This window comes from Melospiza georgiana, chromosome Z (genome assembly GCF_028018845.1).
Source record: "Melospiza georgiana isolate bMelGeo1 chromosome Z, bMelGeo1.pri, whole genome shotgun sequence".
NCBI classification, from domain to species: domain Eukaryota; kingdom Metazoa; phylum Chordata; class Aves; order Passeriformes; family Passerellidae; genus Melospiza; species Melospiza georgiana.
Window position 1 is genome coordinate 82,703,606 of NC_080465.1, and position 68,851 is coordinate 82,772,456.

The 68,851-nt window shown below is 50.8% G+C and overlaps 4 protein-coding genes across 6 annotated transcripts in view; 1 reads left to right on the top strand and 3 right to left on the bottom strand.

The window, feature by feature from the left end:
- Positions 1 to 4,274: 4,274 nt before the first annotated feature.
- FECH (ferrochelatase) lies at positions 4,275 to 16,463 on the bottom strand. Its single transcript, XM_058044296.1, has 11 exons — positions 16,384 to 16,463; positions 13,729 to 13,834; positions 12,558 to 12,677; positions 12,094 to 12,242; positions 9,820 to 9,954; positions 9,508 to 9,614; positions 8,735 to 8,833; positions 8,520 to 8,627; positions 8,033 to 8,197; positions 7,571 to 7,630; positions 4,275 to 7,312 (listed from the first exon to the last, which is right to left on the bottom strand). Exons 1-11 carry the CDS (start codon positions 16,430 to 16,432, stop codon positions 7,178 to 7,180), a joined length of 1,233 nt encoding a protein of 410 aa, XP_057900279.1. The 5' UTR covers positions 16,433 to 16,463; the 3' UTR covers positions 4,275 to 7,177.
- A 1,645-nt stretch (positions 16,464 to 18,108) lies between these two features.
- Positions 18,109 to 25,301, bottom strand: NARS1 (asparaginyl-tRNA synthetase 1). 2 transcript variants are annotated; one of them, XM_058043649.1, is made up of 15 exons: positions 25,199 to 25,301; positions 24,527 to 24,609; positions 24,279 to 24,344; positions 24,080 to 24,172; positions 23,817 to 23,906; positions 23,590 to 23,668; positions 23,183 to 23,253; positions 22,845 to 22,931; positions 21,755 to 21,976; positions 21,453 to 21,652; positions 21,159 to 21,294; positions 20,442 to 20,555; positions 19,897 to 20,028; positions 19,590 to 19,721; positions 18,109 to 19,471 (listed from the first exon to the last, which is right to left on the bottom strand). In XM_058043649.1, the coding sequence occupies exons 1-15, from the start codon at positions 25,239 to 25,241 to the stop codon at positions 19,340 to 19,342; spliced, it is 1,680 nt and encodes a 559-aa protein (XP_057899632.1). In that variant the 5' UTR covers positions 25,242 to 25,301; the 3' UTR covers positions 18,109 to 19,339. The 2 variants fall into 2 exon arrangements, with proteins under 2 accessions (XP_057899632.1, XP_057899634.1); XM_058043651.1 differs by having other exon boundaries at positions 24,527 to 24,606; positions 25,199 to 25,279.
- A 1,047-nt stretch (positions 25,302 to 26,348) lies between these two features.
- On the bottom strand, positions 26,349 to 46,905 carry ATP8B1 (ATPase phospholipid transporting 8B1). Its single transcript, XM_058044588.1, has 29 exons — positions 46,796 to 46,905; positions 44,940 to 45,043; positions 38,746 to 38,938; positions 36,489 to 36,586; positions 36,076 to 36,189; positions 35,492 to 35,590; positions 35,335 to 35,396; positions 34,845 to 34,917; positions 34,667 to 34,737; positions 34,239 to 34,321; positions 33,921 to 34,079; positions 33,668 to 33,756; positions 33,205 to 33,395; positions 32,910 to 33,118; positions 32,438 to 32,481; positions 32,147 to 32,303; positions 31,401 to 31,589; positions 31,067 to 31,179; positions 30,672 to 30,836; positions 30,465 to 30,576; positions 30,188 to 30,263; positions 29,948 to 30,080; positions 29,439 to 29,724; positions 28,622 to 28,845; positions 28,127 to 28,210; positions 27,611 to 27,856; positions 27,320 to 27,458; positions 27,108 to 27,238; positions 26,349 to 26,591 (listed from the first exon to the last, which is right to left on the bottom strand). The coding sequence occupies exons 3-29, from the start codon at positions 38,924 to 38,926 to the stop codon at positions 26,349 to 26,351; spliced, it is 3,771 nt and encodes a 1,256-aa protein (XP_057900571.1). The 5' UTR covers positions 38,927 to 38,938; positions 44,940 to 45,043; positions 46,796 to 46,905.
- A 13,479-nt stretch (positions 46,906 to 60,384) lies between these two features.
- The window catches only part of NEDD4L (NEDD4 like E3 ubiquitin protein ligase), a 78,122-nt gene continuing 69,655 nt past the window's right edge, over positions 60,385 to 68,851 (top strand). For both annotated transcript variants that reach the window (XM_058043233.1, XM_058043234.1), the window contains exon 1: positions 60,385 to 60,464. In XM_058043233.1, coding sequence (XP_057899216.1) covers positions 60,417 to 60,464 — 48 coding nt within the window. In that variant the 5' untranslated portion in view covers positions 60,385 to 60,416. The remainder of the gene's footprint in view (positions 60,465 to 68,851) is intronic.

The following is a 68,851-nucleotide window of genomic DNA, read 5'->3' on the forward strand; positions in this document are numbered from 1 at the left end:
CTGGGAGGGCCAGTGGCACGCTGCTGAGGAGGCCTCTGAGTGCTGATGTGGTCTGTCATTAAGGGTATTTTAGAGATGTGCTCTCATTAGTGCAAGGAGACCTTTTCATTTGGCCTTACTCGGTAGGTTGTGATAATAATGGAAGCTGTGTAATATAGCCGGGTTATTTTCTTTCCTGATTTCTCTGCCAAAGACAGTCACAGACACAAGAACTTTAAACAGGGGTTTTCGTAAGACAGTTGATGATTGTAACAGTGGTTCATCTTGCAGAAGTTTCCCGGTTGTTCCGCAGTAAGCAGAGCGGGACGTTGGGCAGAGCCCTGCTGGCAGATGCCACCACTCCTCACCGACACGCAGTTGTTGTGACCCAGGCCGAGTACACCCGCATTCCTCAGCCCAGAGGCCACCAGGGGTATGGGAGGCCGCGGCAAGGGCACGGCGGGGCTGCCACAAGCTGCTCCAGCTGGCTGGAATTTGCCAAGGTACTTGTATTATGAAATTTAAGGTCTATTTTATTATGTCATTTTATGTCATTTTTTAACTTTGTGGAAGGTGGTATGTTGAACTGAGTGTAAGCTGAGTTTTTCAGACAAATAAAGTAGCTAAAGAGTGAATGTTATTTTATCATTAAAGGGTTTTTACTCACTGATTTGTGCCAATAGATGTCCTTTATCTCAATGACAAGTATTACATTGCTTTCAAAGTTTTATTTATAGCTATTGATGTAAAACCCACACACACATATTATTTGCCAAAGTTCAATAAAGGAGGAAAACAATGCTTTTGCTTCCTTGTGCGATCAAAAGTTCCTGATTTTTCCCCAGGGTTTTTTTCCACCACAAGCCCATCCCACACCAAGGGGTGCAGAGGAGCCAAGGGGGCTCAGGCTGCTGCAGCTCTCAGGGGTGAGGAGAGCTGAGCACAGGCCCCAGGGTAGGACCACATCCCAAAAATGCCACCTGGGACCAGGGGCCTGGCCAAGCGTGAGCAGCAGCACTTGGAAAAGCATCTGCACCTTCTCCCACGAGCACAGCCTGTGCAGCTGTGATATTACAGGAGAAAGCACTCTGTATTTGTGTAAGTCATGGAATTATATGATGCAATGTAATTGCTGTAAAATTATGCTAGTTATTGCACTTTCTTTCCCTGAAGCAGCTCTACGGGAGGAGGCAGGAGGTTCCTGGAGCTGAAATTCCATGGCAAGGAGGATGTAGCAGGTTTGCCTTCATTCATTCATTCAGTCAGTTACTTACCCTAGCTGTGCACAAGTCTTGTTTGTTTCGTTTCCTCGGAAAAAGCAAAACAAAGGGCACAAGAAAAGCACTTTTGTTGTATTTCTGTCTTTAAAATCCAAACAAACCCAGCCCCCTCTTGCCCTAGCTCACTCCTCTGAGCTCCTGGAGCAGGGTCAGCCTGGGGAGGCATGGGGGCCCCAGAGCCCCCCAGCACCGTGTCCCAGCCCCAGAGCAGTGACAAGGCCCTGCCTTGGGGTTTATTGGCTGGGATCTAACCTTGGCACCAATGTCTAACCTTGGGGTTAATAAACTCACTGAAAAGTTTGTTTTCATGCTCATTCTCTTTGTGTCCCTCTCTCGACACTGAGCCGGATTCTGCCATTAATTAAATTTACACTGCTTCATTTCACTTTGCTGAGTGGCCACGGGCGCAGATAAAGGCGGAGCTGCCTCCTCAGCACTTTGTGTGGCAGAGCCCTGGCCGTGGCTCTTGCAGCCTTCTTTCCTCCTGCCTGTGCTGGGGAGGGCTGCAGAGGCACAGGAAGGGTAAAAACCCTTTAGCAGCAGAGAGGCGAGAGTGGTGACACCGAGACTAATGCAGCCACGGCAGGTCATTTCCATCTCACTCGCAGGATTGCTCCCCCGGGGATGCATTTTCCAGGCACTTAGCAGTGGGCACAGCTGGAGGAGGGAAATGGGACCATTTCATTAAGCTGAAGGATGAGCTGGCTGTGTGGGAGGACTGCAGCCGGGCCGGGATGCTGCATCAGCATCAGCTTTCCCCAGTGCCAGGCTGTGCCCCTGAGCCGGGGTCCAGGGCCAGCTCTGGAGCCGTGGAGCTCATTCCTCAGCTCACTGTTCCCAACCCTGCCAGGAATCACGGCTGTCCCAGGATAAAGTGCTGTAAATGCCCCTCGGGAGCCGGCACCGCTGCCATCCTCCTCCTGCTCCTCGGGCAGTGCATCCATCTGTCGGGATGAGCCCGGCGGGAATGAGCTGCCGTGTGGGACCCGCCCTGAGCACAGCACGGCTCCTCCCGCTGCAGATGAGGCTCCGGCAGCCCTTCTGATCCCAACACTGCACAGCACTTTAAACCTGCGGGAATTCCCTCGGGACACAGCCTGGCATGCAGCCCGCAGGGAAAGCTGCACACCAACAGCAAGTCAGGGTGAGCAAAGTGGGTTTCTTTGGAGGAAAACAGCAGGAGCTTTTGCAATGCCACTGATTTTCAGCACAAGTGGCATGGAGGTGCTGAAGGAAAACAGCCAGGACAAAAAAACCACCTTGGAATAGGCAGCGTGGCAGGACAGCACAGCGGGATCATCAGGTGGGAACATCTGTCACCAGTGCCCACACACAGCGAGAGCAAGCCAAGGCGCGCTCTGCCTGCCAGAAAGTGCAGAAAGCCACTGAACGCTGCCTGCAGCCTCTGCACACAGCAAACCTCCAGGAGCGACTCCAGGCTCCGGCTCAGAAAGGGATAATGGCAGGAAGCCATAAGATATTAAACCAGCAGATTAAAACATACAAGACCACTTTGGGTCGTGTTACACCTCCCTCCCCTCCCGCCTGACAGCACGAGAACTCCAGGGCAGTAAAAGAGAACCCTAATGGCCCGATAACTCTGGGATAGATAAAAGCGCTGGGGGAGCTGGCTGTGAGGAGCCCAATGACTCTGCTGGGGGAGCTGGCTGTGAGGAGCCCAGCCTGGGCACAGAGCCCCCCCGAGGGCTCCCAGCATTATCCCTTAAGTGCTCGTTTAAGCTGCCTTGGAAATGCCCCTGCTCGCTGGAGAAACGCAATTAGGCCTCAAGAGCGGGTGATATTCACACGTTAGGGATCATCCTTAAAGATGACAGGAGACTGCAGCGCTCTGGATTCCCTCTGCATCATTCCAGGAACTGCCAGGCCCCAGATCTGCATCCCTTTCCCTGCCAGTGAGCCATGGCAGCACAGCAGCACCTCCAGTGACTCACAGAACCCCAGGCTGGCTGGAACAGAGCCTACAGACATCCAGGGGCAGGGACAGCTCCCACCAGGGCAGTGCTCCGAGCCTGCTCTGCACAGCTCTGGCGTGGGAAGGAGCAAATCCCTCCCTCCCCACGTGGTGGCCTGGTGGGGCCTTTGGGGCTCAGGTGTCACAGGAGCAACCTCTGAGCCCGGGGATCAAAGGCTGTGTGTGTGGAGATGATCCCTCTCTGGACAGACAATCCATCTCCAGAGTCATGGCAAGGATGCTCATCAGCCAGGCCAATGGACTCAGATTAAATAACCTCTTCCTGGCACTTAGTGCTAAGCACAAATTTAGCAGGAAGACAAAAGGCAGGTTTTAGAGCTGGTCCAAATTTGCAAATCCCTGTGCTCTACAGGCAGAAGTAGGGCATGAAATGCTGAGTGACAGCCAAATCCCTCACCCAGGTTGTGCTGCTGGAGACAAGTACTTCCACAGTGCATGAGAGACACAGCACAGCCCATACATCCTCAGAAATTTGCTCCTGGAAACACAAAAAACCCATGGCCAAGCAGGAAAGCAGGTGGAGAGTGAGCCCTGCAGAAAGAGAGAGGGAAGGAAAAGTGCTTCCACAATGTCAGAGACTGTTGTGGATTCAAATATGACATTGCCCAAGTTCTGCCAGGCTCACACAGCCAATCCCCACTCAAAGGTAACCCAGCAAAGCCTGCACTGAGGTTCCAGAAGGGCAGGAGCACCATCACTGCTCTGCTCCACACTGCCCACCTTCCATTGGGCTGGGCTTGCATCCTGCTCTCCCCCATCACTAACGGATCAGCTCAAGTATCCAACATCTCCAATCCCTGCTCTAGAAAATAATCAATCCAGCACTTAATTAGCAGCATCAGCAAGGAGCTGCCCAGAGACCGCTAACAGGGAACAGAATAAATTATCCATCAGGTGGGATCCCACACCAGGGCAAACCCCTCATTCGGTCCTTTCAGAGGGTGTCACCCCAACCTGATACCAGAGGGGCAGAGACCTTCACACACCAGCATGAAGAGCTCTTACAAGGACACACAGCTCAGTTATTTCCTTAAAAGAACTTTAATTGGAATTCCATCCTTATGGCAAACGACACACAGAAGGAGTATCCAAATTTGCTGTGTTACATCAAATGGAAGTCCTTGGTCAATGTGAAATGCATATGTTGGGCCAAAAGCAAGGATCTGTACACATGTGGCATTAACAGAACCAAAGGAGCTGCTCTGGCCTGCAGCTTGCACTCCAAGGTGATGGTGGTGGGAAGGGAGAACTCACTGAGCTTCCAGGTACCCCCAGGGAAAGCCCGGCCCCACTGAGCTCAGCTGTGCCATCCTCCTCCCAGGGGACAGCAGGAGCCAGCTCGGACACCACCCACACCCTCTGGTGCACAGCACCTTCTCTGAAATGCAGCGAGGACCCAGGGACAGGTTAAAAACAGACTCAAAAAGAAAAATTCACTCAACAATGAAAAAATAAGCCAAACGGCAGAGTGTTAAAGCAGGAAAACAAGCTCACCCCTTTCCCTCCCATTTCTTCCCTCAGGACACCATGGGCTGTTCCTAACTACAATTTCCAGTTGACATCCTGAGGCCAGAGCTCCACAGTGCTGGGTGAGCTGCAGACTCAGAGGGACACAGCACTGACAGGGATCAGGAAGACACCTGCACCATGGATCCATCTCTCCTCAGGGCACACACTCACCCAACCCGCTGGCCATCAGCCTGGGAGATGAGGAACCCCTCAGAAACCTTGAGAAAACCACCCTCTGACAGCAAACAGCACCACCAGCTCTGTGAGACTGGCTCCATCTGCTAAAAGCTGGAAAATTAAGTGATTTCCACATGATGCTGTAATAGCAGCAACAGAGTAATTATCCCGCTTGTGGTTAGAACACTCAAAAGTGAATTTTAAGTACCTTTTATTACAGGGGACAAATGTAATGCCTCAGAATCAGTGCCAGCTAGTATTGACAGGACTCTCTCCAGTATGAAAATGAAAAGCCAGCTGTATTTATAATACCACAAGGTTCATATGATGTTAACCTCTGCTTTCCACACTTGTAAATGTGGTAGTCACAGCCTGGACCACCTGAAGGTCCACATTCCCCCCCAGCTGTGAGGAAACAGGAGTGGGCAGGAAGATTTGACAGACCAGACTGCTTTGCACTGATCCCAAAGTCACACAGAGGAGTGAAACAGAGGAAGTTCTTTAACAAGGAGAGGTGTAAGGCCAGTGTTCCCAGACATCCTGGACATTTGTGCTCCTTTTCCCTGCCCAGGCAGTGAGCAGAGCCCAGGGGGAGGGAGAGGAGGGAGAAGAGAAGCTCCTGGCTCCCTGCCACTGAAACAGGCACAGGCATGAGGGGTCAAGGAAGACTTTCTGTGGGAACAGGGTGCTGCAGGAGGTTCTGGCATTGGAGGAATCTCAGTCTGTCTCACCCTGGGAAGCAGGTATGGCAGTGGAGCAAGCAGCTCTCCAGAGGTATTTGGGATTTACAGCACTCCATGGGTGCTCAACACGGGATCCATCCATTCCTTTGGTACCCCATCCTTGATTCCAACAACAAACCAGAACGGGACAGACCCCTGATACACCGCAGGAGGCCTCTTCTCTCTTTAAACACCCTGTGCCCAAAGGACCTGAGGTGCAAACTGCTGAGCAGAGCAGCCGGGCTGAGCAGCACAGCACCTGCTTCCCAGCCACCAGCAGTTCCAGGAACCAGCCTGCAGTGCCCAGGTCCTGGCATTTCAGTGCTAAGGACATCAAGTAAACGGGTGCCCAAGGAGGTGCCAGCAGGCTGCCCCACGAAGGGCTCAGTGCCATGGTCACAGCTTTGCTCCTGCCCCGCAGGCAGGCAGGCAGGCAGGCAGGAGGGGACCCTGTGCCCGGGGGGCACGCCCGGTGCCAGGGCCCTGCCAGCACGGCCCTGCTGGGGGCTGGCAGCCTCTGTGCTCAGGCATCTGCAGCGTGAAAGTCAAACCACTCCTGACCCATCGTCTCTGTCTGCACAACAGCAATCCAGCCAGATCAATCCTACCTACGGCACTCCATAGGTACCCCACAAAACCACGGTACTGTGGCACAGTAGAAAGCACAGAGTGGATCTATACACCTCCTGGAGAACAAGCCTGACTTCCTACATTTACTTCACCAAACAGAAAAAAGCCCTTTTTAAATAAAAATAAAAAGAATTTTAAACCCCATTCTGCTTAACAGATAAGCCAACATGTTTCCACACATGCTCCTGCTAGACTTGAAACACGCAGTTTCAATGGAGCAAATTCTCCAGTATCACCCAAGCAGGCTAATTCCTTTTAATTTATCCTCTTCAAATACTTTTCTGCAGATAATGAAAATGTTTTTCCTAGAAAATGTAAACAAGTTTTCTGTGTTCTACTATCCCAGCTAAGCTTTCACAGGAAGTTTCCGGCAGGAGAAAACCAAAACAAAACAAAGCCTTATCTTTATGCTCTAAAAAAAAAAAAATTAAAAAAAAAATATATACACATACACACCTTATTAAAAAGCACTAGAAGTAACCTGATCTCCAAAGTCTCAAAGCCAGCTGCAAAGTCCCTCTCAGAACAGACAACAGACTGTGCTGGTCACACTGCACCTCAAGCAAAACCAAAATCAGTGCACCTTCAACCTGGCCAAGTTAATGAGCTCCTGACCGCCCTGCACACAATAAATCCCTGCATAGCAATAGAAGCTAACTGTAAAAAAGCTGTGTAGGATTTTCAGTGTGTCCTACTGGGCTCACAATAAGTCCCATCGGGGTCGGATGACAGGAGATCTCCTCACACCTGACAGGATAAATGCCCTGATCTCCCTACTTCCCACAACTCTCCTCAACCAAAGGAAACTCCAGAAGGATGCCCCCAGCCAGGCTGTGCGTGCTGCAGGGCCGCAGCAGCCCTGGGCTGTCCCGAGGGCCGCTGGCTGCTCACAGGGGCTGGCTGCTGAAGAACGCCTTGGTCTCCCGGCACACGGGGTTGACGCACAGCGGGCAGCACAGCGTCAGCTGCCGGGAGCACACCTCGTTGGACTGCAGGTGGGAGCACACCAGGTCTGCCAGGGCCTGCGGGGAGCGGGGAGAGGTCAGAGGGAGCAAATCCAGCTGTGCAATACCCCCAGCCCAACCCCGGCACCCCGTGTCCCCTCCTGACCAAACCGCACAAACTGCAGCACAAGGAACACCTCCGTGCTGGGCACATCAGCCACACGGGGTTCCATTGCTGCTCTGAAACTCAAAATGCCTTAAAACCACCTGGAAACACCCACACCCAGCAGGAAACACAACTGCAAACCTGTACAGCCACTGCAACATAGCACATACCTTGGAGAACAGTGGATTTCCATTGAGAGACTCCGCTCTTCTGATGTTTTCAACTCCACACTGAATCAAAAACAAGAAGGAAAAAGTTAAACCTGTTCTGATCCTTCACTGAGTAGCCTCCAAAATCTTCCCATGTCATTCAGAAGTCACCCCAAAATGAGTGGATTAAATGCAGCATCACAGCAAAAATTACTATGGGGCAACATTACATTGTGTTGTCATTCATTCACTGAATGAATGAAAATGACTCATTGTTTTTGAGCAATATTTGTAATGGTTTAAACACCTAAATCTAGAAAGACAAACTCCCACCTGTTTTGTGGTTAAGCCAGTTCAGGTTAATTTTTGATTTACGGGAAAATAAAGCTAACCCCAAATAATATTGCAAGAAGCAACTACAAAGCAAATTGGAACGCAGGAGAAATAATTTCAGAGCAGGGACCAAACGCACAGAGCACTGACCTCGTTGGCCAAAACCTGGGCATACTCGATGTCCAGCTCATACAGAGTCTCAATGTGGTCACTGGTAAATGCTATTGGGACCAGCAGCATGTTCTTCTTTCCTCTCTGGCACAGGCCCTTAATGGTCTCGTCTGTCTGGGGACCAAGCCAGGGCATTGGTCCAACCTGGAACAAAAAGGCAGAAATAAAGGGAAAACGCTCATTAAATCATTCTTACAAAGAGCACCCACATTTCCTCAGGCAGCATGACAGAGCAGGTTATGGATGGGATACAAACAGTTATTTTTTATTTCCCTGCTTCTGGTTGTACTTCTCACTCTCTCCACGGAATGTTTAATGAAGACACACTTCCCACCATTACATCTCAAAGGAACAGAACCTGGGCTGGCCTGAACAAGACTGAAGAAAATAATAAATAAGGTGTATTTTTTCCAGTCCAGTGAGACCCTGCACAGGCTTTACCTGCTCAGCTCCCCCGAGCACTTACCTTGGACTGCCACACCAGCCTGTAAGGGTTGGAGTAGTTGAGCTTCTCCATGACCCTCTGGACAGTAGCTCCCACTTCCTGAGGGTAGGGATCACCACGGTTCACCACCTGCACCCGAGCACAGCACACCTTTGGCACGGTGAACACCCTGGGAAGGACCAGGCCTGCCTGGCACTCCCACACTGTGTGCCCACACCCTGCCCTGGGTAACTCACAGACATGGGCAGCGAGTGGGCTGAGAAGAGGATGACCACCTCTTTCCTTTTGTCTGGTGGGAACAGGTTCAGCTCCTTCTGGATGTGATCGGCAAAGCACTGCTCAGGGAAACACAAATCCTGAGTGGGGAACGCTGCAGAGATGCAGATGCACACAGGCAGCTCCCATGTCCCTGCTGCCTCGAGCACTCCCAAAGTCCCCAGTGTGCACCACACTCAGGCAGTGTGTCAGCAGAGTCACCAGCACAGGCAGCTCCCATGTCCCTGCCTGCCCTCGGTGCTTTCTCACCTGCTCAGCACACCACAGAAACTGCAAACCCCCACAAAAGCTCCCTCATGAAGACCAAAGAGCCATTTTCTCTGGAAGGAGAGCAGCACGAAGGCTTCCCTTCACTGCTCCTGCCACAGCCGGGAATTACCCTGTGCTGCCAGAGGGGAATCTGACAAACCAACACAATCTCTGTGTGTGCTGGCTACAGAGGTGCTCTGAGCAGGAATTTGGACTAATGGCCTGCAGAGGTTCCTTCCAGCCACCACCATTAGGGTAACATCCCCAGCTTTTAAATCAGGAGGTGCACAGTGGTTGCTTTCACACATTATCCTGCCAAAGCATGGGGCATGAAATAACTCTCCTCCTGTAATTTCAGACATGGTAGACAAGACCCATTTCATCACACAGCTAAAATGCACCCTCAGATTGAAGCCTTCCTGTTATCCTCCCTCAGTATTTGTTTCTGTATTTTAAAGGAAAATGTATAACTTCAGATCCACACCTGAATGAGAAGGGGATGTGTGGGCCATCGGTCAATTATGCTCCACTTCATCTTGGGCTTCTCCCCTCTCTGGTTATAGTAGCGATAAATGGCATTTAAACTGCTTCCTGAAACAGAGGATTCACAACACACGTTCAGCCAGGCCACCAGCAAGCTGTCAGACTGGAACAGCTCGGCAGCAAGCTATAATCATATTTTAAAATGCTGCCTAATTAAAACCCAGCCGTAAATCAGAGCCGAGTGTCTCCAGTGGGAACAATTACACCCCAGCTCACACAGCACTGCAGCCTGGCCAGAGCTCCCAGGGCTCACCTGTGGTGGAGCAGCTGTACTGGGGGTACTGGGTGAAGGCGATGGCCCTCTGGATGCCGTCCCTCTCCATCTGCTCCACGGCCTCCTCGGTCAGCGGGTGCACGTAGCGGAACCCGATGTAGTACTTGTGAGGGGCTGCACACACACGGCAGGGCAGGGACAGGGAGAAACACAGAAACACATTGTTACACGTCACACACAGGAACAGCGGCTGGGCTGCTGACATTAACCTGCTGGTATTTTCTGCCATTAACCTGCTGGTATTTTCTGGCTGCTTTGGTAAAGCTCTGTCATGTAAGCACATTTCTGGTACCTCACTGGGCTGTGATTAGAATTTAAAAGTGATTTATAGTATGGTTTGCTTCTGCAGGAACATCACTTCTGCTTCTCCTGCACTTAGCAGAGGCACAGTTCCCAGCCTGGACAGAGCCCCTGTGTCTCACAGGGCAACTCCTGATTTTAAGGACATAAAGGTAAAACAGTGTCACTAGCAGAAGCTAAATGAACACCCCGATGCCCTCACAGCTCCAGCCGCCCTCCCTGCCCTGCACGCCTGCTCTGATGGCACCCAAGCAGCAGAGCAGTGAATCAGGGACACGTGCTCTCCCATCCTGAATTTGGAGGGCTTTCATAAAAAGCTGCATGGCTTTAACACCTAATTCTGGCAGCAATGTGATTCTCCCTGAGGAGATCTCAGGTTCCTCCATTTTTTATCTCCAATCTTTTGGGTGCCAGCTTTGGGAGCATGGCTTGGTTAGGGATGGGAAGCAGGCAAGGAAGGTTTGCTGGTTCGTTTTTTTAAGTGGAGGACAGAGGTTCTTATGAGAACAAAAGCAAAGTTTCTTTGTCAGGGTTTCCGGGTCAGTGGCTCTGAACTAACATTTATCAGGTTTCTGAAGGAAGCAGATGTCCCATGCTTGGGCTCCACTCCGTACACTTGTGCAGGATTCAGAAACAGGTTTATTCAGCTCCAGCTCTCTGCAGGAGGCAGGGGAGCTCCCAGCTGGGAGCAGCAGCAAATAAAGACCCAACTTCAGGAGCCCTTGAGCCAGGAACCCCATTAACATCTCTCAGTGTCACTAAAGACAGCAGTCTGACTGACCACAGCAGGGACTGGAGGAGTTTAACCTGGCAAAGGACATTTTGGGAAGAACGCGGCCAGCCTGGAAGCAATGCCCTCCCAGTGCCAGGTTTTGTCCAGGGCATGGGCAGCAAAGAGAGGTGTTGTGTCTGTGCACAGCCGGTTTGAATAATAGTGCTCTGCACATTCTATTGTTAAACTGCAGCTGCTGTCAAGTCAAAAAGGAGCCTCCAGAGGACTTATCAGGTGGGAGAGGTGCCCAGAGAAGGGTGTGACTGCACAGAGAGTGGTCACCAAACAAAAGCAAGTGGGAGCGGGACACTGGGAAAAGCAGATAAGCCTTCCAAGCCTTATCTGCAGAACCTGCTGCAAGGCTGACCCTTCAGGGCTCCTGCTCCAAGAGCACTCCTGCCTTGGATGACACAGCAGGCCTCAGGCTCTGACTGCACCTGCAGGGACCCCAGCTCAAACTGATGCTACCAGGCACAGTGGCACAGGCTATCCCATACCAGCCATCCCTGCTGGGAGGGATTCTGTGACACAGAGACAGGGAAAGGAGGCTGCACTCACCTTTGAAGGTTTATCATCACAAAGGACTGGCAAAGAGAGCCTCTCCTTCCCTGCCAGCCAAGCTGCCCAGCCTTATCTCCTGCTGTGTCCCCGGGTGGGGCTCACTGCTATTGCTCAGCCTGCCCTGCACTGCCCATCTACAAAGCCTTGTCTTTGCTCCAGCTGTGCTCCTCTCAGCCCTGCAGCAGCTGCTGAGAACCCCCTCCCACGCCCACCTTGGTGCTCACATGAAATACATTCCCCTTTCCTCCCCTCTAGGCCTCAGCCACTTGTCCTCAGTGCAGGCCTCCTCAGGCCCAAGCAGGGCTCACAGGGCAAGGCACAGTGCCTGGCAGTGCCACACACCGAGGGACACTCCTGGCACCTGAAAATAACACACTTAGTCTGCCACAGCCATCTTCCCATGGTCACAGGAGAGACAGAGGTGGCTCCCCGAGCCCAGCCTTCCTTCCATAACAACCTCACAATGGAATCCCTCCTGCACTGTCTTTGCCATGGGATTTCCCAGCAGGGAGGGAACGCACACCACCCCACAAGGAAACCAGGCAGCCAAAGCTGCTTTGCAGCAAACGGTCCCAAGCCAGAGAGCAGAAGCAGCCCGTGGGGGCTGAGCAGAGCAGTACCAGTGCCAGGAGACATGCTGTCCAGCAGCTTCACCATGCCCTCTCCCTGCAGCGCCGTCCACTTCTTGATGGGGGAGCCGCCGCCGATGCGGCTGTACTGCTCCTGGATCTTGGGCGTGCGGCGCCTGGCGATCAGCGGGGCCAGCTTGCTGCAGCGGGACAGGGGCGCGTTACCAGGCAGCCCAAACCCCCTCCCGAGCTCTGCCCTGCAGCCTTGGCCCGGCAATCCCTGCCAAATGCAGCACGGCTTGTGTGGTGCTCTGCTCCACCCCCCTCCCCACACCTCGGCCTGCAGCTAACAGAGAACAGCCACGGCAGGCCCAATCCAGAGGGTCCCAGCACTGTCCCCTGCCCTGACTGCTCCCAGGAGGAAGCACTCTCGAGGAGTGCTGCCCTCCACAGAAGCAAATAGTTACAGCAACACCAGCACCGCCTGTACCACAGGAGATCCCAGTGCTCCTCACTTCTGAACGGGAAGGGTCATCAGATCCCTGTCCAGGAAGAGACGCAGCAGGAAATCGTGGACGTCGTCCAGCCGCTCCGGGCCTCCCATGTTCAACATCAAGATCCCTGTCTTAGGTTTCCTAGGAAAACAAGAGAGATTCCAAATCCTAGTGACCCACTGCTTGTATTTTTATTACAATGACAAAACAACCAGCTCATCCTCCCACATTTGCCTTTTGCAAAGGCAGCTCCTATCCCAAGGCTCCTCCTGCTTATGTAAACACTTGCACTAGAAACAGGAATGGCCAGACACAAGTATCTACATGATCTTTGCTTTTTTAAAAGGAAACCACTTTGTAACACAGACTTTAGCTGGAAACACACTAAGAAAGCTGTCTCACAGCTGCTGGCTCTAAGGGAGGTTATAAAACAGGGTCTCAGCTGTGCATTCCAGCCAAACCAAGCAGCAGCTTCCCTGGAAAGCAAATGAGCCACTCACACAAGTCTTTGTCTTTGTACTGTGGGGACACATGTCATCTCCTGCAGCACTGACAGCAGCAAGGAGCCTTTCTACACACCAATTCATTGCAGTTGTGTTTGAGTTGGGTTTTTCCAGAATGGATTTTCTATCTGGGTGCAGGTCTGGCACACTGTTGTAAGGATCACGTCCCACAGGGCACAGCAGCACAGATGGCGGTATCAGCATTTACAGAATGGCTGCTGATCACAACTCTCACCCAATTTCCCCATGGAATTGTTTGCCCTGCCCAAGGGAGCCCAGAGACCAGTCTCTCAGTTCCCCAGCAGATGGTTCAGGTTGCACAGGGAGCTTTGCCCTTTTGTTAAGGCCAAAGTCTCACAACAGGGCACTGAGAGGAGCCCAGACCTGCCCCAATGTTTCTGGACCTCAGCTTCCATTCCCTGTCTGCTACATATCAGAAGGAATGAGACCCAGGAAGCAGGATGACAATGAACAGTGACAATAATGAATGTCCCTGCACTGCTCAGGCCTGATGTGGGCCTGGCTCAGGGGCTGTGCAGGAGCAGGGCTGTCCCTGCCCAGCAGGGTGAGTGCAGGCAGGCAGATACACAATCGCACACACACAGCAGCCCAGCCCGGCTATCGGGACAGGCAGGGCCCGCACACACACAGGGCACCCACACCTCATACACACCCACACACAGACCCACCGCTCCTGGGGCTGCTCCTGCAGCCGGGCGCTCTCCGTCACCGCCGCCGCCGTGGCCTGGCCTCTCCATCGCAGCGGCACCCGCAGCTGGCTGCAGCTCCTCAGCACTGCGGAGACACAGCCCTGTCAGTGCTGATCCCCAGGGACAGCACACAAACCCCCAGCCCTGTCAGTGCTGATCCCCAGGGACAGCACACAAACCCCCAGCCCTGTCAGTGCTGATCCCCAGGGACAGCACACAAACCCCCAGCACGGGCAGTGCTGATCCCCAGGGACAGCACACAAACCCCCAGCCCTGTCAGTGCTGATCCCCAGGGACAGCACACAAACCCCCAGCACGGGCAGTGCTGATCCCCAGCGACAGCACACAAACCCCCCAGCCCTGTCAGTGCTGATCCCCCTGGCACAGCACACAAACCCCCAGCACGGGCAGTGCTGATCCCCCTGGCACAGCACACAAACCCCCAGCACGGGCAGTGCTGATCCCCAGCGACAGCACACAAACCCCCAGCACGGGCAGTGCTGATCCCCCTGGCACAGCACACAAACCCCCCAGCACACCAAAATCCAAAGCAAAGGCTTGCTCATCTGTGAGTTCCAATCATAACTCCAAAACACCTGGTGGAAACAAGGGGCTGACCCTGAGGAATAAGCGTCAGACTGTGTCACTCCTCCTGTGGGTCAGACACACCTGGGCTAATCCCAGACAGGACAGGATTTCCACACCGTGTCTGCAATGCAGGTTAGACATCTGCTCCTGTTTGAATGCTGAGCAGCAACTCCAGACTCCATGCACAAGTCTGCACACATCCCCCTCCCTCTCCAGCTCCCTGGAGCCCCTTTAGCCACTGGAAAAGGCTCTGAGGTCTCCCTGGATCCTTCTTTCCTCCATACTAAACACCCCCAGCTCTCCCAGGCTGGCTCCAGAGCAGAGGGGCTCCAGCCCTGGAGCATCTCCATGGCTTTCTCTGGACTCACTCCAGCATCTCCTTATTCAGCCCTCAAGCTAAACACAACAAGGTTATCCTTAAGGCTCCTTCCAACCCATATTCCATACAGCTCCATACAATTCCATGCTGCTTACAGCCTGCCTTTTCAAAGGCACACTTCGTTCTCCTCGGGAGTTCATCGTCATTACACGGTATTCTTTTAGCACAGAAATAGTGTGAATTGCTCATGGTGAAAAAAAAAATAAGGCTAAATTCTGCATCCCCGTCTCTCTGGCAATTGTTCAGTGCGACATTTCCCCTGCCAGACCACGGGAGCTCAGCAGCAATTCAGCCCCAACAGCACAGAGCTCCTCAGCAGCCGACCCACCCGCTGGGAAGAGCATCTTACAGCTCACAGCTCTCTAATAACCTCCTGAACAGATGCTGAACGGCCTCAAAACCTGCTGAAATCAATGGCAACAAAACGCATCCTGCAAATCCAGCCTCTTACATGGGATCACGAGTGCCTAGCCGTGGATGCCTGCATCTGCACTGATACAAAAGGCTGCAAACTAAAGAACTTCAAGCATCGCTGATGCCTGAAAGGTCCTTTTCAAATAATCATTTTTTACTTCCAGTTCTAGGGTTATTGCTTTCTAAGGCGCTGGCACTACACGCCAGTTATAGAGAACAATAAAAAGGGAAGTTTCAATGGCTGCATTGATACTTCTGCCCTGTAAGAACTCTTGTTCCTGGTCCAGAGGGTGGCTGGGCACCGACCAGGCTCCCCAGGGCATGGTCACAGCCCCGACGCTGCCAGAGCTCCAGGAGCGCTTGGATAACGCTCTCAGGCACAGGGTGGCATTGCTGGGTGTCCGGTGCAGGGCCAGGAGCTGAATCAATGACCAGGAGTCCCTTCCAACCCAGGACACCCTGCAAGTGCCTGACTTAGGCTGAGGTTTAGGCACGTTTCCATCCGCATCGCGAAGGACACAGCGCAGAGTGAGACGTGCAACGAGTACGATCCCAGCTTGATGGAGCATCGATAAAAGTGCTCTTTCACATGTTTTAAAAGCGGCACTACGGTATCAAAGTCTAAAGCGAGCAGCGGGGTGGGTAAGCCCAAAGTGCCTCCGGGCAGGGACACAGCGATAGCTGCGCGGCCGGAGGGCAGCGCTGAGTCCGGGCTCACAGCCCGCACCGGCCGGCAGCGACCGGCACCGGCAGCATCCCCGCACCAACCCCTTCAGACAGACGGGAGAGCCGCTGTTTCAGAGTGCGGTTCCGCGGCGGGCACCAGACAGAACCGCAGAGAAAAGCGGCTGTTTCAGAGCGCGGTTCCGCGGCGGGCAGCAGACAGAGCCGCACAGAAAAGCCGCGCGGGAGAGCGGCGGGGCTGCGGCCGGGGCCGGGGCGCGCTGGCCTCGGCCGGACAGAGCCCTGCGGGCTGCCCGCGGAGACCCCGCGCCCGCGGCCCCCTCAGTGCAGCGGGGGGACGCCGCCATCACCGCGCGCAGCCCCGCGAAGCCCTCCCGCAGCCCCGGTAAGCCCGCCGGCCCCAGCGCCGTCAGCGTTATGAAAGGCGCCTCTCGGGCGTTGTGTAACGCGGTGCCGCCGGTGCCGCGGCGCTCCCGCCCGCGCAGCGCCCGCGGTGTCCGGCCGGCCCGCAGGCCACCCGCCGCCCCCGGCCCCCGTTCCTGCCATCGCGGCGGCGCCCTAACACTCACGGTGACGCGCGGCAGCGGCGGCAGCGGCAGCCATCTTGGCCGCCCGCATTCCCTCAGACAGCCCCGCCGCCGCCCCTCGCCTCACACCGCCCCCGGCACCGCCCCGGCCCCGCCTCGGCACCACCCCGGCACCGCCCCGGCACCCGCACGGCCCAGGGGGCGGGCCGGGGACAGCAGGCCGCGGGCCCGGGGCGGGTGTCCCGCAGGGGGCGCTGCCCCGGCTCCCCTCAGTAGCCCCTATGGAGTCTTACGGAATAAAGGCGAGTGAGCCCCGGTTTGAAGTGACGCTCTAAACTGCAAAACTTTTTAAACCTGCAAAATCTTCTAAAAAGATTTAAAATGTTATTGTAAAAAATGCAGGGGGCTTTCTCAGCGGGCACCGTATGAGAGACGAGAGTTCGGCTCTGCGCCCCTCAGACACAAGTGTGCAGGAGCACGGAGCTCAGCTGGTAACCTCCATTCCCAGTAGAAACTGAGGCACTGGAATTCAGGCACTGGAAAAGGCTGCCCAGGGAGATGGTGGAGTCACCATCCCTGGAGGTGCTTAAAAAGCATCTGGATCTGGCACTGGATGATGCGGTTTAGTGGTTTAGGAATTCCAGAGGTAGCGCTAAGTTGGTGGTTGGACTTGATGATTCTATGATAAGGATACTGCAATTGAAACACAGAGGAACAAACACCACAGCACTTATCCTGCACATGTGGGTGGCCTGCATCCCACATCTCAGCAGGCCGAGGGCAGAGCCAGCTCTCGGTGCCAAAGGCTGGCAGCACCACATGCTCCTCAAAGTGCCCTACAAAGCAGGGCCAGGTAAACTTTAACACAGGTAAATATAAAATAGTGCCTGTCAGGAGTGGTAATCTAATCAAAGCTAAAGCACAGTCATCCCAAAGCTGCCAGGGACATGGCTGAAAGGTCCTGAAACCAGTGCTGCCAGCCCAGTATACCAGTTCCTAATCCAATTACCAATCTCACTTTCTGGAGATACTGTGAAGGAAAATGAAAGTGAGGATGAGGTCCAAGTTCTGATTACACATTTTTTCTCTTCTGCAGGCTTGTTTTCCCTGTCTAATAAAAATAAATGCAGGTTCTCCTGTTTTCCTAAGAGCTGCAGCATCTTTCCCAGATCCCAGCCCACCTCTCTCCACCAGCTGTGAGGGAATTGCTCAGCAGTCTCTGGTAAGTTCCACAGCATCTTTCATCTGGTCACCTTTTAAGGTCCTTATCTGATCTGCCTCTTCCATGAGCACTTCTTAAGTCCTCAGGCCTTCCTCTAGCAGCTCCCCTGATAAGAAGGCCTTTAACCTTTATAAAGCAGCTCAGCCCTGTCAGGTTTAAGGACTGAGAACTCATCCCAAACAAGGGATGTTTTCCTGACACTCCTGCCTTCCCATCCCTTCAGACAATAAAAGGAAAGTATTTTATAAAGTATTTACCTGGTGCCAGAAGTCCAGGCTGCTCCCCCCAGCACTGCTGCCTTAGTCAGCACCACATTGATTCTCTCCAGCACATTTCACTGGGCAGCTGAGGTGGTCCCTCCAAATTAGAAAAAAATCATGCTTTTAAGTTAATTAGTGGGGATTTTGTTTACAAAGGGGAAAAAAAAGCTCATGCCAGTTCTTGGGGTACGTTTACTGCACTTGGGTAAGCGGGTTTTTGTCCACACTGTATCAAGCAGCAAGCTCCACAGACTCAGTAAAAGGAACAGGCATTCAAATACTGTCTTGCACACCAGCTTGTGTTGCCATAATTTATTGGTTGCTGATTTAGACCAGTTTATATAACATGCAAGATGAAGAAAACCGATCACTTATTACAAAAATGTGGGTATCCACAGCTCAGCAATTCCAGGAGTGAATGGCAAATGCAGCCCAAGTCTCAGTGCGGGTGGCAAACGATGCACCTACCTTTTTCATCTCTCTGGTAAAGGAATTGCTTTATGACTAGAAACGATACCGATGACTGAACACATGAAGTATTTCATTATCCCTATCTGATAAGTTCATTACAGCCAGGGGAGCTGTTCAGCTGCAGTAGCACAAGGGAATAGGGAGCTGCTCTATGAACACATCTCAGCATGACACGGGAAAGCCCTGCTGGCATTACAGTCTGAAAACCCAACGTGTTTCAGTTGCTATTCCTCGGGGTCTCAGTCAGTCACTCCTGGCTGCACACAGGGAGCAAAAGGCACCACAATCCCCGTGCCCAGGAGCCACCAGACACGTGCAGCTGTGCGTGCATGGACCCATGGCAGCTCCACCCACAGCCTGGGGAAAGGGAGCAAAGCCTGCCTTGCCAGCCTCAGCACCGCTGAGCAACAATAAATAATCTGAAAGAACCCCAAAGCCCCAGCCCCAGCCCGCCCCCTCACAGTGGAGTCCAGTGCACTGTACTCACACCCTGCTACCGAATCACCTCAGAGAACCCCCATTTAAATCAGCAGGAACTAAAATGTGCAGTGCCCAAGGAACTTATTCCTGTTTTTATCCTTTGCTCGTGCCTCTCCATACTGTTCTCACAGGGCACTCTTAGGGAATTCCAGGAGCTTGAACTCCTGACTTCCCCAACAAGAAACCCCAAGAGAAAAGAGATTAAAATGAAAGCAAATTTAAAAATAAAATGATCAAATGCCCAGCATATTTTAAGTCACAGACATTAAAAGCAGAAGTGTATCTTGTTTTCTAAATGACAACTTATCAGGATCTTTGTTTTGTGATGACTCAAGAGCATAAATGCACCTAAACAATTTTTCTAATGCTTTTTCCAGTTAATTACTAGTATATTGTTTTAAAAAAGAGGTTTTGGGTTTTTTTCCTTTTCACATCCTAAACTGGTATTTGGATTAGCAACAGGTTGCAGAAGTCTTGTTGTCAGACAGGCTGTAGTACAGCAGCATGTATCATTCTTTCCCAAGCATCGGCTGCTCAGTTTTCCAGGAGTTCTTCCCAAGGATGACTAAGGTTTGCAGCGCTGCACAAAGCGTGGATAGAGACAGACATCTCGGATATGGTGTCTGTTCAGGATCCAGGTCAGGAACCGCTCCAATCCCAAACCGTATCCTCCGTGAGGGCACGTACCATATTTTCTCTGTGAAATCCAGGGAGGGATATTACACATTTTCGAGTCATTTGCAGTTGCAGTAACACCACCAGAAACAAAGCAGTCAAGCCTGTAGAAAGGGAGAAGCCCCGGGTGCTGTACTGACCTGATCCGTGTACCAGTAGTAGGGCGTGGGATCGATGCCCTCTCTCTTGTAGCCCTCGAGCAGCTCCTCGCTGTCCCAGATGCGCATGGAACCGCCCACGATCTCACCCACGTTGGGCATCAGCACGTCCACCTGCAGGGCACCACAGCACGGCCCACTTACAGCTAAGCCACCGCAGAGGGCACCACACAGCCGTGCCAAGGCACCCACAACAAAAGCTGGCAGGGATTCCCCAAGGGGTTCCTGCAGCACTCGTGCCCTCGCACCAAGCACGCTCCAAGCTACCTCAGCAGGTTAAAGGACTCACAGACTCGGTGAGGCGCGAGTCGTCGCTGCAGCGCTGCATGTAGAAGGACTTGATCTCTGCAGGGAAGCGGCACAGCAGGATGGGCTCGTTAATGGTGTCTGTCATCAGCCTCTCGGGAGCTTCAGGAATGTCCTAGGGTCAGAACAGCCTTTATTCATACTCAGCACCACAACTACACTCATACACAAATCCCAGGTGAAGTGGGCAGGAAATGAGACAGTTTCACACTGCACATGTCCATGCTTTCATCCTAATATACCTAAACTCTTAAAACTTATTTTAGAAGAAATAAAAGCCCACATGTCTGGGAAAAGAAAAATCTGTTCCATTAAAATCTAAGTCTCTCTAATATATGGGACAGAAAGCCAAGGGGAAAAAAAATCCTGGCTATGCTGTCAAGTTCTCCTGAACTCCTTCAAATTGTCTCACATGCTGGAGAAGCGTGGCCAGGGAATTGATGGCAGGTGACAACACACGTTTCTATCCCAATGCTGAAGGGCATCAGATCAATGCCCAACCCACAGCTGCATCCCTAGATGCCATACCTCCCCAAACTCATAGTAAGTGCCATCTTCCTTCTTCACATCGTGCTCCTTGAGCCACTCGATGGCTTCAGCATAGTTCATGCGTCGGAAGGGACGCTTAGGGGGCTGGAAACCCTGGGGATAAGAGCAAACACAGGTGCAGGAGCACCATTTTAAAAGGGATACTTTTCTAGCTGATCAGCACATCCATAACCTTTCCCAGCTCCCATGCCATGAAATTATCACTTAAATAAACAAATTAAGCTCAGCACTACTACTAGAACCAAACACAACCATCTCAAGCCCAGTAAATCTCATAGATCACATGGGAGGAAAGATAAGGAAGTATTTCCAGAGCTTTAGGCTCATATTCCAGGGCAGGAACTGAAAGACCACTTGTTTCATCACTCCCTCATGCTCCATCAGCAAGCACCAGCCAGTCAATATCCAATCTCTGGGATGGAGGGTTTTATTCCACTGGCACAGCACGCACTTCCACAGATCCTGGCACACTGCTGGCTTCTGGAGCATGCTAGCAGGGAACATCTTCCCCCACAGTTCCCTGCTTTGGTCTTTACCAGCCTTGCAGTGTTTTCGTTCTTATTATGCTTAATATTCTTCTTGCCCTTACAAATAGCAAATAAGCTCACTGCCATGCCCTGCATTTCCCAAAAGAATGTGCTGAGTAGGAAAGGCTTAAGGTCCTATTTTTTTGGCTGTTCCCATTGCTGTGCCTACCGGGTTGAGGTCGTACAGCAAGCTCGCTGCAGGTGATTTCAAGACTCTGTCTACGACATCACACACCAAGTTCTCCAGACGGTCCAACAAATCCTCAAAACTTATGAAAGGACATTCAGCTTCGATGTGAGTGTACCTGGAACAAAGGAACACCACTGCAAAGTCACATACCAGCAACACATCTTCAGCTATGAAACAAACTCATCTAAAAAACCCACAACCCAAACCCTTTTACTCTCACACCATAAAGGATAATCTAGTTGTTTAAAAAGAAACAAGGACAACTGTCCATACTCTGCCAAGTGCCTGCGGGTCCTGGACTGCTCAGCTCTGTAGGACTGAGCAATGCAGAAGACATCTCCCAGAGCTGGCAGGCAGGTCTCCAGGTAGAGCTGGGATGACTGGGTCAGGTATGCCTCTTCACCAAAGTAATCCAGCTTGAACAGGGTGGAGCCTCCCTCCACCTGCGTCTGCACCAAGGTAGGTGGTGTGACCTGCAGGAGAAGAGGGCTGTCACTGCTTGAGTGAAGAACTGAGCACACGGATGGGTCAGGGCACCAGAGCAGTCACCTGCTGACCAGGGAACACACACTTACTTCATAGTATCCGTTGGCAAAGAAGTGATCCCTGAAGGCCTGCACGACCATGGAGCGCACCTTGAAGATTTTGGACATGTTCTCACCTCGAATCATCATGTGCCTGTTGTTGAGCTGCACGTCCACCTCGGAGTCCTCGTTGAGCAGATTGTCAGCCCCTCCTGCCGGGGCCAGGCCGATGAGCTCCCAGTAATCACAGCTCAGCTCGTGGCCTCCTGGAGCCTGCCAGTGGGAGAGAAACCAACACTGGGGAAAAAGTCCCCTGCTTGCCCCTTTTCACAAGGGCTTGGAGTGATGGTACAAGGGGAAATGGTTTCCCACAGACTGAGGGCAGGGCAGATGGGATATCAGGAATTCTTCCCTGTGAGGGTGGGCTGGCCCTGGCACAGCGTGCCCAGAGCAGCTGTGGCTGCCTCACCCCTGGCAGTGTCCCAGGCCAGGCTGGATGTGGCTTGGAACACTCTGGGATGGTGTGAGGTGTCACTGCCATGGCAGCGGTGGCACTGGATGGGCCCTAAGGTCCCTCCACCCAAACAGGGTGACCGCGTTCTGCTCTCACTGGCGCCCCCGTGTGGTCACGGCCGCCTTCCCCCCTGACAAATGCCATTTGTAGTTCAACCCCTAAGTTCAGCTAAAACCATTTTATTCACTGCCATTTTCAGGGTAGAAATGCAGATTTTCAAAGGCTAACCCACAGAATTTTACCAAAATGTGATGGTGGAGGCTCACATTACCTAACCTTGGGTCGAGCCTACAAACACACCTCAGTAAAAGAGATGTGAAAAAATTCTTAGCCTCACAAAATAAAAACTGAGTAAATCTGTTAAGGAAAGTGAAACCATGCCATTTACTTAACACAACTCTCCATGTTATAGTCTAGGAGTTGTCTATCAGTGGAAAATCGGTTCAGCAGAACAGTCCCACAGTTCACCTGTCTCACACTGGACAGCACAGCTTTGGGAGCTTTGTTCTTTCTCTAGCCCTAATTCCCTCTGGAATAATGAAATGATTCCTCCCACCTCTGCCTGTGCCTCCCTCAGGACACCAGGGACCCGTGAGGGAGGAGGAGAAGCCCGAGGAGCTCCTGTACCTGCTTGCCCTGGGGCAGGAGGTTCAGCGTGCCGTACACCACCACGCTGCTCTCCGTGGACAGCACCAGCCCGTTGTAGCACTGGCACTGCAGCGAGACAGACAGAGGCACAGGTGAGCAAGATTTTATTCCTCGCTTTGCTACAGCATCCACTGGAGTCACACATTAGCCCACAGTCACTTCTGAACAGCTCTCACACTGACAAACTGCAGTGACATACAATTTAACAGTAACACAACTGAGTCAGTAGGTTGAGGAGAACATAACATTTACATAAGAGAACACCAGATGAGGTACGAACTATTAAATTCATGACACAACACAACATCACAACTTACCAGCTCATCAGAAAGGACACACTGAAGAAACCCTGTGCCATCTCTCAAGACAATAAACATCAGATTTTTTCCTAGTTAAAAAGAGAAGGGATTTGGTTTCACTATGAGCAGTTGCTGGTTAGTTCCTCATTTGGCAGGACTAGCTTAAAACACAGAAGTTAAGGAAATTCTGCACGACTAGCCTCCAAACTGAAAATCCCATCAGATTTGAACTAAGAAATGTGTGTATGTCCACACATTAGGGGCAACTGTCAGTGTTGCAGTGATCATGGAGATAACCAAAGAAGGCACCTGACTGGTTTAAAATTTGAGGCCAGGTGCTGTCAGACTCATTCTGTGTCCAAATTTTGAAGGCCACTGTCCTTGTTCTAGCTCCCTGCATGGGCTAAACCATGCTTGTGCTTTACCTTGCCTCCGTAACCTGTGGATCCAGCCAAAAATCTTCACTCTCTGCCCCCTGTAAGCTTCCAGAGCATTGATCTTCACCTGGGAGGCAGGGAATAAAAGCCATTAAATAGGGGAGTGGTTCACCACCTCTTGGAGTTTATCCAGACCGCCACCAGAGCAGCACAGTCTCTGTGCTGGCCAGATGCCCTAGCACAGACCACGTGCCAAGGCACGGGATCATACTCACACACTTGGGCTCTGGAAGACTGGGATCATTCTTGATAACAACCTTCTTGGCTTCCTCCAGGTTCTTCTCTCTTCTCAGAAGATCTTCTGCCTGGTTGGAATAAAATTACTTATTAAATAGCTGTAACCAGGCCAGTTGTAAATAACATGTGAAACAGCAGCACCAGTAAGGAACAACATGCCACTTTTTTGGAGGGGCAGGAATGATGATGACACTGTAATGTTTTTTGAAAACAAAGGTGCTCTGCTCCTTTTGAAACCTACCTCCTTCTTCTCCTTAGCTTCATTTTTCATCTGCTCCCTGTGCCATAGCTTTTTGACATTCTTCATCTGTGATTTGGAAATGATGGCCCATCTCTAAAGAATTCAAGGAGAGAGCAAGAGACAGCAGATTACACTGTGTCTCTTCACACCAAGGTGCAGAAAACGATTCCCACTAGGAAACCCTTCAATGCCACAGCACCTCATTTTCTTTTTGGGAATCCACATAAATTGTAGGAAATGGCTCTTTTCCTGCTGTCATCAATGCCTAAAAAGGGGGGAAAATAACCAAAATGAACCAAAATCATCCTTATAGAGCCTGAGCAGGCACGTTGCTCCTGCTCAGGTTGCAAAAACAGGTATGAAACATTTAAAAATACAAGGGCCATCACTTGCCCCAGAACACACTCCACCCTGCCAAACAAAGCACAAAGTGTTTTCCACACTCACCTTCAACACGGTCTTGAATGGTTTCTTTTGTGTTCCATCACCAGTGGAGTCATTGCCCTCTCGTTCAGACACATACAGCTCTTCTGAGATACAGGACAAATACGGGCAATTACTCAAAAAAAATTATGAGAAAGAAAATGGACACACACGGATGTGTCCCTGCTCACTGCAGGGGGCTGGAAGAAGTGATCGTTAAAGGCCTCTTCCAGCCCAACCGTTTCTAATATACCAAATCTTGCTGGTTATCAGCAGTGATAAACCTTCAAATGCACCACCTGGTCAGTCAAGATAAGAATTAGATCCTATATTCATTTAAAAAACCAATCGATGCAGTGCGTTCGCTAAAATCTCTAGGGTTCCCGAGGTCCCGAACCCTCGGGAGCCACCGGCTACACACGGGGACCCAGAAGGAGCAGCCCTTCCTTCCCAAAGGGCACAGCTTTGCGCAGGTAAGCAGGGCACGGGGCCTGGGGACCAGCCAGGACCCGAAGCGAGAAGCGCAGCGGCCCCTCCCGTGCCCGGGGAGGGCCCGGCCCGGCCCGGCGCTGCGGCCGCTCCCGGTGCGCCCCCAGCGCAGCGCTGCGGGCCCGGCCCGCCGGGGCCCGGCACGGGCGGGGCTGCGAGGGATGGGAATGGGAACCGGGGTGGGGGCCGAGCGCCCCGGGCTCTCACCGAGGGCCAGCGCCGCCGTCCTGCCCAGCACGTCCCCCGCCATGGCCGCGGCGCAGGAACTGCATCACGGGCGGGCTGAGCCAACGCGCCGCCGCCTTGCGTCAGCCAGCGCCGCCCTTCCGCCCCTCGCCTTCCGCGCTCGGGCGGGACGGAACCGCCGCTCCTCCTCCCCGCCCGCGGCTGACACGTCGGCACGGGCCGGGCTCACCCCCGGACTCACGGCAAGGAAGTGCGCTATCGCATATTTATTTGCGTTACACGTTTGAAATGTACATTCCATTGAATGAGAGCTGTAGGGCACAACTGTTACTGTAGAACCATTTCAATAATTAGCTTTTAGTGCGGGAGGGGGAAGTAGGTAAAAGTGAAACATTCAAACACCTTGATAAAACCATTTCAATAATTAGCTTTTAGTTCGGGAGAGGGAAGTAGATAAAAGTGAAACATTCAAACACCTCAACTCCAGTAAAGAATGTGCAAATGTAAAGAGACTGATAAAACCACTTTTTACACTGTAAGAACTGAGGCACCAGCAACTGAAATACATTCCAATGAAAGTGACCGATTTCTAGTTATCCATCACTGACTGTCCAGAACTGAAATGAACAGCTTGTGCCAGCTCCAGGGGCAGCTTCCTGAGCTGAGATCTACCCTGATTCCCAATCCAATCTGACACGGGCAGGAGTTCATCACCAAAGACATCCCAGCTCAACTGTGACGGCTCCGATGGGAGCGTCCAGAGCCCTCTCCAGGGCCGAGCACCCCATGTCTGAGCAGTTAATGAAATGGAGCACACAAGCAAAATTGCTTTCAATGACAACGATGAAATGTGGATACAGTTTTATACCAGCATAGTATTCAAAAGTGAAAAGTCTGCAATTCCAGGCATCACTAAAACCAGACACTGCTGGGTTTCCATTCCCAGCACGTGTATCCTTCACTGTCATATAGAGCACTCACACAAGGATCACTAGTTCCACAGAGAACTCTTGGCCTTTCTGTGCTCCCAGGAGTCCAAACCCAGAAACTTCTGAGACATAAAAATCTTCACATCCTCATGCCAGGTGGTTGAACAAGCTGCTGAGTTCGTGCGGAACAGTTCTGTGCAGTCGCTGTGACCAACAGCCCCGGGCAGCAGGCGGGCAGTCCCTCAGCTGGTGTCCCTGGTGTCCCCGGTGTCCCCGGTGTCCCCGGCGGCCGGCGCGGCCAGCACGGCGTCCAGCGGGGCGCGCCGCTTGCGGATGCTGCGCCCCGAGGCGATCAGGTCGGCGTAGCCGCGCTGGTGCGAGAAGGCGTAGGCGGAGCGGCGGGCGGACACGCCGCGGCGGAACGCGCTCTGCCGCCGCTTCCACTGCTGCTCCTCCAGCAGGTACTTCCGACGGTTCCTCTGGATCTGCGCGCACGCAAACACACCGCGGGCCGTGCATTAGGCAGCATCGCCACAGCTGATCTGTTCTCATAGCTGTGCGCTAGCTCAAGGCAGGGCAGGTAGCCAAATCCATCCCCTACACTCTTGACATGTAGCCCTAGCACTCCAGACCAGCCTAAATTAAACCCAAACTGGGGCCCTCAGCAGCCTCATGGGGTCTCGGTGGCACCACCAGATCTCAGGCAGGCACACGGGGAAACAGCCCCCACTCAGCTGCTGCCTCTGGCCAGCCCTGCAGCCACTCTGCTCACGGGACGCAAGCCAGGCTTGTGTCACTCTCTGAAGGACACCATCACTTACTTGTCTCTAACATTATCACAAAATACCAAAATGGCTTGGGTTGGAAGGAACCTTAATGCCCATCTCGTCCCACCCCTGCCATGTGCAGGGACGCCCTCCACTAGCCCACACCTTAGCACTGACACCAGCCCCTGTAAATAGACACCTGCCACATTCACCCAAATACCAGATTTCACTCACTTTATCGCTCTCTGAAGGCCAGATTGTCATGCACAGAAAGCGCTGTGCCACTACAGGCAGTAAGCAAATGGCAATGGTTAAAATCATGGTAAGCCAAAGGTATGGCTGCCGCAGAGCATTCGGAGCAGCTCCTGGGAATAAAAGGAGCAAAAGTTAATTTATGATAATGCTACATCAGACAGGACTGAGAACCACAAAGCACCAGGACTCACCTGTGAAATGAAAGACAGAAGGGAAGAGAACATGGATTCCAGCACTGTGAAAGTCAAATGTGAGCCCAAAGTAAACTGCAATACTCCCAAATACTGAAAAAGCATTAACAAAAGTCCAGTAAGACATATCCAGGCCAATCTAAAAGCAAACAAAAGTGCCAAATGAGTTTCTTAATTCCAAATAATGTCAATTACTTCTTACATGTTGTTACCTTTCTAGTAGAGAAATTTAGAACAGTGAGCAGAAAGTGTTCTCAGAACACCAGAGCTCAGGGAACCAAGCTTACTTGCCTGAAAATTGACCACAAATATCAAAGAGGATGCTGCTGTGACAGCAAAGGACTGATAATCTGCAGGGCCTTCTCCATCTTGTCCCATAGATATAAGGTAGGCTCCATACGGGATGAAGAAGATGATCAGTGAAGTTACAGCTCCATGGAGCAAACTTATAAAGAACTTCTTGTAGTTGAAAAGTAAATCTCTCTGACCCAAAACATAAAGTCTGGGGAACCGAAGGCTCAGTTTGTCACTCACATCCTTAATAAAGAGGAAAAAGAAAAAAGAAAGTTGTGAATTGTTGTTCTTAGCCTGAGGTTTGGAGAGTGAGAAGCTGAACTATACAGTGTCCCAAAGGGAATGGCAGATCCCTTTCTCTTTCCAATAGCAGGGATTTGCACAGAGTAATGCAAAAGGAAGATGTTCTTAAAAGCCACAAAACCAAACCCCTCTTGTTTCATGGACAACCAGCGTAACTTAGACCTGGTGACAGGTGCCTTTGGATTCATTGCTGTAACAACATGGGGATACCTGGTCGAACAAGCCAACGAGCAGGACTGGGAGGCTGGAGTACAGCACGTTGTACACTGTGATGAACCAGTCCTCGTAGGCTGTCTGCAACAGAGTGGGAATTGCAGGACTTGGTGATTTCATTTGATTACACCCTTCCCCTCCAGTTCCTGAGAAAACTCACATGTGCTCTACTACAGCTTTAAGTTCCCTGTCTCGGTGTTCACCCAAAGGCAGCAGCACCTTGGCTCAAGGCTCTGCTGAAGCTCCTTAGGCTGTGTTAAGCTGCCTCACTCCTCCCAAATGTTTCTCCCTGTACAACAATGATCCTGACTTCAGTGCTCTGGAATCATACCTAACTGCTTGTAACTAACTCACTCAGTACTCATCACATCCTCTTGCAGAAATCACTGGTGACAACTTCACACTCCTGACACTTCCCAGGTTAAGCCTTTGCTGCTCTACACTGACAGAAGCACCTGCCTGTTGCTATCCCACATGAGCACAGCTTCCTACCTGGGCAGAGAAGCCATTGAAGAACGAGTACCAGATGTGGACCAGCGTGAAAGCGAAGTTTTTGTAGAAGAAGTATCTCAGGAACTTGCACATCCTGATGTAGGACCAGCGCCCGTGGACCAGCAGCAGCCGCTGGAGGTAGCGGAACTGCGCGAAGGAGTAGTCACTCGACATGACAGCCTGCATGCCCTCCTGGCCACTGATCCCAACTCCAATGTGGGCAGCTGGGTGAGGGACAAACACCACACACGAGGTTGGACAGAGGGACAGGAACACGACCAGGGCCACCATTTCTACTGTCACCTGCACTGTCTCTCAGTGCTTGTTCTGGCAGAATGCACCGGGAAATTTGACCAAAGGAGAACCAAGCGATGGGACAGAGTGGGTAAAGTGCTGAACAAACTGGCCAGGCAGTTTACAAACACCCTTGGGACATAAACACTATCCTAGACATTTTTTCCTCACTTGCATCTCTTGGGAAGCGGAGCAGGTACAATGTGGGATGGCTAATGCCACCAGGCAAGAGGCAGCCAAGCTACTGCTTTGGTCTTTATATTACACTCTGTAACACACAGACACACAGCATGAGAACAGATTCCTGCTCAGGGAATGTCTACAGAAAAAAAAAATAGATCAGGAAAAATCACTAACCATTTTCTAAAGTGCTTCCTCAAAAAGGGAAACAGGCACAGAAGCTAAAAGGCCCACGGCAGCAAAGCAGATGGAAGAGTCTTCTGACAGAGAGAGACAGTGGAGAGACCGCAGGAGCAGGCCAGAAGAGATCTGTCCTAGCGGGAGAGCTTGACAGCTGCCTTACTTTTGATCATGTTCACATCATTGGCCCCGTCCCCGATGGCCAGGGTGATGGCCTTCTTGTACTTCTTCACCAGGTCCACCACCATGGCCTTCTGCTTGGGTGTCACACGGCAGCAAATCACAGCCCTGCACTCGCAGGCCAGATCAACAAAGTTCTTCTGCTGCTGCTCCTTGTAGGCCTCTGCCCTTCTCCTTTTCTCAGTTTGTTTTTTCTTCTCTTCTGCTGTTCTGGGGAATTTCAGTTTAAGTTTCTTTTTCTTCTTTTTCTTCTCCAGCAGGATTTCATTCTGTGAAAAAAATACAACTTACTGTATTCTCTTGTGCACCATTTCCAGTCCTACTCCAGGCACTGCCTAACAACACCTGAGGTCATGATGCTCCCAGCATCCATTTCTGGCATTTTAATGAACTGCTCATGCAGACAACGGAACAGAGTCCTCAGTGAAAGACACTGCAGGCTGGTGGTGCCCCAAAACCCCAAACACTTGGGAGAGCAGCCTTTGTACATACCAGCCAGGAGCCAGTGATGATCAGAGCCCGGTCTCTGCTGCCCTGGAAGAATGGCTCGTTCATTCTGAGAGAGGAATGTGGACTGGAGCCAGCCCTGTTCCTCTGGTTTTCCAGCCTCGTTTGAAGGAGAGCACTGCAAAGAGAGGGGGAAACTGTACTGAAAAGTCAAGGATAAACTTTAAACTAGGTCAGTCCCAGACTGAAAATCCTGAAAACTAACTCCTCTGTACTTTTACTTGCCTGGTATCTTCTCCATAGCAGATGGCTGTGTCCTCTGTTAGGAGTTCACAAGAAAATCCAATATTTTCTGCAGTTTCTACAAAAAAAATTAAGAGAGGGAAGTATTTACTGAAAGTTCTGCCACAAACAATTGTTAGGAGCAGCCAGAAGCACCTCAAGTGCTCTTAAGTAATTTCTGATTTACGTTTCAGTATGAGAATTCCCTTTCAATGCCACAGCGCAGATGAACAGGAAAACATCCTCCTGTTTTTAGCTGTTTGGCTGTAAGTAACCCCACCTTTTTTGTCACCAGTAAGCACCCAGATTTTAATGTCTGCTTTGGAGAGTCTGGAGATAGTTTCTGGAACTCCATCCTGTAGTTTATCTTCAATAGCTGTTGCACCAAGCAGCTGGAAGGCATTTGAAATACAGGTGGTTAGTAGCACTGAAACATGTTTCTTTTAATATAAGAATTGAAATGTACTAAAAATGTGCAGCTCCTTACAATCAAGTTTTTTTCTATTTCCTCATACACTTTGTCCAGAGCTTCATCCCGGTGACTTGTAGCTAAACTGGCCTCCAGAAACTTTTTATTCCACACTTCAAATTCATCCTGGCTTATGTCTCTATAGCACAGGCAGAGTGTCCTGAGAGTTTCATTTGCAAAGACCTGAAAAATAATTAAAACCACACATATCACAAAAGAAAACTCTTCATTTGCAATCCAAACATAAGGGTAAGAACATGAGCATTTGACAAGTTTGACAGAACAAGTCCAACTTTCAGAACCAATTGCAGGTTTCCATTTGTCTTAATAGCTTAGGAAAAGGAAATGAATAACACTATTGTCAGAAAGAAACAATTTTTGTTTTAAAAAGTGCATACAAAATACAAACATACATCAAGGGCCTCTTCGGTGGCTTCTCTCTTGACATTGCAGGGGTGCAGCCGCTCGTAAATCACCGTATCAGCCCCTTTGCAATACAGCCTGATATTGCCACCGGACTCTCTTACTGCGGAGGGAAACAGCACAGCTGGCACCCTTACATCAAGGAATCACTTCAGATTGGATTTCTCAGCCTACTGCCAAGTACCAAAGTGCAAGATGGCGTTTCTCCTTCAGGGGGCTCAAACGTGCCCCAGGACTGGTAATTCTTGACCCCAGCTCCCTCTGCACATCTCTTTTCACCCCTAAACAAGAGACCTCCACGCGGGCTGGTGGCAGTCAGCTTACCAATGACAGACATCCTCTTCCTGTCGCTGTTGAAATCCAGGATGGCCAGGACATCGTAGGTCCTCTGGACGCCCATCTCACTGATGGTGATGGTGTTCTGCGTCCGGGACAGGAACACGTACCCGAAGTTGCGCGCGGCCGTCACCAGGGCCCCCTCGTCCGGGGACGCTGCCTGGTAGTGGAGCTGGCCTGCAGGATGGCAGCCAGCACACAGCTGAGGGTGCACTGGACCCTGCTGCGGCACCCGCCAGCAGGGCACACCGAGAGCAGGGAGCACAGCCCCCAGTCTGTGACACCTGCTGCCCTAACAGGATCGGTCCTCAGACTGCAAAACTCCACGTTTGCTACCTCAACATCCTAATTTCTCAATCCAGTCATTTACACGTTTTCAAAAGAAGCTCCGAAACACACATCCTTGGCCAGAGACACCAATACAGTGAGTGGAAACAAGCCCAAAAACAGTAGGAACAAGGAAGGACAGGAAACTTGGTTTCATGGAGATTTCACAAGGATGGGAGTAAAGCAATATTCATATTCCATGTTGCAATTGAATCTTCCAACCCATGAATTCATGAATTCAAAAACTGATCACCTCTACATTTAGTTTTTTTTAATTTAAAAGGGCAGCCGAACACTCCTTCCTTATGGTATCAGCATTAGTTGCAGATGTCTCCCTCGTGGAACTGCATTTGAATTATTGTTTTCTGCTACACAAGGAAAACAAACTAAGCAAAAGCCACACTCACCATCAGAAGTGTCAGCCATGACTGTGTGACAAATAGCAAGCAGAAAAAAGAACTTCTGGATTTCTGGGTCCTTTCCAGCCTTTATTTGCTCTATCAGATAGTGATCGTAGAATAAGAACTTTCCATCTGCGTACGCATTCCAGCTGAAATCAACTTGCTGCTTAGACAACAGGGGAAGAGAGGCTGAGTCACCAAGGTGCCGCTGCTTTGTGCCCACCCGCACCTCTCTGTCCCACGGATGGGCCAGGCGGTGGCTGGGGCGGAGCTGGCATGGAGCTGGCATGGACCTACCTCTGCGTGGCTCTGGAGCTGCCCTGCTGCATCCCGGCAGTCCCCTGCAAGGCAAGCACCCACACTCAGGGCACCGGGCACAGCACGGCTTTTACAGCCCACCACAAATAAAACATATCCACAACATGTACTGCCCTGCCACTGGAGGGGAAGGGAAAGGACAAACTGCTGCTCACACTAAAATGTCCTTGTCTGTTTCTTGACTTTGTCCTCAGAGCATTTCTAGCGAAAGCAAATATGTACAAAAAATGGTGCAAATTACCAATTTTCAGTTTTTCTGAAAGCTGAGAAGTTCCCACTAAAGTTCCATTATTTCCACCTTGTAAGTGAGAAAATCCCAACAACTCAACCCTATGCTTTACCCAGTGCCGGGTCTAAATTGTGGAAGTTCAGCTGGAGCTAAGAGAACTTGTATGTACCTGACCTCCAGCAAGTATTAAAATTTTTCCTCCTCCTCCTTTGCACAGCTTACCATATCTTTGCCCGTTTATGCAGCACTTTTTAAAGGTCATGATGTTCTGTGTGAGGGTTCCAGTCTTGTCAGAGAAGATGTACTGGATTTGGCCCAGCTGCTCGTTCAGCGTGGTGGTCCTGGCCTTGGCAGCCGTGTCCTTCTCGGGGTAGTACATCTGCAGGTCCCAGTTGATGAAATAGCTCTGGCCAAAGCGAATCACTTCCACACTGAACGAAAGAGAAGGGAGGTTCTCACTCCAGCTGCAGCTCCCATTTCCACCCAGTGACAGCTCCTCAGGGACTGCCCTACCTACCTCACGTAGAGGGAGATGGGCACCATGGTGTTGAGGACAATGATGTATCCCCAGAAGGTGAGGAAGCCCCGGTAGGCAGGGCTGGAGTCCTGAGCATCGTGCAGGTACCAGGAGGAGTTGCCAATCTGCTGCTCCCAGTAGGTGTGGCCGATGGCCAGCCCCGCCGAACACAGGATAAGGACCACGATGATCTGCAGGGCACAGAGAGCCCTCTCACACTTCAGCAACATCTGCTCGACTTAAATCCCAAACCCCCATGCTCCTAACAGAATGTGACAGGTACTTGTGAGGAGAAATGGAGCCATCATTTCCCACAAAGGAAATTCCAGATTTCCTCCTACTCCATCCCAGCTCAGCAGGCCAGAAAAAAGTCAAAACATATTTATTACATATACACAGGAAGAAGCTGCCCAACTTCACATACACTATTCACTTAAGATCAGAATTTTAAAAAAAAGCTTACAGTATAAACCATGTAGTTCATAAGGGAGTCAATTTTTGTCCTTTTAAATCTTGTCTTTCCACTATTTCTCATTATTTTTGTGTCAGCACCTAAAAATAAAGAGTGAAAATTTTTAAAAAGGGAAAGATAGGATAAGCAAACACATGCCAGTATTACAATTTTACCAAACTGGGACATGAAATACAGTTGGTGTCTATAGGATGAAGACTTTTTCACTCTACAGGTGTGCTTTTAGTGGGGAAGTATTACACACCTGCAAATATGACCATTCCATGGCAGAAGTCTGTGTTCCTGATCTTACAGCCACGCAACAAAATCTTATCTGCATCCAGGGGATAAACTGAGTCTCTCCAGGATAACATTCCTGTAAACTTATCCAGCCGGTTATTGGGTTCTTCACATTCAACCAGACCTAGAAAATGTGGAGGAGAATGTGTTTAATGTACAAGTTATATCCAAATGCATTGACTTGTACCCACCATCAACATCAAAGTAGCTTTGCTTTACTTTTATTGACTTGCAAACGATTTGAGCTAGGTTCTAACAGCATTAGGTGTAGAACTGTACCAACCATCAAAGTCTGCCAGGGCACTTTCTTCCTGAAGGTGTCTGTGTGTCACCTCTAGGGCCATTTTGAATTTTAAGTTAGTCTCACTAAGAAGAAAAAATAAAAAGGTGATTTTATTAAAACCATGGGTACAGGAGAGAAGTTTAAACACAATTAAATTAAGGTACCATCACTTCTCTGGGCAACCTATACTAAAGTAAGAAATAAATCCATGTCCTTCCCCCTTTCTTCCTATGTCACATTCTCCAACACTTTTGATGTGCCTGTAGCACTCCAGTGGACAAGTTTTAATGATTCTTGAATTGTGGGAATCAGCAGCTGGATGCAGTTCCCCATGTGTGGCTTAACAAGCAGACTCTAACATACACAATCCTTGCTCTTTTCCTACTCAGCCCAAATTAACTCCAAGGCATCCTCAAGTAGAGCCTTACCCATCCAGTTCAGTTGTCTCCACATAGCACAGACTGTTTGGTTCTGAGCTGGACAGCAGCAAAATATCAGCCTAGAAAACAAATAAATAGACATCAAATAAAGCCAGGTAAAAATTCCTACAGAGCTCTCTTGAACCATCAAACAAATGTATCTGAAGCAGGAGCAAAAGGAACTTACAGGAACAAAAGTATTTTTCTTCAGACGAACAACATCGCCAACTTTAATATCTTTCCATTTAGTGGCTTTGAACCTGAAACCAAAGATAGTTTAATAATTATTACTTTTAATCTAGAACAAATCCACTCTATAAATCTTATAATATTGAACTTTCCTTAGAAAAAAAATGACCTTTTGGTGTGCTGTGGGTTTGCTTCTCAGAATCTGCAATTTAGCTGAGGGTCTACAGCTCAGAAGCCAACCTACCTCTTCTCTTCCCACTTCACCTAGTTGGGAATTCCTGTCCTGCTCTCCAAAGAAGTTGCTCTTAGCACAGATTTAGTCCCGGAGAATTAACTTTAAATTACTCCTTCAAGCAATTCTCTTCCAGCTTCAGTTAGGTTTTCAGACAGAGAACAGAGCTGAGCCTTTCCTATCATCTACAGCTTCAGATCTGTGGCAAAGCTTAGCAACAGGGACAGGATCAGAGCTCAGAGGGGAACACACAAACCTTCCATCCTTGATGACATCACATGTCCTGTTATTGACCTCGTTGTCCATCCTGTGACGAGCCTGAAACCACAGCAAACAATGCCCTGTGTCACAACAGGAGACATGAGCTGCACTCGGAGGGTTTTGCTTTTGTATTTACAGAACATGGTTCTTACAATGTCATCCACCAGGTCTTTGACTGCAGTTATTCCCAGCACCAGGAGCAAGGGCACCAGAGTTGTGTACCATGACAGGGTACTTATTTCAGGAATCGCCTGCAAAAGACCAATAAAATCAGGTCAGCACGGGATCATCAATCAAATTGAAATCAGAGATATTTCACAGTGACCTGCCTAGAGAAAGAACCAACACATCAGAGAGAATTTTAAGTCAGATTGTGAAAATGAACAAAAGAAGAGTTTGGCTGTTACACTACTTAGGAATCAGCTTCCCTTTAACAATTGCACTGGCTCGTATAGTCTGGTGGTGCTTCTGATTTATGAGATGAACTCAAGAAATTTGTTTTCCTCATGAAATTCATGAGCTCTGCAACGAGTTCATTCAAATTCTGTGCAACTAGCTCATCCCAGAAGCCTGCCATAGCTCATCTGGATTTGTTGCAGGTTTCTGTTATGAAGGGCTTGGTCTCTGCAGCAGTTCATATAGTGCCCCTCAATTCCGTGGCAGGACAGCACTGAACTGTGTCAAATATTATTGAGCCCAGATTCCCTTCACAGTGAGTACTCTCCATCTTGCTTACCTGCAAAATGAGAAGAATCAGGAAATAGAAGTTGGCTGCTCTCTTGAACTGTTCAAACAGATTCAGAGGTAGAAAAGTGATGGGGTTGTACTTGTATGTCTTAATTGCATTTCCCTGTGGGAGAAACCCAAACATCATCAGTGAAACAGCAGAGCTTCTCCTTCCAACACAAATGTACAGTGCATAGGTTTAAGTTCCCAATTCTCTATCTCACCTTAAACACGTCTCTTGATAGACTCTTCATTTTCCATTCCAAAACCCCAACCCAGTTATTCTTCCCCTCCTGTGCTGGAAACACTGAGGAATTGTGAACGGTGGCTTTTACACCACTCAACAGCCGTTCCAAAGATCTTACCCAGATTAAGGAAGCATTCTCCCGACAATTAGCACCTCACTGGGATAAAACAACTTACCGCATATTTGCTTTTCTTGAAGCACAGGAAGATTGTTCTCTTGAAGCCCGGCTGGTCATAGAAACGCTGGTCGTTTGCTTTAACTTGCCAGCTGCAGTCTGGAAGGGACAAAAGGAGTTGAAAAGTGTTACAAACAATGAGGGAACAAATCTGCCACTTTCAGGTTTTCTCTCTAATCCCTATTTTAAAGGAATTTTCGGCTGAAGAAAGGCTGGTACCTGCTTTACAATACATATCCTTAAAGAAACCTTTCCAAGGCATTTCCAGGCTGTTTGTCTTTATTAGCAATAGTTCTGTGGGACACCTGCAGAGTAACATTTACTCATGGTGCATTCCCTTCTCTCCCTTCTTTTGGTTGCCTCCGTGAGGCCCGTGAAGCGCTAAGCACTCCAACCCAGGTATGTGTCTTGCTGGAAATGAAGAGGTCAGTTCACCTTTTGAAGGCAATTAATTGATTCAACCATGCTGTGCCATGCTCTTCACTCACACCCATGAAAAAATATAAAATGAGTGCTTCAGATTTGTATCTTCAGCCACCAGTTTTGTTCCATTGCGAGAAAACTCAGGAACAGGAACTGCATCCATCACAATTTTCTATGCCCGCTCTTTCACGGGCTTTCCCTCCCAGCCCCATCAGCTCTGGTTTAGCACAGACACCCGGGCCCTGCCTACACCCCAGGAGCTCCTGCCCAGGTCTGGAAGCTGCACTCGAGCCCTGCCCACATCCCAGGAGCTCCTGCCCAGGTCTGGAAGCTGCACCCGGGCCCTGCCCACATCCCAGGAGCTCCTGCCCAGGTCTGGAAGCCGGCTCCCGCAGCTCTGCCTGCCTGGGAAGGAGGACTGACGCAGGCAGGGTTTGGAAACGCAGCTCTCCTGACTCAGCGGCCAGGCATCTCCCCTCTGGTGCAGCCCACAGGGATTGTCCCCAGTGCTGCTCTTCCTGGTTTCATGAGATCCTCCTCACCACGGACGGGGTGAAACTGCCGGCAGCAGAGGCGTGGGCACGGCTGTGACTAACGCTTCAAAACCCAAAGCCAACTGCAAAGGTGGTTTTGTTTTTCCCGCCCACCACAGAGCAAATTCCACAGGGACTTATCTGGACTTTTCCTGGGACTATACAACTTTCATTTCCAGCACCTTGGTTACACGCCCAGAAGATAATAGAGAAATATTTATCTAGAGGAAACATGTTTTGAGTTAAATAAGTTTAGAAAGTGACTAAGTTTGTCAAAATGACAGGGCATAAAGAAAAACAAAGTCTACATAAACATTTCTTTAACACATACCAAAAACATTGCAGTGTTGATAAAACTGATCGAAAACTGACAAATTAGGTCCGAGGTAAAACCTGCAGGAAGGAAGCTCCTCGAAATTGAAGTGTGGTACTAACACCTAATATTTGGCAAGCTGCTTTGGTAATTCATCAACTTTAAAGGATGTCATCATAAAAAAACTCTTAATCTAAACATGTGATGGGTGCTTGTAAAATGACAGCACGCAACAGTTGGTTTTGAAATGAGAGCTGATCAGCTGTTCCCACACAAACAGGAAAAAATCTGTATAAATTACACAGGCTCTGGTTACATTGAAAATACTCTCATTGCAGCATAAGAAAAGGGAATTCAGGGGAGCTACAGATGTTTCCTGGGCAGAGGTTCAGAGCAGGGATGGCAGAAAGGCTCCTCCCACTGAGGTCCTTACGCTGGCAGCAGCCACAGGCTGTACCTGCCGGCTCCTTTGAACTCCTCCTACTCACCTTTTACCTTTTAGGAAATTCATGAGGCTATAAAGTGAGCAGTGAGGTGGGAATCTGCTCTGCACAAGCAGAAATCCAGGGAAAACACTGAGCACAGCAAAATGCTTATGCTGGAGCCCATTTCCAGAGGGCTGGGAAACCAAGTACCTGAAGGTCTGTCTGAAAGGTTCCCAGAGCACAGGCCATGCACATCCAGGGCCTGCCTTAATTAACAGGAGGTCACCATGCAGCTCATTATCTTTGCGCAAGGAGCGGTGGCACAGAACTGGGCTGCAGCTTGGAATGAAGCTGAGCGTCATTCTGACATTTGTTAAACTGAACTGCCATCAATTTACTCCTCCAGAGTCAGATCAGCCATTCCAAACCTTACCTGACACATAAATACAAAAGTCCGATCGGTCCCTGAGGCTCAGCCTCTGCATCCAGCATCGTGCGCTGCCCAAAGCAGGGCCAGGGTGCTGTTAGCTTTTTTGCCAGGCTCTCAGGCCAGGGTGCTGTTACCTTTTTTGCCAGGCTCTCTGCTCTCCTCGGGGTCCCTGTTGGTTGGGCTGGGTCCCAGTTCAGCCCCAGGCTGCCGGCTGTCCAGCTCGTCCTCCGTTTCGTCGTCGCTGTATGGCACCACGTCATCGTTGGGCTGGGAATCCTCCTCGAAGGTGGTCTCCGAGTCCCTTTCTGAGATCATGCTGCTAGCACCCTGTGGGACAAGTTAGGGACAACAGCTCACCTAGCAAGTGCTGGAAATCACATCTGCAGTTTTACTGTGCTGGTGTTGCTCACCAAACCCCACATGTGAAACCCCAGAACAGCGCAGGGCACGGGCTTGGTTTCCCAGCACTGAGCAGGATCAGGGGGCAGCTCCTGCCCCAGGCAGCCCTTCATTACTGTTCTGCTATGTGTAATTACACCCTGCAGCCCAAGAACACCGTGTGCTCCCAACACAGGATGTAGGAACTGGGGAGCACACAAACACGTCTCCCAGGGGCCATTACATCATGCCCTGAGGAGCCACAGGAGCTGGAGCCCTGCTTGGCCACAGTGGGACACAGAACTGGGCACGGAGTGCCAGGACAGACATCCAGGGCTCAGTCACACAGCTGATCCTCCATGCCAGCCTGCCCAGCCTCACCCAACCCAGCCTTGCTTCCTCTCTCTTCCCATGGCTGAACATCAGTGTTTGTCACTGCAAGATCCCACATCTCGCTGCCCAAACACCCGAGGACACCAGGGGAGGCATTCTGGGTCAGCCCTGAGCTGTATCAGAGGGGATGAGCTGAGATGTGGCCATGCCCATGTGCCCTTCAGCTGTGCCTCAAATGGACATCTCCAGCCACCGCTGGGTGTGATCCTAATCCTGAACCACACACCAATTCCCAGCTTGCCCCCTGACCTGCCTCACCACCGTGGCATTGCCTTTGCTTACAAACTCAGCAACCAGCAGGGCTGGCACCAAACCTGCTGACGTCCCCCTCAGCTTCTGGTTTTGCAAAGCTGAATCGTCTCCCCTCCCCAATATCTGCTATAAGAGCGAGATAAATATTCCATGAGCACAGACTGTGCTACTCGAGTGGCAGGCTGCTGGCAGGGAGCCAAGGCAGGCCATGTTCCTGAGCCACAGCGCTGCAGGGCCCGCCCAGCACATACTGACAGCCCAAAAATACAACAAATCCACCAGGCTGAGTGCACATGAGTCCACACAGCTTCTCCAAGACCCACTCAAGCTGCTGGAGGCTTCTCCCTCATGGAATTACCCAGCTGGTCACTAACACAGGTGTAGAACCTGCAAAATCTGTGACAGATCACATTTTCCTAAATAGCCTTGGAGTTAGGAAATACACTTCAAGCTCCAATTCAGGCCCCTGAATACCTCACAGTGATATTCTGGGTTTATTTCTCCTTTTCTTCTGTGCTTTAATTCTTTCTGTCCTGCTAACACCTCTTATGGGGACTGCTGGGGGGAACAAGTTCCTCCCACACACAGTGCCTAGAACACAAAATGCCACCAGATCTTTGACTGGCTCTCAGTCTACAACAACTGAAACAATCTCATATCCCTGGCACACAGAGATTCAGCTGTTAGTCTATTAAATTTTACTGATTAACTGCTTAATGATTAATGAAGCAATTAGTCATGCAAAGGGTAGATGAGATGTCAAAAACTGCTGCTTTTGTTCTCCATTGCAGATGTGTGCCTGCATGGCAATTCCTACAATGCCACCAGCAGCAGCCTGATGCTCTCTGAACAGAGCCCGCCAAGTGACCTGGGGTAAGGTTAAATTAACTGCAGTCACTTACCCTCCTCAGAGAGCTAAACCGAGAGGAAAACCTCGTTAAGAGAGGAGATCTCATTAAGTGTTACCCCGCAGGCAGCACCAGCGCTCTGTGCTGCGGGCACACCATTAGCATGCTGCAGGAGGCAATGGAATTGTGCCCGGGGCTGGCCGGGAGCCTGAGGAAAAGCTCCCGCAGTTGGGAGAGAGATGAGCGCTGCTGTGGGACCCGGGGCAAAGGGTCCTCCCCTGGCAGGCCGACAAACTGCTTTAGAGCTCAGTTTCTTGACACCTGGTCTGGAAGAAAAGGGCTGGCTGGGACACACCATGTCAGAAGTTCAGAGGAAGGCGGGGAGGGATCACGGTGGGAAAGGGGAGACGGGAGGAACCACAGCATGGAGCAGCAGAGATGCCAGCAAAGCCCGAGGGAGCAGGTAAGAGAGGGAGCACACACCCAGCAGAGCCTGGATGCAGGAAGCACCCAGCAGAAGCTCCAGGGGAACACACATGGCAAGAAGAGAGGGGCCACTACTGCTTCTGGTCACTACTCTGAGGACTGTGGAAACAGGTCATGGAGGGCCTGAGGTGGAACAACACGGCTGTTAAATACTGTGTGATCAAATACTCAGAGAACACTTTAAAAAGCTGGTTCTTGGCTGCACAGCCCTCATTTTCTAGTTCCTGACTTGACACCCAGGGCTATCACACTGTTTCAGACCAGAAAACCTTGCATTCACCACTTCAGTCTAGAGAAGCACCAGCTCCCACTGCCTGGGTGGGTGGGGAGCAGTGCCCAGCTCCCGGTTCTGCCTTCCAGCCTGGAAAATCCTGCTGATCCAACAGCAGGATGGATACATGGGGAGATAAAGGGGATCAAAACAGTAGTAAGCACAGGTTTAAGTATACCTGATCCACTTTATTTACTAAAAGGGCAAGAGGGCTTCAGTAACTCAGGTTTTGTGTCTACTTCTGCCTCAGGGCAAGCACCAGATAATTGGGAATAAATTAAACCTTGTAAAAACTCCACTTACTGCATTTGTTTCAAGGCAGTAAACAACAACACAAAGCAATCTTATTCTAAATTTTTCTCTGGAGAGTCACTGCACATGACACTGCTGCAAGAACCTGGGGTGACCTCTTGCAAATTGGGTCACCACTCAAAGTGCCCTGAAAGTTCAGGAATCCATCTAGAACAAGGGACATGAATAGTAGAAGGATTAAAATGCCACTAGAGCGGTTATTTTGTGTTTATTATGGATATAAAGACCTACAAGGCTCGCCATTACACACCTGCTGGCCACCACAGCCTGTGCACAGCCCACGCCCTGCATGTTCCTGTCCTTGGCACCACATTCTGCACTACCTCACACACTGGGGCAGTGCCAAGCTCAACAGCTGCTCAAACCTGGCCACGCACTGCTCTTCCTGAACACAACAACATCAGTATTTTATGCAAGAATCATAAAGCAAACTCAGATAGTACAAAAAGTAACTCAGAGACCCTTCTGAACTGCTTCAGGTCTCTGGAGTTTAAATAGGACAAAAGAGCTACAGCAAGAAGTTTCACTGATTTAACCTGGCATTTTAAAAAGCACTTAAATGCAAAGCCTGAGCCTCAGAGATATAAGATTTATTTCTTTACCAGGTGTTGCTGGAGCATCCAGCATTGCAAAACAAAACCTGCTTGCGGGAGGGCTGAATACAAACTCCCAAAGTGCAGCAGAAAGCCATGTGTGACACCAGCCTCTGGGGAGGTTCCCACAGGGACCTGCTGGCAGTGCATGATCACTCCAATTACATTTCCCCTCAGAGACAGCAGTAATTACCGTGCCATCCTCAGCTGTCCCACACTGCTCACCTCAGCAGGAACACGGAATCGCAGCCAAAATGGCAACATGGACAAAGACAGCCTGGTGGGGCACTCAGGGCTGCCACCCTGGAGAGCACCAGAGGAGAAATGAGAGCCCACAGAGCACCTGCATGGCTCCACCACAGCAGACACCTGTACTCAAGGGGCTCGAGTCCATACCATACCCCGAGAGGTTTCAGGCTCATTGTTCATCCATGGGCACAGGACTAAGGGATGGCTGTAACAGCACTTGAGACCTGAAATTTGGAATTGCAAAGACAGCCCAGCGCCCACTCTCAGGTCATGATCCACCCTCAGCCCAATAATGACCCAACTGGTACCAGTTAATGCTCCTGGAGTTATTTTTAACACCTCCAAAGCACAGCCAAGGCTTCAAACAGAGGATATTGCATTTCTGCTCTCCCCTCAGGGATCCCAGCCTAAGGCTTTGGCAGAGTATGGGCCTTCATTAAAAATGTGTTCAGCAACTCATCTCCCTGGAACCAGAGCTGCTGCAGGGAAACCAGCAAATCACAAACTGGATTTGCTTCCAATACATGAGATGGATCACTGATTACTCACAGCAGATGTGAAATGTGACTGGTAACAAGTGCTTGGACAGGCTGATAGACAGGTCTTCTGAACAGCTAAAACCTTCCAGGTAATCTCTATGACATTTTGAGAGGAAAAGAAAACAGCAGCTAGAATAGCATGAATCAGCACAAATGGGCCAAGGAAATAACCTTCACTCCAAACAGTACTAAGCTTCAGGTAGACTGCGATGCAAATTACATGCTTAAAGCTAATTAATTTATCGATCTATTTCACACACAACAGCTCCAGATACTTCCTTGAATGACTGCTTTACAGTAATCGAACACACAAAAGTTATATCTTGAAGGGAATGATTTCCCTTGGTCATCTGTTCTCAAACACACTGGCTGCCACATGCACCCTCGGAAAGGAAAAGCCCAGCTGCTGGGATGGCCCAGAGAAGGTGAGCTCGGGAGCTGAGGGATGAACTTTGAGCCTGGAGAGTGTAGGGTCATGGAACCCCACTGCTGACCCTGCACACCTTCCCTGCCCTGTGACCCTGGGAGCAGCTCCCACTGGAACCTGCCAACACGGGGTGACTCACAACCACCCCAAAAGGGTAAAACCTGAGGGACTCCAGTGTGGCTGCAGATAAAGTGCTTGTGGGGAAGCGATGCACCCTCACAGCTCAGGAGAGCACAACATGTCCTATCTGAGACACAAGGTGTCATACCCCACACAACAGAGGCACCAAGGACTGAGCTCTCCCTGCAAGCTGAGAGGTCCCTGGGGCTCCTGTTCTGCCAGTGGCAGGTCCCAGAGCCGGCAGCCTGGCTGCACCATCGAGTGCTGCTGTGCACCCAGCCCCTCATCTTACACACGTTTTACACACACCATTTTAAATACAAAGTGTACCTATTTGATTCACAATAGGACCTTAACACAGGCACCTACTACTGCTCTGGAGGCTGGACCAACTCTAAAGATTAAGGACTAATTCCAGTTAAAAGAGACTTTTAAATTGCTATTGTATGCAGCCAACCTTGCAACGCTATGCAAGGAACCAAGCCTGTCCCTCCTCCAATGCCCTAACAACCCGGATTACCTGCACCATCAGGAAGCAAACACCACAGGAAAACTGTAACCCTGGCACCACCAAGCTCTGAAAATCTAACTTTAAAAAGCTGCTCGTGCCAACCAGGCTGCAGGGAGGTGACAGTTCCTCCCCTGAACACACTGCAGACCTGCTCAAGCAAGCTGAGACACCAAGACCCTGAAACCCTCTAGAGGGAGGAGAGAGGGTTCAGTTCTGTGCTGCTGAGAAATGTTCAAGTCCCATCTTGGGGAAAAAAAGTGAAATAGAAAGCAGAAGCTTTTGCGTACTCCCCGGTGTAGCTACTTACTAAAACTTGTATGAAAATAAGAATGAAGGACTTTCCAATATAACTCCTTTATCCTGATGAGCCAACAGGATTTGAGGCAGGGAAGAGATTAACTAGACACCAAGAATTTAACAGAAAATCGCTCCAAGAAAGAGACCCACAGCTGCCTGAGGTTACACAAAAAGGGCTGAAGATGGGCCATTGCAAAAACCAAATCATCATTTCCCCGTTATCTGCCCTAGGATTTCTCATTAACAGATCTGCAGAGTTCTGTCATTTAAAGTCCAAGGCAAGGCAAGCTATCTTTGCAGAAGATAAAAGGGTTGGTAACCTTTGCTCAAGCTGCCCTCTCTGAAGGGGTTTCCGCCTGCCTTTTAGAGGGTGTTACCTTGGTCTCGAGGTTCATGTTACACAACAGCACATATTGAAGATAATAGAGGGAAAAATAATTATTGTTGTACACATCTAAACTGCATTGTTTGGGGTATAAGATTTTTGGAACTTTATAGAGAGATTTTTCCTAGTAATCACCATCAAAACCAGCAGGTATTTTTAACTGAACTAAATAAAGGTTACTTCCTGCTACCAAGATTGGAGATGCCATTAACACACCTCTTCTGGCAGCACCTACAACAGAAACCGAAGCCATTTTCCTGAACTGACCTTTATCCAGTGGAGTGTGTGACTGAAGCCCAGACTGCATCACAGACGCTGGCACTGGCCACTCACAGAGGATCCCCTGTGTTCATCTTCAAATCAGGCTCCATCTGCAATGAAACAATGTAGAAAATGGTTCATTGGCCGATTCCACCTTGTGTGCGCACAATAACAAAAACCATTCTGTAGAAAAATCGTGACATTTATTTGCCTTGCAAAAATTTCTTAGGCTTTGTGTGGAACCGTTTGTCCTATGACCCTAAGGTGTCTGGGCTCTGTGATAAACCTGTGGCTTGAGGTTGGTAGAGACCTTTTAAAGATATTAACATCCACGCCCTGTTTGTGAAGTCATTAGTACATCTTTCCTATCACCAGAGATTGTCAAATTGTCAAATGAAAATCACATTTCAAGTTTCTATCAGAACACACGGGGAAAACCCAGCAGACGTTGCAGAGGGATTGTGTAAGCTTGCCAAAAAGCAGCAGTGCTGTCACAGAGCTGGGCACCTGCCGAGGGGGGCTCAGAGAATCCGGAATGGGAATGTGCCCTTCACCTTCACCGCGACAAGCACAGAAACAGAGAGGTTAAGTGATTTGCCCAAGGCCATTGGGTAAGTCACTGACAGAGCCAGGGTTGGGTTTCAGGAGCTCCTGGCCAACGTCCTGCATTCAATTACAGCGGCACAAAGCATCTCATTTAAAAGAGGCCCGACAAAGCCCACGGCCAGGAAGAACATCAAAACCCCTCGGATCTGAAACAACAACAACAACCAGCCCCCTTTCCACATTTGAGAGCAGCCAGCACTTCAAGCTTTCAGCCCTCAAACAACAGCCACACCAACAAGAGAGCAGACAAATAAATTCCAGTTCATTTTAAAATAACTTCAGTGCAAGTGCCTCTTGAAATTCACCATCCCAAACTCCAAAGCAAAGGTCCAGAAGACTCACATGCTGTCTTTATGGCAGAATTAAGTGAGAATAGTTTAGAAATTACTGAAAATAATCTCTACAATAGCTACAAGTTAACAAATAGACAAACAGAGGCCCGGGACAGGTATGAAAGCAACCAGATTCTACGGTGGCCACCAGTGCAGAAGCTGACAAGGAAAGCTTCAGAAATGGCCAGATACTACTCATTTTCTAAACCAGGCTTTGAAAACGAAGACAAATCAAAACCCTCGACCAAACAGAAACCTGAGCAGCCTGATGGAGCACAGACACTGACAGGGAGTTAATCCAGGGACTCGCTCCAGCAGCAGCCACCCAGGCGGGGATTGCTCAAGGGCCAGGCTGCCACCCCAAACACCCCAAAGCCCGGCGGCCCCGCTCTCCAGAGCCAAAGCCCCTCGGCCCGGAGACCAAACACCCACCCGGCTGCTGCTCATCACCCGCACGCTCCCTGCCAGAGCTCCCGGGCTCTTCGGCCTCTTGGGTTTCAGAGCGCTCCTGCTGACACCCGAGCCGGGGAAATGCTCCGTTCCCTGCTCCATTCAGCACAGCTCCATCCCGGCTCCGAGCAAGGGATGCTCTTTGAGCTACAGGCACGAAGCACCAGCTAACAGGACCAAGACACCGGATTGGTTTTGTTTTGTTTTCCAAGCAAGTCACTGACCTCACAAGTAACACGCCTAGTATTTTCTATTGCAGAATTACTGCTCTTTACCGCAGAAACCTATTGCTGCTCTAATGACTGTATAAACACTGACTAATGAGTAATCACTCCGCAGCCCTGAAGGCTGCTCTCATTGTATACACGTATGGGGGGGAAAGCCGGGAGCAAGGCAACCAGCCCAGGGCCACGAGCTGGAGTCAGTGCCCGGGGGCTCGGGGAGACCGGAGACAGCCGAGCTGCCTTAGCTCACCTTCCAGCAAACTCCTGCGCTTTCTCTACACTTCACACCGGAGGGACTCCGCGCTAAGTTGGACCGTCACCGGCCGCACATCCCGCGGGTGGGAGCGAGGGGGACGCCGATTCCCGCGGGGTTAAACCCTCCAAAACAACGCGTCGGGGTCCTCGCTCCGAGAGGGGGATATTCTGGGAAGGAAAGAGAAAAGAAGGGAAGGCGTTCCGGGTGCGCCCGGGCTCAGCTCCGGCGCCACCAGTGCGGCGGGGCGGGCCGGGACAGAGCCCGCGCCGACCCCCGGCCCGCAGCGAGCGCGGCACCTGCGGGGCTGGCGCTGCACGGCCCTGGCGGGGATGGATGCACCGCGGCCCCCGGGCCACGGCACCGGCACCGGCACCGGCACCGGCCCCGAGCCCCGCTCCGGCAGCTGGGCAGGAGCCCCCGGCCGCGGCCTCACCTGCCCCGCGGGTTCCCGCTCGCTGCTCGCCCAGCGCCCGCCGGCCCCGCGCCCGCCCGGCTCCCCGGGAGCCGCCGCCTGACCGGCCCGACGGGTTGTCCCGGTTCTGCGGGCGGGGTGTAGGGCAGCAGGGAGGGGCAGCGGGGAGGGGCAGCAGGGAGGGGCAGCGGGGAGGGGCCGGGGGCAGCGGGGAGGGGCCGGGGGCGGCGGGGAGGGGCCGGGGGCGGCGGGGAGGGGCCGGGGGCCGGCCCGGCACAGCTCGGCCACTCCCACCGCCGCCTCCCCGCTGGGGCTCGGGGGCAGCGGGACCCCCCCGGCCGCTGCCGGCACCCGCGGGAGGTGCCAAGGTGCGGGGCCGGGGTGATCCCACCCGCGGGAGGTGCCGAGGTGCGGGGCCGGGGTGATCCCACCCGCGGGAGGTGCCGAGGTGCGGGTCCAGCCCTGCCCTGGTGACAGCCGGGACCTGCCTCCTGGCAGGGTTGCTTTATCGCTCCTTATTCACTGGGCTGCGCAGCATTAGAGAGCTTTGGAAGGGCTACAGGATTTGAGCCTTTTGGCCTTTTAAATGCTCCGAATGGACTCCTGGTTCCCAAATCGTTGTGAGGAAGGACTGGGGAGTTGGGGGATGCTCAGGAGTGGTATTATTAACTGATGGTTCTGCTCATTAATAAGCAGATAAATTAATTAATTAATAGATAAAGTGGTCATATTTAGGGGTGACAGTAGTGCTGTTCTGCCAGATGCACATTTGTTCACAAATAATGCAATTTAGGGCAAGTGGAATGCAGATATGGTTACTGATCTGATTAAGTATAAAAATCTGGAAAATTCTATCCCTTAAAGTGATGATGGGCTGCTGTTCCATACTAGAAGTGATCTTTGTTTTGGACTGGCAGGTATTGCAGAGATCACTTGGTTTCTTTTTCAGCAGCAACAGTACTCAATTTTCCTGTGCCAGAAAAGTCTTGTTCAAACAGATTTGGTTTTCCTAGACCAAAAATGTGATGCTGAGTTCCACAGCTGTGTACTTCAACACTTTTCTGTTTTTCTGCCTGCCTCAAATTCCTCACACCAGAATAAAACCAAAGTTAATTAAAATCAGGAACATTTTGGCTGAACAAAGCAGCAGAGGTTACTTGTCCTTCTGACAATTCCCGCTCTGGGCAGGACATTAATTCCTGTCGAGGGCTGAATATTTGGCTTCCACTTCAGTATTCACAAGGCTGCTGCATGCACAGCCTGGTCTGTGGGACACACTGTCAGGAAGGAGATTGCTGCAGATAAAAGGGCCCCTTAACAGTGACTAATGGCCCGGCCCAAATATTAGTTTTACGCTTAGTACAGATCCCTGTCTGAGGGAAACAGCAGCTGTTCCCCACACTGGGGCCATGAGGAGGAGCATCCAGCTCAGACCCTGCTCAGACCCTGCTCTTGGTCCCTTCCAGCAGGTATTTCCAGTTCTGCCTCGGGACTTCTCTCCTCCATCCTCTCCTTCATTCCTCACTCTCATCTTTCACGCGTGCCCCTTCACCCCAAAATAGCAACATTCCTTTATGTTCCACTGCTGCTTCTCTCCTTCCCAGCCTCTATTCCTGTTTGTCTTGTTTTGTCAGGGTTTGGGACACAACTGTGTAGAAAGGGTTATACATATCAGTAATTCTGTATTTAATCAGCTCTGAACACACCTATTTATTCCCATTCTTATTTGAGTCATTTCCTAATATGCAGAAACCAGGGGATAATGCAGATTGTCTTTCTAAGCAATCCTCTCCCTGTTTTTTTTCTCTATCAATTAATCCAAATGGGGGGAAAAGTTAAATTCTCTATACCTTTCAGCTAACCTGGAATCAAAAGTAATTTAGATGGTAATTTTGAAAATTACTAATTTGAGGAAAGGGCAGATGCTGCAGCTTGTATAGTTTGTAGGCAGAAAATAAATGGTGGCAATTCTGCATGCCGAAAGAATTGTGCCTTTCTATATTAAAATGTGGAGGGTTTCTGCTTTTTCCTTTTTTCCTCCCCATTTAAATTAAAAACTTGGAGTGTGCCTCATTATGCCCTGGATAAGGGATCCTCTCATGCTTACAGACACACAGAAATCCTAACACAAACTTCATGGCAAGCCCATGCAGGTGTGAAGATTTTTCCTACTCCAGCTATTCAAAAGATGTTTCCTGTGCATTCCTCTTTCTGGCTGTGACCCATCAAATCCATGGATTTTATACAAGCCCATGTTTCTGTAAAACCTCTCCTCCAAGCACGGCAGGGATGTTTCCCATGTGGAGAATAGCCCTTTTCCCAAGCTGCGAAATCAGGGGCTGACACAGAATGGGGCGCTTGACTCCATCTGGATCCCAATGTGTGTTCCTGAGGAGCTCCAGTGTTACTCCTGGCTTTGCCAACAGATGGGGAACCACACCGCTGAATCCGGCCGTGAGCTCTGCGGGACAGCACGGACCGAGCTGCTGCTGCTGCTCCAGCCTCGCTGCGCTCCTGACAGCACATTTGGCTCCAAAACAACGCTCTAAAAGCGCCAGATCTACATGCTGTCCCTCAGGATTAGGCTGGCAGGGAATGCAGTCCCTGGGATCTGGGAAATGACAAATGCTGCCGGCACGACGATGCGTCAGAGTAGTAGAATGTACTCGCGGTCTTGCAGGGTATTTGGAAATGAGGGATAAGACTGAGGAACTCAAAGTCACTGACCCGAGTTCTGTGACTCTTTCCATCCTATTTCCTTTCTGAATTTCCTTTCCCCAGAAGAGCTGAGGGACTGATTTAGTCCTGAAGCCTTGCACTGCTCACATACTTCATTCCTTCTCAGGTTCTCACTTGGAATTTCAGTGGGAAGGTGAGTTTTGCTCACAGATTGGTCTCTGGACCCTTTTGAACATGGAAATGTTCCCACCAGAGTACACTTAGGAAGTTCTCTTTTTCTTGTTTGGTTGGTTTTTTTTGTTTGTTTTGGACTTTTTTGTTTGTTTTTTTATAGTGGTGGGTTTTGTTTTGGTTTTTGTTTGGTTTTGTTTTGTTTTAGGGGTTTGTTTGTTTGTCTTTTTACACTAGAATGTTTATTTTCTTTTTCTTTTTTCTCTTCCTATGAGTCTGTGTTGCCACAAATCAAAATTCTGGCTTTTCTGGCTGTCACTCTTCCTTGCTGCATCCTGTCTTCTGTGATTTGTGAGGAGTCTTTCCTTAAGGGAGCATTATTTCTGCTTAGCTTTCACCCAGTGGATCCCATTGTTCAGCTCTGGGCGATTGTTTTGGGATATTATTGATTTTATGGCTTGCATTGTTGTCTGCACAAAACCAGACCCATTTGGGGCAATTTGCTGCTTTCATACTTTCTGAGGGAAGGGAATATATGTTGGCTTGACTAGAGCAGCAACAAAACCCTGCTATTATTTTATGTGGTTTGAAGAGGGAATCCATCTCATGTTTCCCTGGAGGCACTTCTGTGATCAGGAATTACTACAACATTACTCAGAGCCCTTTGTGAGGGCGTTTACTTTGGGATGTTATCCCAGATAGTGCACATTGCTGTTCTCCTGACTGGCTGGCATGCAAAAAAAGAGGGAAGAAACCAGTCTGCCAGGCAATTCTAGCTGTAATTCCATGAACATCCTCAGCAGTAGGGGAATCCTCCAGGAGACAGCAAGGTGCATTGCAATAATATTACTTATGAATTCAAAGCATTGTGCAAAGATTAAATCATCTCTGAAGCAACTCCAAGCGATATGTCCTAGTGAAGTGATTCCACTGAAATGCTGCTCACACAGCAGCAGGCAAAGAATACAATTAAGGAGAAGAAAATAGGAACACCAAAGACAAATTGTGGCTGCAGGGTATGCATCCAGATGCTCCTAATGGATTGTTCTGCCCTACAATTGCTCTCTCAGCACACAGGCAGCGTGTCTGGGCAGGGAAGCAGCAGCCTGAGACACAAAAGGAACACCAGGTTATGTGGATTGTTATTGCGACGCTGTGGCAGGAGCAGTGTGCAGGGAGAACACCCAGCTCTGTGCACACATTTCCAGCAAAGGCTCCCTGCACACAGGAACAGGTGAGGAGCCTCTGGAGAGCAGCCACGTCCTGCCAGGGACCCCACAGCTCTGCTGGCACTGGCAAGGCAGCTGTCCCCAGGACCCACCGCGTTTATCCATCATGAGCAGCATCCCTCTGCTTTACCAGGGACATGTGAAAGTGAGTCAGTTCGTTTGTTTTTGAGGGAAGTGGCTGCTTTTAGCCACCTCACAATGTCATTTTATGTAATGTGTTCATGACTGGGCTTGTACCAATAGCTATGGATGTGTATATACATATATATATATTTATATATACATGTATGTGTGTATATATATAATAGAGGCATTACAATAAAGTGGCCACACTGTATGTATATACATACACACATATATATATACATATTTATAACTTGTCACAGCATCCTTTTATCCCTTTCCTCTTTTCCTGGCTTAGAGCTCCCATGGTTTTTTTGCAGGCTCTGTATACACAGGAAAAAAAAAATCCCTTTGGTCTTTGCACCAAGGAAGGTGCCTTGTGGAAGTCGAAATGCTGTTCCCTAGAGACGTGGCTTGAGGCCTGAAATTAAAGGGAAAGTATTCCAGAAAAGGAATCACTGGGCAGAGCTCATGTGGAGCTGTGGCAAAGATTGATTTGAAACAGAACGAGGGCAAGGAGAGGTCACCCTCTCCTTGGACTTTGGGAGTTGGACTTTGCTGATCCCTGTGGATCCCTTCCAACTCAGGATATTTTATGATTCTATTCAAGACTTAAAATTAATATGCAGAGAAGCATGTGCTAACTAGAAATTCACTCACTCATCCTACTTTAAGCCCCCATTACTGCTTTAAATGGCTGATTAATGATGTTAGATGGTGACAGCATTCATTTGATTAAACTCCCAAAGTAAGCAGAGTGGAAATGCCTAGCACTGGATTGCTGGTAAATGTGATTTATGCTTTGTGTGCGTTGGTCTATAGAAGTGCCAGCGATCTTGACGTAGGCACATCTGCGTTAAATGGATGCAGCCCCTCCAGAAGCATTGCTGTTGGAGCAAACAAGCGCACGGTGTGTTTGAGCTGCAGGTGTGTGCCCGCAGGAGGAGCCCCCAGCTCTGGCTGATGGGAGGGCAGCAGCGCCCGCCGCAGTCCGCGGGGACTCCCGAGGATGTGCAGCCACCCACCCACGCAGCCACACGTGCTGCAGCTTCTGGCAACACACAGCACCTTCCCGTGCCTGTCTTCTCCCTCCACTAATCCTCCTCCCACTCCGCAAGAAAAGTCGCTGCACAGGCTCAGACAGATGCCAGCTACCAGCCTTACTCTGGAGTAATTTAACACATCCCTGGAGAACTGTTCCTGACTCTTGTTTAGGGAGGCTGGGCATCGGGCTCCCTGCAGTGTTCACCTTGTACCCTCAGATAAACAACACATTTAGGTTCTGGTTCATTACTGTTTCCTATTCTTGCTCTCAGAACTCCTGCAAATTGTTGTCTTGCCAGAGAAGCTCCAAGGAGCCTCACTCGGGTGGATGGAGCTTTGCTGTCCCCAGCTTCCCTCTGCCGTGTGTTACCATCCCTGTCAGCGTCAGCAGAAATGACTGTGCTCAGAATTTATTAAGAGAAATGCAAAACATGTTTGTCTGGCACAGAAATGCCAATCTTCTGAACCTCAGGTAGCCTCAGATGGTGTTTTTGACAGATCTGTACATCTTCCTTGCTGATGAAGATTCATCTCTGGATCTTTCTGTGCCAGAGAAGGAGTTTGCTCTTTTGAGTACATGAGGTATGTGATCCCATCCCTGGAGAGCACGTTCTGCTACCTGAAGGTTCTTCTGGCAAGAGGAGGCATCACTCACTGCATCCTTCTGGCTCCTCTTCCCAGCACACCAGATGGAGATGAGCATGGCAGCACCAGGAGAACAGTCTCCACATGATGTTCAGCCAGTTCAGCACTGAGTTTCATCCAGGGTTGCCAGAAATTTAGAGGGTGCTATCAAGTGTACCCTTACAGGAATAAATAGTAAGGCAGATAAGGTTTTACAGCAAGAGGAAACATCACAATTTTGTGTAATCTGGCACTGGGCATTTTTAGTTTGCCAGGATGTCTCTGCTGTCTATGTGGTTGACTGAGGAACAATGTCCATGAGTGTAAGTCACAGGCAGGGTGGATTGAACTGATTCCTCTTCAGAGCCTAAGCTGGCTCTGTAAGTATAAACCATACCAATTCCTCCTTTTTCAGGGTGAGTAATTACTTTCAAAGTAATCTCAGTTTTTACATTTTTGCACAATTCTTAATCCCATTCTATTATTCCCTTGTATTTGGGGCCCATTTGGAACCTGTGCCACCACTTGACCCCAGAGGTGTGCATCAGCTCCATGACTCACCTTGGAGCACTACTCACTGCACATGATGAATAATGGGTTTGTGTAACAGGCCTCTGGCTGAGGGGTTATTTCCCCAAGTTTTTGTGTGAATTAGAAGAGCCTGGGATACCCTTTGGAGATTTGTTTCATGCTTTAGTGCTTGACTCACGACTCTAATCTGGTGCCATCTTCATGGCTTTATGTACCTCTTCCCCGCCTACAGCTCCGATTGATTTTCCTCCTACTCACCCTTTTGCTCACTACTCTCCTCCCAGTTCTTCTCTAACTAATCCCTCTTGTTTCCCTCTGCTTGGTGTTGTTTGTTCCCTCCTCTCCTTCCCTGCTCTGCTTAAAAACCAACACAAACCCGAATGGAACCAAGCAGCTCATTGAACAGGAATATCCGAATGCCTCAGTGCGAGCTGATGGGATGGGTGCCACAGCCTGGCAAGCATTTCATGGGCTTGGAGCCAAATCTTCCACCCCATTAACAGGGATGCTGTTGCTTTCTGTGCCCAAGGACCTTCCAGGGTCTCCAGGTTATTATTATCCTTCTTCTAATGAGCATGTTTAATTAAAGAGCAGGTATTTCCTAAAAGATTTTATTTGATCTGGGGACATCATGTGAAGGAAACCACAAAAAGACACTTTTGCCCCACATCTTTATAGCCCTGTATGGAAATGGTTGAAAGCTTCTTACAGCAGTTTTCAGGTGTCAGTTTTGTCTGAATTCACACAACTGAGATGAAGGCACAGAAATGGTAAAGCTCGTGGCTGCTTTTGAGAGAGGGATACCAAACCTCTCTCTTTTGAACAGGAACAAAGATGGGGGCTAACATCTCTTGCCAAACCCCACTGAAACAGTTTGGCTGTTAACTAATTGTATGCTTGTCACACACTCTAAAGGTCATGTCTTGGGGATAACTCCTATTTCTCCTTCAGGCATGGCCAGGTGGGACTGTGAGTTTGATCTGCCTTCAACTCTACAAGAAGCAAAAATCCTGAGGCTGTCTGGGTTTGAGGTAAGGGAACAAATTCTCCTTTAAAAAGATGACATTAAAAGTAGGGACAGCCCATTGTGAGAATATCTATCCTCATGCTTCCAAAACCTCCCCGAGGAGGAGGACTTGTCCTAACTTGGGTAAACCTCCACGAAGCTGCTGTGAGGCACCTGGCATTTGGAATGGGAGAAGCCATTCCGTGCCCTGCAGACACAGGAGAAATGATTGTCAGCTGCAACCCAAACACTGGGGTTACGAAACCCAAAGTGCAGGAGAAATCTCCACCCTGAAAGGAGATATGCATGCTGATTTGGGATTCCAGTGGGATGGGTGGGGTGGCTGTGCTGATTACAGTTTGGGGCAGGAATGATCGAGGATTTACAAAAGCTGGGCTCCTTCCCAGAGCTCTCCAGTTTGTCTGCAGAGAGGGGTTCTAGTGCAAATTCCCATTGATAATCCTGCATAGAATGAGCAATACAGGCAACCCTGGCCTGTGTTGGGGTGGTGACAGCTCTTCAGGTGGCACACCAGCTTCAGCAGGATGTGAGCTAAGAAAAGCCATGTTTGGGGGGGTAGTCCAGTGCTGCAAGCACCAAATCCACAGCCAAAAAGTGCTTTACAGGAAGGTGCAGGTCTGTTGTCTCTGGGTGGTGTTTGTCATCCCTCTAACGCCCAAAGTGCCACCCTGTAACGGGCTGGGAGGGCAGGAAAAGGGGATGAGGATTGCAAAGGCAGTGCTTGGAACTGAAATGGATTGTTTGAAAGCTCTCACAGGTTAGGGAAAGCTGGGGATCTTGGAGGGACTGGATGTGCTGCAGATTTGCAGCAGGAAGGGGCCTGTAAAAGCACAAATCCCTGGAGAACATGGACAGCTGATACTTACTCCTTATGTACCATAAGAACCGGGGGAAATCAAATGACAGAATTCTAGAGAGGCCAACAGAAGGAGGTAATTTTCCACTCTGGCCAGTTCCAGAGACAAGAGACCAGGCATGGCGAGCCTGAGTGTTAATTGCAGCAGTGTTTTAGGTCTGGGGTTTTTCCTCCCTCAGGGGAGCAGCCCCGGGAGCACTAGGGAGAGCTCCTGTGCCTGCAGAGGTTTGTGTGTGGTGGAACAGGAGGGACAGCATTGCTCGGGAGATGCCCCAAAGATTAGAGGCTCTGGCCTGACTCAGGCCCTCGTGACTCACCTGAGCACCCATATTGCCATGGCAGCTGTGGAAAGCTCCTGAGCTGACTCCAGCCCCAGCAATCAGCCCTGGGTCTGCTGGATGCTCTCCCTCCTGCCACCCACCCAGGCGGTGAGTGTCACTCGCAGCTGGGTGAGCCTGACACAGGGTGAACCTCAGCAACTTTACTCTCATACATGCTTCAGGTTTCATGTTTCCTCTTTGTCTCTTTTGCTGTCCTCCCCAGGGATGCCTGCCTGTGACCCTCAGTACCACACACATCCCCACGAACACAGACAGAATGTGAAATCCAAGGGAAAGGAAGAGTCCACAGAACAAATCTCATGGCATTTGGATTGCTCACGGGCTAAACAAGGTAAAACATCGCCAGGTTAAGCACTGAGCTGGAAGAAAAGCCCCTGCCCTGTGACAGCACTGCTCCCTGGGCACCTGGCCCCTCCACTCCCACACTATCCAGAACACTTCCATGCTGGGGGACACTGAGCTGGAAGGAATTGTCTGGAAAACAGGCCCCTGCCTATATCAAAGGCCTTCCAGAACAATTAGCAGCCCTGTCCAAAGCCTTGTGGCACCACACCTCGTGCAATTCTATTATTACTCTTAAATAGCCCCAAAATGTTGGGTTTTTCCTTTCCTGTAAACTGCCAAGTACTGACAGAAACACAGGGCTTCTCTCGACATCTCCAGGGTTAATCTTTCTTTCCTTGCTCATGCCTGCAGTGTTATATTGTCTCTGGGAACTGAGCAACAATTAACAATTTATGTTTGGTGGGAGCTTGATTCAACTTGGCTTATAGCTTTTTTTTCTATGACATTCTCAATAATACATTATGAAATACTGACATATTTTTAAATAGTTAATCTTTTACTAGTTTTCTGTGTTCTGAACCATGCTCAGCCCCCAGCCATTTCAATAATGCTTCAAGGAAGGTATATACTGAGAACACAGAGGCAATTATGTTAGTCCAACAGCAACCTGATAAAATATTAACATTTCTTATGAAATTTTTCCAGAAGGAAGGAAAAAAATCATCACTAGCGAGAAGCTTTGCAGTGGGAAAAGCCTTTTTTCAGCAAAAAATTGTTAAGTAACACCATTAAATATTGAACGATGCTGAGGTGTGTCTGTACACAGCCTCATTTCAGCCCAGTGTGATGCAGATTTTATTTCCTCCTCTGCAGAAATCACAAAATCCTGTATTAAATCACGACGGAAGAGCCAATCAGATAAAATCTGTACCTTTCCACTATACTTTTATGATTTGTTAAGTTCACTGGAATGAGTAATACAGTGTGAACAGAACATTTTAAATACCCCTTGGCAGTCACTGAAGTACAGTAATAATTTAAAAGATACAGGAATCACCAAACTCCATGTGCAGCTGGTGCCACATCGAACCAAAGGGAGCCTTGTCTGGGTGATTTTTACCTCTGCACTCCCATTTTGTATTTCACCAGAGCTGTTGAGAATAAATAAATGATAAATTGAACAGCAAAAAGCAAGTCATTCTGGGCAGCCTCTGGCAGCAGTTTGCTCTCATAATGCTGTTTGGTGAGCTGGAAGCATCCAGCTCATTTCCTAAAGAGCATTTTCTGCTTAGGTCGGGGCTCTATTAATCTGTTCAAGCCAATTTTCTAAAATCCAAACCATCTGTATTTGGGAAGATCATGGTTTATTTGGATTCTCTTTGTGTCTGCTGTCAGTAGATGATTAAAAGTACGAGGGATTTAGAGTGTAAAGTCTCCCTACTGGCATGTTACAGTGACCTTCTAAGTAGCATCTCCCAATGTTTGGGTAACAGCTGGTACAGCTAAGTCCAGCGGGGAACAAAGAGCAGCCACGAGTGCTGGGGATGGCTGAGCTTTGGCAGGGCAGGGTGGCTGCGAGGGCGGGGAAGGCTGAGCTCTCAGTGTTCCCCCGGGGTTTCACTGGCAGCTCCCAAGGGAACACACAGCAATGCTCAGGTAACACCACCTCTGTCTCAGGGTGCCTGGAGTTCCCAGGGAGGCAGGGGAGCAGTCCCTGCAGATGTGGCCCGGGGAGCCTTCGCCCCACACTGTCCCCATGTCCCCATGGCCACCCGGCCCTGCTGCATCCCCACTGCCACTGCTCCCCTCCTGCACAGGTGGATGGAGAACCGCCAGCCCCAAGACACACCAAATCTATTTGTCTCAGAAAATTGTAAATAATTCATGGGGCTTGGGTCTATAAAGAGGCCAGTTATAAATCATCCGAGCTGCACCTGGAGATTTCTGATGTCGGCATTATCACATGAATTACGTCTCTCCAGGGCCTTCTATCACTGTAAACACAATTCCAAAGAGGAATTATGCATATGACATGCACAGGCAAACAAACAAGCAATCTTCAGCCTGGGTTTGATACTAAAACTTTGCAACCCGAGTGAGCTGTTAGTGGTGCTAATTTTCTGCTCTGGCCTCAGAGATCCTTCCATCCTGCTCCGGCACAGGTGTACTTTTCCCTGGGGAGCACCTGTTGGTGGGAATGCTGGCTGAATGTGCACCACAGCAGCCCAGTGCTGAGAGGCGCAAGGGAAAAGCCATGGACGTGATTTCAGAGGGACATGAACATGTGCTGCAGAAAAGATCTGGATTCTGAGATTTCCATGTATCACCATCTTTACCGTGCTGGGATTACAGTCCAGTTACAGATGTTGAATTACAACAACTGTTTCTTTTTCATTCTGCCCTTCAGAAACCAACATTCTTGGATAGGAACATGCAGGTTCCTGATGGTTTCCACCTCCTGGTGTCAGCACAGACAGATATGAGAGGCAAAGAACGGAGGTGTGTTTGTGGACTGAATGAGAGGACTCCTGAAATCCTTGGCATCCAGGGGATGAGAGGTGGCAGAGATGCTTCTGCTAAGGCAACCGAGTAGGTGAGTGTAAAGCAGGGGGGCAAAGCTACATCCAGAGCTGGCAATGATCTGCTGAGCTTGGAACAAAGAGGAACCAAAGGGAATGTATCTTGGAGAGAGAATGTGGAGTGAGCCCGGTGCCAGGTGCTCCTGTGGGCTCCACCATCCCAGGGCTGGCCTTGGCCAGGCAAACAGGAGCAGCCTGGCCGTGCTGCTGGGGAAACCCCTGCCCTGCCCTGCCCAGCCCAGCCTGCACCACATGTGCTTTATGGCCAGCAGGGACGGGGCAGTGCAAAGGCTGATGTCTCCCCAGGCTGGACTTTATCAGCTCCGAGGCACTGCTGCCTGGGCAGAGGTCACATCCTTCCTGCCCCACAGAGGGCTTTGGAAAGGCTGGGAAAACACTTTCTGGCCTACAGACTGCTGTGGGATCTCTCCTTTTTCCCGTTCTGCTCAGCTCTGTGGAACAGAAAGAGGCTCAAAGCACCTGAGCACACAGAGGCGGGCTGCTGAAGCCAGTGGCACTTGTCTGAAGTGCCCAGAACCGCCCTGTGCTGGGCTGTGGTGACAGATCTGTCCCGTGCCAGTAGCCCCACGTGCCTTTGGTGACACATTGTGCACGTCAAGGTAAATGTGGCAGAGCATAAACGTGTCCGGGCACCGCTGCCATGGAACTCCCTCAACAGCCTCCACTTAAGCACCACCGTACTGCCAGGAGACAGCGAGAGATCATAAATGGGAGATCAGCACAGGGAGGGGCACGCCTGGGGCAGAGCCAGCTCAGGGGCACGAGGCAAATCAAAACCTCATGCAGAGCTAAAGCGAGACCTGATTTCGCCCAGAAGTGCCCTCACTCCAAGAGCCCACGGTGCTTTGTTTCCCTAAAACTTGTGATGGGGAGGGAAGAAATGCCACAGTGAGCGACCACCTCTGACTGCTCTGGAGAGCCGCCAGCAGCGGGGGCTTCGCTCCTGCGCATCCCGGTCCCGCCCGGGGACACGGGCTACTGCCCGCCCGGGGACACGTCCCGGGACACGGCCCGGCGCCGCCCGGGGACAGGTCCCGGGACACGGCCCGGTCCCGCACGAGGACAGGTCCCGGGACACGGTCCGGCGCCGCCCGGGGACAGGTCCCGGGACATGGCCCGGTCCCGCACGGGAACAGGTCCCGGGACGCGGTCCGGTCCCGCCCGGGGAGCGCTCTCGCAGTGCGGGCCCAGCGGCGCCGCTCCCGCCCACTGGGGGGCGCCACCCACACGCGCCCGCTGCCCCAGCGCGCCAGCTCCGCGCGCATCCCTCGCGCGCGCATCCCTCGCGCCCCCCTTTCTTGCCCCCCCCCCTCTCGCGCGCCCTCACAGCCCCTCGCGGCCCCTCACGCGCCCCCTCGCGGCCCCTCGCGGCCCCTCACGCCCGTCCCTCGGGGCGGTGCGGGAGCGGAGCGGGGCCCCTCCCGCGCTTTGTGCCGCGCCCCGCCCGCCGCTGTTGGGCCGGCCCGGCGCTCTCCCCGCCCCGCCGGCGCTCCCCGTCCCTGCGGCCGCGCTCAGCCCCGGCCCGCGGCGGCGGCGGCAGCGCGGGCGGCCCCCGGCGGCCCCGCCCCCGGCCCCTTTCCGCCGGGCTCGGCTCCCGGCGTCTTCCGCCGCCCGCGGGCCAGCGGCAGCAGCAGGAGAAGGCGGCGGCAGCGCGGGCGGCGGCGTGCGGCTCGGCGGGCCCGGGAGCGGCTCCATGGCGACCGCGGCGACGGAACCGGTGTACGGGCTCTCGGAGGACGAGGTGGGTCGGCGCGGACGGGCTGGGTTGGGGTGTGCCGGGGCCCCGTCGGCGAGAGCCGCGGCTGAGGTTCGGAAGCTGGGCGAAGGTCGACGGTCGGTCCGGGAGGGCGAGCGTTGCCCGCCCCTCAGGGCTTCGCGCCCCTCCCGCAGCGGCCACTTGCCCGGGGGCGGCCCGGGTCGGGCAGCGCTGCCCGCACCCCAGGCAGGTGCGGCCGCCCAGAGCCCGCGGGTGCCTCGGTGGGGCCGGCGGCGAACAAAGAGCAGCGGCCGGCGGTGCTGCGGGCGGGGGCGGCCGCCCCCCTCCGCAGCGCTGCCGGTGTCCGCAGGGGAGCGGCCGCGGGGCCGGAGCGGAGCAGCCGCCGGGCCGGTGCGCCGGGTACTGTGTCAGACACAGCGTGGCCCCAATGCAGATGGAGCTGATAAGCGGGGTAGGACCCGCGATAACTAATCACCGTGTGCCGGCTTTATCAGCCGATGTCTCCTGCAGAATCAAGCAAATCATACAGGCTTTAGGAGAATAGTCCAGTTTACTTTAGGTGAATGTTAAAAATCTTACTTAATGCCCTTTTTGTTTCATTGCCTTGGTCAGGTGCTCCTTTTCTTAGGAGCTAGTGTCATGGAGCATCAGCAATGGGCAAGGCTGCATTATGGGCTGTGGTTTCGGGGTATCGGCTGTTAGGAACGCATGTATATCTTTTATTTTTACAGGCGTGAATAGTAATTATAACAGCATTGCTTCCGGTTTTGTGGGGCTGAACACAACGGCTGATGTGTCAGTCTGTCTGTAGTGTAGAAGAAACATTAAAAACATCCTCTGCCTTGTGAAACTGGCAGTGTTTCTTACCTGGTATATTTCAGCGGCACCGGGTCTGGATGACTGTAATGTTTAATTCTCATTGGGAAGGAGGTTCCTGGGCAGGAGTGGGTGTTTTGGGAAGGGGGGGGGTGTCATTCTGTTGTTGTTAAATTATAAAGCTGAGAGCAGAGTGATTGCAAATGCTCTGCGTGTGTGTGAAGGTAGGGGCGAGGAGTGGGCGTTGCAGGAGCATTGGGTGATGTAGATAGTGAGCACAACGGCAGAGGAGAACCTTCTCCTCCCTGGGCTGTTTCCATAAGCCTTAGCGTGAGCACAGCGGTGGCTGGCACCAGTCCCCGAGCAGCTTTGGGCCGGCTCCGGTGCATTGCCTCACGCTGCAGGTAGCTGGGCCCACTGCTGGGCCATCTGCAGGGCCCTGCTTGCTCCGGGGCTGCCCTGCGGTAATCCTGTCCGGTCCTGGGCTCCAGAGGGCCTCTGGTGATCTTGCCTGCTGCTGCTGGGGGGTTTGCACAGCTTAGGGAACAGCTAAAGGCAGTGGGGTTTGCTGGCCCAGCATGGGCAATCCAAAACATTTGGTTGGAGGTGCTTTTGTGCTTATATTAGCAAGTGTGCACTGTGAGGAAAAGGGAAACCTGGAGCCACCCTGCCAGGTCCCAGGGAGGTGGCTGAGAACATCTCGCTGGAATTGGGCTGCTGCCTTTTCTGTTGTGCGTGCGCTTGGCTGTGTCTTTTGTCCCTGCCTCCTGCCTCGACATATGCTGGTACTTGCACAGAATGCTAAAGAGAAATGGATACAGGGAGAAATCTGCTGGCTGCTCTCACCTTGGCTTGGAGGTGGAGGGATCTTGGGACAGCAGGGGCTGTTCCTGCCATGATGCTCAGTCCCAGCAGATGCTGGGGACTTGGCCTGTGGAGCAGTGGGCAGGGAGATGTGGTTTTACCTCCCGAGGTAAGCTGTTAGAGAAGGAGCTGCTGAGAAAAGAAAGGCTTTGGTCTCTCAGCAGTGACCACTATCACAGCTGCAGTGACGACCACAGGCACACTGCCTGAGGGACAGCAGACTGTGCTTTGTCTCCGGCATTGCTGTGCATCTGCTGATGCTGGACACTTCTCAGGAAGAGCAGTGACCATCTAAAACTACAGTGGGAGTCCACAAATGGAAATAGGATGGAAGAAAGAGGGAAAAGGGTCTGAGGGAGGGGTGGCATGGAGAAGGGTGCAGGTGATACTTAGAGCCTGTTGGGCTGTAGTTTCATGACCCTGAGAGCCTGACCCTCTGTTGAGTCTCTAGTAATGGGCAGAGGAGAGCACGGAGGGAGGGGAGGATGGTCTCTCTCAGGAAGGTGTCTGCATGAAAGCTCTAGTGAAGGTAAAGCTCAGGTGGGCTGAGGAAGGTGTGCTGACAGCTCTTTGCACGCTGGCCTGTGGGTAATGACTTCCCTCTAGCATTGGCCTGGGCTTGGCTCATCATTTTTTGGAAAGCAGAGCTCAATTAGCTGTGAGAGAGCCGTGAGAGGCTGAGTTACATACGTGGACATATTCAGCCTATTCATTTCCTTTGTTCCTGCCTGGGTTTGAAGTGCAGTTTGCAGATCTGTTGTAGATGGGTTTTGGAGGGCTTTGATGCTTCCACTGCTGGCACATTTGCTGATTGGAAAATGCAGTGATTTACATGCGAGCCGGACTCGCGGAGTGGCTCTCGAGAGAGAGAAGCAGCAATCTCTCCTGCAGACCAGAGGCACAGCTGGTGTGTGTGCTAGGCGTGGAGCAGGCCCGGCTGCGTGTGCCGGCGTGTCTGCACACTGTGGGCCTGCACTCATCCCTGCGCACGGGCTGCCTTCCACGCCAATGTGGTTCCCTTTTGCCCAAGCACTCTGACAGGTGTTGGAACACCAGGCCATTGGGCATTTGGGGATCACTCACTCACAGGGGATGAGCCAACCATTGCAGTTTTTCATGGCAGATGATGTTGTGTTCATAGATCAGCCTCCTTGTAAACCTGAACTGTAAAGTGTTTTATATTAATTAGTTAAAATGAGTTGTAACTCAGATTCATACCCTGCCAATTTTTCGCTGTCAGGATGACCTCAGCACTGGGCCAGGCTGCTCAGAGGCCGTTGGGAGTTCAATGCACGGGACTGTTTGGGACCATTGGGACACAGGCCTGGGCAGCCAGCTCTGGCTTAAGCCGGGGGGGGCCAGGTGACCTGCAGAGGCTTGTGCCAACCTCAGCCTCTTTGTGATTCTGTGAAATAGTATTTATACGGGCTCTGGAAGCTAAGGTACTCTCATGCAATCTCTAAATATCAGTGTATATAAAAACTTATAGCCCTTTGTAGTGGAAAATATTTGTGAATGAAGTACACCTCTTGTTTGTTTCAGTTTGGGTTTCTTGAGAGTCAGATGTTGCCCACACAAATCCACAAACATTTTGCTTTCTTAGTGTCCTTGGGTGGAAGCAAAACTTGCAGCTCCTTGGAACTTGTTTGCTTTAATAAAAAATGGAACTTCAGAAAAAAGATCCTTGAAGAGTGTCTTTTTATACTTTAAAATATTAGGAGGAAGAGAGGTTCATATGTGAAACTGCTCTCTGCAGTTCCAGCATTCTTCTCTTTTTAAGTTCTGTTCAACTTCTGTGACTTGTGATTGAGTCAATTGGAATTAGAAGCTTCCTACTGAGATGACATTTTGTCATTCCTTAGAATTTGTCAAAAGGATCTTATGTTCCTGAAAATATCTCAATGTGTGAGATACAATCCCATATGCCTCCAGATAAATAATTCTATGTGTAGTCACTGTAGCCTAACCTTTCATCACTGTTCTGGTGTGCTGTGCTGGGCAAAGCCTTGTGCCTGAAGAGTGAATCCTAAAGGATTTCAGGACCTCAGGAGCCTGTGTGGTGCTTTGCTTTACTGAGACGCACTTTGGGGAAAGGGAAACAAACCCAGCTCTGAGTATGATGGAAACAGTTCCTATGGACAGGACAGCACAGGCTCACCTGTACTGGATCTGGCATCAAGGTAAGGAGTAAGCCAGGATTTGCTGCAGTGGTGCTGTGGTGAAATGCAGCTCGTGCTGTGATGGGTAAACTGTCTGCAAACTGTTTCAGACTGAGGCATGTGGGAGGTTGGCTTTTGTGCCTCGTGTTTACATGTTCCTGATGGATTTGTTGCTCTGGAATGATCTCCCTTGAGGGTGTCTCTTTCCCAGTACTCGAGTGTCATGTTAGCAGACCCATGAGATGGGGCTGCAAAGGCCCCAAGAAGGTGTTATTGCTCATTATCAGCAGGATTTACTGGGAAGGAAAAGGGCTGCGATTTTCCCTCCCTCCCTGGACTTGGTGGCCGCAGTGACATGTGGGAGTTCAGGCCCGGATCTCTCTGCTTTGCATTTGAAGCAAGCCATCAACTTTGGAAGTAATGGCAATGCTGAGTTGTTTGGGCAGTGTCAGTGTTGTAGATGGTTGCAGTTAGATTTTGGGTGACGTTTCCTGTTGCTGTTTCCTGAGGCTGTACCTTGCAGCTCACCCGGCTTCTGCGCTGTGCTGGCACGGCCAGAGGTGTTTCCTGAGCCCAGGCTGTGCCCACAGAGCCCCTGCCAGGACAGGTGCTGGGGAGGGGTTCCAGAGCCATGTCCCTTCATTCCCAGCTCAGCTCCTGGAGCAGCACTGGAGCTCAGGGTGCTGTGGCACTGGAAGAGTGCCGGATGAAGGCCCAGGGCACTGATGTGCTGCAGAAGCAGCTTGTGGGTGGCTGTGGCTCCTCGGCTGTGAGGTGGAACGGGGCAGCGTGGGGGGGCCTGTGTGCCCAGGGATGCGCCCCCGGCCCCATGAGCTCCAGCCCAGCCCACTGTGTTCTTGAAACCTGGAGGCTTTATGTGAAAAAACCCTTGAGTTCCTTGAGAAGATGCGCCCTTTGTCACCACCACTGAACACAGACCCTTTAAATGAGAGCTCTGTTGTTTCTGCTCTGAATATTTCAGTTACATAAAAGCTTCACTGTGCCTTCTGAGTGTGAGAGGGGCCTCCCTTGGTTACAGCTCTGACAGTGTCTTAGGCATAAGCAATTCAGAATAGTGACTTTTTTATCGACCCCGAATTGTTTTTATAGACTTTAAGTGCACTGGCTTCAGGGCTAGCATGTAAACCTTAAATGATGATTAAAAAGTCTAGGTAAGGAAGCATTTCATAAATGACAGGGCTTGCATATCTTCTTGTGTGGCAGAATATCAAAATAGGCTGTGGTTCTCAGGAGGTCAATAGATTTTTATAACAGCCTGCATTTTAAACCAGCTTTTGATGAGTTATCGGCATGTTTTGGTCACTAGTGCTGACACTAAGTAAATTCTAGTTTTATTATAAAATTCATGTAAAGACATTGAAGGAGGCTTGTAGTAATATGAGGGTGTGAGGAATGTTAGTTTTGGCTATACCCCCATTCAGAGATGCTCTGTCTCGCCTGGCTGTTGTCGTGTCCTCTGAGGGTGATGTGTCGGGAGTGCGGCCCGTGGTTCCGCTGCTGCCTTAGGGAAGCGGGATAAGCGTTCCTTGGGTGTCATGTGAAGGGCGGGCCGCTGGAGGGCGCTGTGTAATAAGAAATGGGAACGCGAGGCTCTCCCCTGCTCCTGCACAGAGGCCATTTTCCTGGGAAGCAAACATGGACTGTGACCCCGCACCTGTTGATGAGCAGGCACCTCACCCTCGGGGCACAGCTTGCGCTCGGAGGTACGGTTAACAGATTTCTGACGGGATTTTTTGTGGTTTGTTTGGAAAATATCACCAGGCATGCTATGAGTGCTGAATGAGCTTATCTGTCAGAAGGGAATTGGTGTTACATCTTAGGATTTTGTGGGAAGAATTCACCCCTGCAGCTTCTAGGCTGGACTTGTATGTGCTAAGGACCTTCAACTGGTGCTTATTATGTGCTAAGGACCTTCAGCTGGTGCTGGTATTTAATATTATATATTTAATATTATATGGTATTTAATATTATATATTTAATATTATATGCTAAGGACTTTGAGCTGGTGCTGTGCTTGATATCTGCTAAGGACCTTCAGGTGTTCCTGGTATTTAATATATGCTAAGGACCTTCAGCTGGTGCTTATTATGTGCTGAGGACCTTCACCTGGTGCTTATTATGTGCTGAGGACCTTCAGCTGGTGCTTATTATGTGCTGAGGACCTTCAGCTGGTGCTTGATAGGTGCTGAGGACCTTCAGCTGGTGCTGTGCTTATTATGTGCTGAGGACCTTCACCTGGTGCTTATTATGTGCTGAGGACCTTCAGCTGGTGCTTATTATGTGCTGAGGACCTTCAGCTGGTGCTGGTGTCAGTGGTTGATCCCAGGACAGTTTACTTGCACCTCCACCTTGTACCTGAGGAGAAGAAGTCGAGGCTGATGGCTTCTGGAGCAAGCCCACCCAAATCAGTGGATTTGCACTGCTGAAAGAGAGATGCGGCTTTCTCTCGTACACTCTGGGACCCCCTGTGGACAGCGTCCCATGTCTTTGCAGGGCTGTTGGATTGCAGTAACTTCTGGAAAGGTGGTGGAAGTCGGAGGTATGTGGCACGAGCAGCTGGGGTGGTGGTGGAGGGTGTGTGTGAAGGGAGGGTAGGGCCCCTGCTCTTTGGTGGCTGTGAGTTGTGACATTGGCTGTGTAGGTCTCCTGAATCCAGAGCTTTGGCTAGAATCCTGACCCCAGTGAAGTCTCTGACAAGTCTGCGTAAAAGCAGAATGTTAAATAGATGAATTCCCTAACAAATAAGTGGAGTTTTTAACCTTTCTTTAAATATTTCTTGAGTTGACCATTCCTGCTGTTTGTGGTGAAGGGAGTGGTAAGAGGGAGAAGTGGTGAGCGGACAAAACTGTGAGTTTGGGCTTTGTGCTTGTGCTGATTCAGCCTCATGAACAAAGCAACAGCTTTGCTGTGCAGCAATGAGCAATGGATGTGCTTCTTTAACCTCTGCTCTTGGTACAGTGATGTTCAAGGTATTATAAAATATTGGCTATTGTTTGTAACAGTTGAGCTGAAAGAACTTGAACATGCTCTGTCTTGGACAGGCCTTGCTTTAGTGAACTGAGAGCATACAGCAGTGGTGTAGGTGCAGCTCCATTTTATAGCTGAGGGAATGGTGTCACTGTTTAGAGTTCAGGGTTGCAGGATCACCTCCCTGCCTCACTTGGTATCCTCATATGTGCCTTCCCCCCACTCCTTTGTTAAAAGGCAGTCTGAGTGCTAAAGTTTACACCTGTCCCACTGGGTGGGTGGACGCTTGAGATGGAGAGCTGTCCTGTCCAAGGAGCGGTGAGTTGGGCAGCTTAGGTGCTGTGTGCCACAGTGAGAGGCACGTTCCTTGCACAGCCTGCGCTTGTTTCAGTAGGATAAGTGCTGGAGGCACACATTTGGGCGGGTACCAGAAAGACCTCTGCATTTATCCTTGCTGGCTGTTTGGTTTCTTTCAGGCCCATCTGGTCAAGTTTGGTAATTTACTATTTTATTCCTTATTTCCAGCGTCTATAGAAAAACATTGAGTCCTCAGGGTCAGGTATATTCCTGTGCCTGCCTGGCCGGGACTGTGTGTGAATAGCACCACTCTTGCTACCGTGGCCCGAGGAGGCGCTTCTCCTTTCTGTTCGCTGTGGGAGGGAGCCTTGCAGTGTGGTTTTCCCGGGCAGGGTAGGCTGTCCCCAGCCATGCGGCGACACGCCGGGATCCTGCCAGTGTCCGTGCTGATGGCTTGCCGTCCCTGCTGTTGGAGCAGGGCGCCTCGGGCGTGCAGTGAGTGGGATGAATCTTGCTTCCTGCCTTCTCTGTCGGCAGCGCCTCCTGGCCGCTGCAGCCCGGCAGGAGGGCTGCTTTTTCCTGCGCCGTCCTTGCCTCGGCTGGCTCCGGTGCTGTTTCTCGCCCACACTTCTGGGGCTCATCCTCTCCTACCAGTCATGCTGCTAAGAGGCTCGTAGGAGACGAGAGCATTGTCGTGGAAAACTAGCTATTCCCATGGCACGGGTAGCCTGAGAGTGCCAGAGGTGTGTTTTCCTTCCTCAGAAGCTGCTCTCTGGCTGTGGCCATGACATCAGGATTCCAGCAGTGCTGCTGGGTTCTCCCCGGAGGTGCAGCGACCTGAGAGCTGGGCAGGAACAGAGACAGGCTTCCCCTGGCCATCAGGGAGGCTGGCTGAAGGTCTGGAAACCAGAGCTGGATGTGGGCCTTTAGGAGACATAAGGGGCAGTGAACCTGGATGGATTGTTCTCTTTTTAAGGTAGCACTATAGATATTTTTCCAAATTTTCTTTTTCCTACAAAGTGGATTATCCTGATGCTTCTGTTACCTCTCTTATCCAGAAGCTGCCTTCTCATTCTGTGTTCTGATTAGCATGATAAAGAACATGTTGCATTTTCCTCCCCTGTGTTGAGGCTGAGATTTTACTTATTCCTGTTTTAGGGCAGCTGCATCCCAAGGGTGGTGGCTGTGGCACTCTGGAACCCCAGAATGGGACAGGTGGTTGCAGCAAAGGCCAGCAGACGCCCCCTGTCCTGTGGGTGCTGTGCTGGGCAGGTCTGACCAGGCTGG

What these genes read in the sequence shown, in the direction of transcription:
- FECH (XM_058044296.1), bottom strand. Translation starts at nt 16,432, where the DNA reads ATGCGGGCGGCCAAGATGGCTGCCGCTGCCGCCGCTGCCGCGCGTCAC. An exon ending in CAGGAGCAGCCCCAGGAGCG is followed by an intron (nt 12,678 to 13,728) that starts GTGGGTCTGTGT and finishes TTGTTTTCCTAG; the next exon opens with GAAACCTAAGACAGGGATCT. An exon ending in GAAATCCACTGTTCTCCAAG is followed by an intron (nt 7,313 to 7,570) that starts GTATGTGCTATG and finishes CGCTCCCCGCAG; the next exon opens with GCCCTGGCAGACCTGGTGTG.
- NARS1 (XM_058043649.1), bottom strand. Translation starts at nt 25,241, where the DNA reads ATGGCGGGGGACGTGCTGGGCAGGACGGCGGCGCTGGCCCTCG. An exon ending in ATTCCCAAAAAGAAAATGAG is followed by an intron (nt 24,173 to 24,278) that starts GTGCTGTGGCAT and finishes TGAATTCTTTAG; the next exon opens with AGATGGGCCATCATTTCCAA. An exon ending in AAGCTAAGGAGAAGAAGGAG is followed by an intron (nt 23,907 to 24,079) that starts GTAGGTTTCAAA and finishes TATTCCAACCAG; the next exon opens with GCAGAAGATCTTCTGAGAAG.
- ATP8B1 (XM_058044588.1), bottom strand. Translation starts at nt 38,926, where the DNA reads ATGATCTCAGAAAGGGACTCGGAGACCACCTTCGAGGAGGATTCCCAG. An exon ending in TGATTCTTCTCATTTTGCAG is followed by an intron (nt 35,591 to 36,075) that starts GTAAGCAAGATG and finishes GGTCTTTTGCAG; the next exon opens with GCGATTCCTGAAATAAGTAC. An exon ending in TGAACTACATGGTTTATACT is followed by an intron (nt 33,396 to 33,667) that starts GTAAGCTTTTTT and finishes TGTGCCCTGCAG; the next exon opens with ATCATCGTGGTCCTTATCCT.